Raw genomic sequence first — 71,080 nt, forward strand, 5'->3', positions numbered from 1 at the left:
GGGGAGGACCCCGAGGTGAAGCTTCCGACGCCCAAGTTAATAGCCAAACAATGCATATTTTGAGGAGTTTAGGGGAGAGAGAGTGGAGGAGTATGGTCATCTTAGTGTAAGAGTGAGATCCTTTACCTATGGTCCCTTGAGGGATATTTATAGTAGTACATGAGTGTGTTTTGTGAGCCTTAGTAGTACATATGAAGGCTGTTATAAAGCCATATTAATGCATTTGACTAATTTGGGGCCTTTTATACCTTTTTATGTCCTTTGGACTTATATGGGTAGAATTACCCTAGACTAAAATGGGTATGACCATTTTAGTACTAAAACAACTATTAACTCGCATATTCATGTTTCATGTATACATGTTGGTGTTTAAAAATAGTACTCGTAAGTAGTAATTTATAACTAACAACAACAATAATACATCTTTAATTTTACACTTAGCTCGTATGTGCAGAACATCAAAATTATATAGAGAACCACTCCGTAACGTGATTTGCCTGGAGTACTTCTTGTTGCTTATAATTTGTACTTGGCATATATACTTTCCTAATTGAGACAATTTTATTGAGTATAATTCCAAGATTGTTGGACAATTGTAGCATCTTCAATTTACATTTAGCATAAGTATGTGTTTTTTGAGCATATATTCAATTTTCATATGCTTTTCGTAACAAAGGACAATGACATAATTTAAGAAAAGTATAGGTAGATAAATTTTAGCATATAATATAACTATATAAGGTACTGTAACATATATTCTTCTTGCATCAACTCTTGCTTAATAACTTCTCTAATATTGTTTGCGTTTTTCCTTCGTTCTTTTGAATTTCCGCGGTCTATGACCATGGCCGTTGATGAGCTACAAACAAAACTATACCGCGCCCTCTGCAACAATCACAACGACGAGGTCTTTGACCTTTGCAAAAAAGCACCTGATCATTCGTTACATTATTGCACCATAAACAATTCCACGGTGCTACACTTAGCATGTTACTCCAAGAAGTTTGAGTTAGCTAATAAACTTTTAGATGGTTTGCCTAAGAATTCTCTCAATGTACTTATTGAACGAACAAATGCTTGGGGAGACACCATACTTCATGACGCGTCCACATCTAACCAAGGACTTGAATTGGTTAGGAAGATGTTGCACAAAGTTCCTGACTTGATACAAGCGCGTAACAAATGTGGTGAGTCTTGTATCTTCCGAGCTACTCGCTATGGAAGGAGGAAAATCTTTGAGTACCTTGCTGAGGAGGTAGATAAATTTTGTGAATTGAACAAAGAATTTACACATCTATACTTCTTCCAAAGAGACGATGGCACCACCATTCTTCACATGGCTATCCTCACAAGAAACTTTGGTGAGTTTATTAAATATTTTTTTCCGGCTTTATCAATAAATAATAACCATCTCTAATAAATTAAATATGTGGTTTACAGATCTATCATCTATGTTAGTATTGTAGATGTCGCATGACTAATTATTAATGTAACAAACAGATATGGCGCTTATGATAGCAAGAAAATATCCCTATCTTTGTGGTATACGAGCTCAAAATATGACTGCTCTTCAAATTCTTGCTTGTACTCCAGCAGCATTCAAAAGTGGAACAGAATTTGGGTTCATAAAGGAACTTCTTTACTCTAGTATGTATTTTGAGCTCTTTTTTCTGTACATATGGATTTATATTACAATTAGTTGAGATTTTTGGAACATTAATAGCTTTTAAAACTTATAAATTTTGGTTTGTAGAAGGTAATAATGAAATATACTTTTTTTTAGGTGTCTCAATTGATGAAAAAGGCACAATCAAAGAAGCAAACATAATCCTAAAAGCCTTTGGATACACATTAAGCATCGGTTAGTAAGATATGACTGATAATACAGTACAAAGTATTTATTACATCTGTCAATTTTTAGTTGTAACAAAGTGGTATTAATTATTTGTGAGATATAAAAAAAAATTTATTGCAATTTGCAATAAAAAATTAACGAAGGTAATAGCTTGTTATATTGATCGAGTCATTTGTACTATTTGACTATATATGTAGGTAAATCATGCTGGATATTACCTATGATAGAAGAAATCAAAGAGGTGAAAAGAGGGCACAAGGATGCGCTAGATCTTGCCAAGATTTTGATTCAACACGACACATCTTGGAAGGACACGCACGAGCCACGAGCTGAGGTTACTCCCGTTATCATGGGTGTCATTCCTATAATTGATGACGACTCTAGAGAAGACGACCAACAACAACATGATCAGTACTTTGACATAGAAAGAGGGGAAACAATTTATAGAGGCGGTGTTTCGGACAGTGATGAAGCTCCATTGCTTTTGGCGGCTAGGAAAGGATGTATTGAGATCGTCGCAGAGATACTAGACATGTATCCACAGGCAGTGAACTATATAAATCATAATCAAGAAAATGTGTTACATGTAGCTGTCAAAAGTCGAAACATGTCAATTTTTAAGCTAGTTGAACAACAATTTGCACCTCATATAGGCTTACTTGGAGCTGTTGATAACAAAAACAACTCCATCTTACACATGGTTGGATGCCCACGGGATGTTCTTCCGGGTACCAAGATGAAAAGTCCCGTGCTACAATTGTCGGATGACTTGCTGTTGCTAGAGGTACAATATTATTATATGCAACATCATTACCTACCTTTCATACTTCGTATTTTTTTAATATAACACTAAAATACTTCTATTATTCCAGTCATAACGTTTGTAGGACTAGTCATTTGCAACTTTTTAATGCCCTAAACAATTTGATACAAGCTAAGTGCAATGACTAGTCCTACAAACGTTGTTGATTGAAGTACTTGAAGTTAGCTGAAAAGGAGCTGAAATTGATAAAGTTAACTGAACTGACTAGTTACGTGTCTCACTTTTTATTGTTTCCTTATTGTTTTAATTTACTGTGACTATATTATATGCAACGTTGAAAAGGAGCCAAAACTAATAAGTTAACTGAACTGACTAGTTACGTGTCTCATGTTTTGTTGTGACATTATATGGAGTACTTAGAAAATACTTGTCCAAGCTACCTAGTGAACCACCGCAACGATCAAATGATGACCGCTGATGAACTATTCGCCCTGAACAACGAAAAACTTCGTATCGAGGCCAAGGACTGGCTAAAACGTACAGCAGAGCACAACCACCGTGGTCATCATCCTAATTGCCACAGTCGCCTTTGCTGCAGCTTACACAATACCCGGCGGTCCAAATCAATCTACAGGCTACCCTCTACTCATAGGGCTCCCATTCTTCCTAGTCTTTACCGTGACTGATGTACTCTCCCTTGGTTTCGCCTTGACAGCAGTCATCGTATTTCTGGCTATACTGACGTCGTCTTATCAGTTAAAAGACTTTCGACGATCACTCCCGCAGAAATTGCTGCTGGGTTTTACTTTACTGTTTTTATCAGTGACAATGATGATGGTAGCATTCGCAGCAACAATTCTTCTAATGGTAAATACAAAAGAACGATGGACTAAAACTGCACTTTATATTGTTGCTTTTTTTCCTATTTGTATCTTTATGTTATCTTATATTCCTCTCTACATAAATCTTGTTAAGACTCTTAATTACTGGGTTAAGAAGATTGGTAAGTCTCTTCCTAGATTCGCCTGCGTTTCGAGGCCTGCTCGGCATACTTCTTTGAGGAGGGTGTGATTTTCATCTTCTATAAGCAATCTATATAGAGTTATTGTATATTTGTATGTAATGCTCTTGCGTTTTTTTTTACTAATATTGCATGTATATCAATCATATTGTATTAAATGTTTAATAAAGAGTTGCAATGTGTTGTCAAGTTATGCGATCTACTTGCATTCCTTTGATCAACATTTTATGCACTAGAAAAGATTAAAAAAAAGAAAAAAAAACATATATACAGTGTATTTTACGTGATTCTTCTCAGATTTTTAATTAAAATATACATTTTAATCGAGCTCTTGAAATTGTAATTATTTTTCTTGGAAATTTAATTTTCGTATTTTTTTTTATCATCTTATGTCTCACTGTCACACGCTTTATTCTACTGTTATTATTGATTTACGTTGTCACAATAATTGCAACCAAATTAAAGGAATAACTTCATCCAAATCAAAGAAATAAAGGGAATATGTAATTTTGGTGGCCAAAACAAAGGAACTTAGTGTCATCTCAATCATCCAGCTATTTTGAGAGTAATACACACAAAGTCTTCCAGGAGAGTCTTGTGGAACCAAAAAGAGAGTCCAATAATAGAATGCTTTTTCAAGGCATTTGTTTTAAGTCTGATGTTTACCAATTTCTTGCAAAAGTCAATTGGTATTTTAATTTTGATTTGTCATTTCTTTTAGTCATTATCACTATTCTTATACATAATCATCTGTTCTTTTGCGTACATAATCTTAGAGGCTTAGAATAATCTATGATCACTGTAAAGAATAATTAGGGTAAAATCGAAACTTAATTCGTGCCCTTAGTACTTATGAAGGGCCTTTAATCTATTACCAACCATTTGGATCGACACCTAGGACTGAGCAAAACTATCTGAAAATTTGAAAATCCGATGATCCGATCCGCATCCGATCCGAAAATTATGGATACCCGATCCGAATTTGATTTCGGATCGGATATCCGATCCGGATAAATCGGATATCGGATCGGATATCGGATATCAAAAATTTAAATTTCGGATATCCGATATCCGAAAAAAGTCGGATATCGGATATCAAATATCGGATATCCGAGCCGATATCCGAAATGCTACCCAAAAATCGCTACATCCAGCAGACCAGCAAACCCACATACCCCCAGAAGCCCAAATACCCCCCAAAGGCCCAAATACCCTAACAAGAAACCCTAAAGTCCTAAACCATTCCTTCAACCCACCTCACCGCCCTTTTCTCTCTCCTCTCTTCTCCTTCTCTGATCTTTCATTCTCCATTTCTCCTCTCTCCTCTATTCTCGTTCAACAGCCTTGAGCCTTCCCCCTCCTCCCGGTGGTCAACTCCCACCCCTACTGTCGTACTGCGCCGCCCTTTCCCACCAGCAACAAAAACCCAAATCGACCCCTTCCAACCACCTTAACCTGCAACCGTAATCCTCATTGCGCTCCTAAATCGACGGCGTCTCCTCTCATATCTCAGTCCCAAATCGACGGTGGCTTCTCCAATTTGATGGTGGTAGCGGCGGCTACTCTCTTCACCTCACAGCTTCTTCCACTTTTCGCTCTTCTCACAATTTCATTTTTTTGTTCTTCATTCTTGTCTGTTGATTTCAATAAGTGTATTTTAAGTATAATATAGGCTGATTATTTTTTTGCCTTATATTGTTGATTTTAATTAGTTGATTCTAAGTTATTGCTCATCAATTTCTAGTTGTCTTTAGATTCTGAATTTTGTATGTTGAAATTTGATTTTTGTGGTTTAATATTTTGTAATTTGTGGTTAATATTCTGCAAAAGAAAGGATCAATACTAATGAAAGGATCGGATACTAGATATCCGACGTATCCGATCCGAAAATTTCGGATATCCGAAGCTTTCGGATCGGATATCGGATTTCAAATATCCTAATTTTCGGATACGGATATCCGATCCGAAAACCATTTTCGGATCGGATATCCGATCCGTGCTCACCCCTATCGACACCTAAACTTGGACTGCTTTATAAAAATATTACTATCTTAATTTCATAATAATCGCACTACTTTGATTGTCACATATGTTAAGGCACAACTTTAACCATTAATATTTGTAACTATATGTTATTGAGAAGTAGTAAATTTATTTTGGTGTATAGAGAGTTACAAGGACAAATGATATATGTGTAGATAGGATTTGATTCTAGGTTGCATCACCACCCTAAAAACTTTAACCAACTAAGCTAATTGGTCATACAAAAATCGCTGATAGAATATTGGCCAAGTTGCTTGATCGCTTAGAGAGTACTGCATTTTGATGAATATATGAGAGATTATTAGAGATATTTAAAAAAAAAAATGCTCCAATCCGTAGAAAAATAAAGCACAAGCATGAATATTGAATACTCTAATATCACATGTAAACGAAAAGTGTTAAAATAAAAACAACGCAAACTATTGGGTGCATCCAGCCGCATTCAACCGTTGAGTATAGATGCTTAAAAAGCTTATTGTAATTTAATGTGTAATTAAGATATACAAGTATATATTAAGACATTAAGTAGTTTAGTTGATTAATTATATATTAGGGATGATACTCGAGAACCAAAGTCAATTCTCATTATCTATAACTCTATAAGTGTGTCCTTCCATCTTAATGTAGAAAATAAAGTTAATAGAAAAAATCGTGTAACACATTTACTCTTTAATTATACTATTCCCAAGATGTCTGGCCTATGATTGTTATGGCTTATGTTGGAAGATGTCACAACGAGAATTTCTCTCTTTATCAAAAGATGAGGCCTTAGAGGAATCTATTCCAAGACCAATCATATATACAATATACTTATGTTATTTCAAATTTATTCACAAATTTTGTGTTAGTGATTTTATTCATCGTCCAATATATATAATGCGCTAAGATCTTAATTCTTAATAGAGCATATACTTTGTACTATTTTCTTGGCAATTAATCTTGAAGCATAAGGTAATAAGGTAATAATGTCCAAATAAAGCTCTCAAGTTGTGATTCTATTTCTACTATCTTGTAGGAGTATCTCTTTTAGGCCAACTTAATAAAAAATGGGAATTTGCTTTTGATCAATGGATAAGTGACTGGGGTACACTTTTATACTTCTTTCAATTCTTTGTACGTTTGTCAATACATAACTTAATTATATAATAGATAACCTCAACTACTATTAAGTTAAAATAATTTTTTAAAAAAATTGTCATAGTATTTCCTAAAATAAATTAGTTTAACTTAATTATAAATCATTAATGATAAAAGAGTATAAAAGCTGAAGCGTTGCAGTTATATATATACGAAATTTTTTAAGATTTGCAACTATATATATATGAAATTTCTGAAGATTAAAAACTGAAAGGTCTCCGACTCTCCGTATTCATATGCTGTGTTGGTTTTTTCTTTTTTCTTTTCTTTTTGGTATTACGACAATTTCTTAATTGATTAAGAACTGTAAAAAGATATCAATATTACATTGTATATGTAGTTTACATGTGACAATTTTATAGTAATGGTATTCCACGAATTTAAATTGACCCATTAAAGTGAAATAAACTCCATCATTTTAAGAGCGCGATACAAAGTGTTGTTGTAATGGACACACTTATCTACAAGTATATGATATGATAAAGTTACACTAGTACTTGTATGTTAGTTGTATAGTCATATTAGAGATTGTGAACACGAACTTACCTTTAACTTTGTTGAGAAGTTGAGACAAGAGGAATATATACCAAGACTATGAAAAAAAAAACCTAACATCAATTCTATTAACCAGTAAATAGGATCAAGAATAATTAACACGAATTGACCTACGTGGTTTACTACTCTTAAGAAAATCCTATATATGTATTTTCAAGCTAAGATTATTGGATAAGTATAGCATTCGATTAGCATGCATCCTCTGTTGCCATCCAAAGAGAGTTTGATTTTTAAAAAATTAAAGAAAACATGTTGTACTTTGTACTCCTTATTAACTTGAATAATCTTAATTGACCAAGTGAAAGGCACAATATTATTTTATAAGTGCAAGGAAATCTAAAGCACGTAAAGGCATCTAATTAAAAACTACAGAAATCAATGATTGAAGCAAACTATGGATCCTTCACATTCATCTCAGCATCTCACAATCTATATATTATACAGTATGTTCGGAATAGGTTATCACGTTAAAAAATAATAAAAGTTGTGAATTGTTAGTTTCTAATTAAAAAAAATGTACCAATATGATCTGAATAAATGAAACGTTTCTTAAAAAAATAAATGTATATCATGAGTAAACTTTATTATAATATGGCTTTATAAACATGACTATTATTTATAAAAAAAAAAAGGGAAAAGGGAATATTTTTTATTTTGAAAAAGTAAACTTCCTTTGGCGTATGTAGTTCGGCCCTAAAAAAAGTTCTACTGTATTAAATAGTGTGAAGTTGGTTGCCTATAAATTAACTCCATATCTTGAGGTTTGAGTAGAGCCATATCCTTGCTTCCCCTCATCCAAATTCCAATCTCTTTGGCCTATCATCATGGCGGTTGAAGGTCCAAGCCAAAATGATAAGCTAACAGCCAGGATTACCTACGCCCTTAGTCATGATATGAATGACGAGGTTATAGAGCTTTGCAAAAACACTAGAGCTGGTCCGTTGTATCATATGACCTTGCACAAATCAACCGTGCTTCAAATGGCATGCTACCTTAAAAACTTTGATTTAGCAGATAAACTTTTGGATATAGTTTTTGATGATACGTTGTCTAAGGATGATCTCTTCGACAAACTATCTACACTAGATAATGCTTGGGGATGCACGGTGCTCCATGACGCAGCCACCTCCAACAAAGGAATTCCATTTATTGAGAAGCTGTTGAACAAAGTACCTCAACTGCTAGAGGTAAGTAATACTTGGGGTGAGTCTCCTCTTCTTGAGGCTATCCGCTTTGGCAGGAGACGTATGTACGCATATCTAGTACACAAAGTTGACGAGTATTGTCAATCACACAACTATGGATGGCATGAACACCTCCACTTCTTAAAACGCAATGATAACATGACCATTCTTCACATGGCTATCCTCACAAGAAAATTTGGTCAGTTTCTTAAGATCTTTATCAAAATCAATCATCCTTTTTATGCTTCCTTACGTTATATATATGGATGTTAGTCTGTTAGGATCATTATATGTTTTGACGTTCAATGATATTATATTATAAGATTCCGAGACCTTAAACTTGTAAACTGTTATTTGTAGATGTTGCGCTTGATATAGCTGAGAGATATCCAGCGCTATATAATGAAAAAGATGGTCATAAAATGACTGCTCTTCAAATGCTTGCGCGCAGTCCAACAGCATTCAAAAGTGGAACTAAATTAGGACCTCTACAAACGCTTATCTACTCAGGTATATATGTAGCGCACCATCTTTCTTTATCAAAAATTATTGCAAGAATGTCATGTTTGGCCTAAAAAAAAATCTATCACAGGTTTGTCTTCTCCGTCTGTGGTAACAAGTATTGTCGAATTTTTAGCTCTATGAGAGCAAAAACTGTTTGATTACTGATTAAGTGATTAGTGAAGACGTTACTCATCCATTGCATGATCTTAGTCCACTCCATACCCCGTAGTTTATTTTTAGTCATGTAAAGCTATATCTTCATATGTTTGCTTTTTTTTTTTTCATTTACAGTTGTTTCAACTGATAATCAAGACACAAGTGGAAAAGACACAACCGGAGAGGTTGGCATAATCCGAAAAGCTACTAATATTATATCAGGTAGCAACTGTAAGTACAAGATTTGTTAGTGCGTATGAGTCTATACTACCTGTTACAATGGCTTATAGTTTACTGCTGTATAGTCTTAGGCTGCAAATTTCCCATGATAGAAGAAGTTAGAAAGCTGAAGAAGGGCAACGAGGATGCGCTAAAGCTTGCCCAAAAGTTGATTGAATCAGATACTTCTTGGAAGAGCACACTTATGCCAAATACGCTAACTCCTGCTATTAGACGCCCAAGGCCAGGTCTAATGTGGAAAGTAGCTCACGACATCACCAAATCAGATGACAAATCTGGAGAAGAGGGTCATTCAAATAAGTCTGGAGATGAGGGTCATTCAAAGGAGCCACCTACAGGTCATGACGATATGCATTCATCAAACAAAACAAATCCAGAAAATAGTATAGGCGACGATGAAGCTCCATTACATTTGGCAGCTAAGAAAGGTTGTATTGAGATTGTCGAAAAGATACTGGAAACTTACCCTCAGGCTGTGGACTACTTAAATCGTAATCAAGAAAATTTGTTCCATGTTGCAATCAGGAGTCGCAACCAAGAGATTCTCAACATTGTTACTGAGAAAAAACTTTTCAGGAGGGGCCAATTAACAGCCGTAGACAAACACTTTAACACAATTATGCACAAGGTTGGTCACAAGTCATCCATTCTAGGGAAAACTAATGAGGATACAAAGAAAAGTGTAGAGTTAACAACCGAAGAAGAAATTCTTATGGACACAAAAATCAAAACTCCATTGCAACAATTGTCTGATGAATTGAATTTATTAGAGGTAATTATCATATTTATATGTTCTACTGTTCTTAAACTTGGATCGGAGTTTTATGAATTATATGATATGTCTATGTGTATATACAGACATTGGAAGATCTTTGTCCAAATTTCCTGATCAATCACAGGAATGAGGATAATTTGACTGCCCGGGAATTGTTTGCCAAGACGAATGCAGAGCTTCGTGAGAAGGCCAAAGACTTTTTGAAGCAAACTGCAGAGCACTGTACAGTGGTAACCATTCTTATAGCCACAGTTGCCTTTGCTGCTGCGTATACAGTACCGGGAGGTCCAGATGAACGTACAGGCCTCCCGGTCCTCCTTGGGCATCCTTTATTCCTTGTATTCACGGTAACTGATGTTCTTTCACTTGGATTCGGGTTAACAGCAGTGGTAATCTTTCTCACGATACTTACCTCACAATTTCGGTTGAAAGACTTCCAAAGAACTCTTCCTCAAAGACTGCTACTGGGCTTGACCCTCCTCTTCCTGTCAGTGTCAATGATGATGGTATCCTTCGCAGCTACTATTATTCTCACCATCAACTCCAAGGAGCATTGGACCAAGATTGCACTATATATAGTTGCTTTCTTCCCCGTAATAATCTTTCTGCTATCCTATATTCCCTTCTACAAAGAACTTCTTCACATTTTAAAGCACTGCATTTTAAGGTTTGGTAACGCTCTTCCTAAGTCTAGGTGCGCAGAAGATCCTAAAGATAAAGATGCTCCATTGAGCAAGATCGTGTGACTTTGAACCCTCAAGCAGTATGATTTCTGCAGTGTGGTGCCTCTCAGCTCACTCAGTTCAGTTTTTTGTATTCTTTAGCATCAAAGTGTTGTTGTTGTAATCATTTACCTTTGTTTAATTTCCCCCCTATCATATTTTCCACTACTGTCATATATATGGGCGTGAAGCGTGTTTAGTTCTTCCATCTTTGGCTATATATGGTACTAATTAATGTAATAACGCAGTGATGAATAAACAGCAACATTATGTATGATCAAAGGTTGTTATGTTGTGTGATTCTACATGCTTACATATACCTTCATTCAGGCTTCAACTCTCTCTTGTAAAAGCATATCTAATAGTGCATTGATACTAAAGAGGAACTGGATGGATTGGAAGTGACAGGAATTAGAAACACTTTTGATCATAACATGTCTACAATTTATTGCATAGCCTATAAGCCAAGCTCACAAAGTTACAACTTACGAGTAATCTAGTACACATCGTATAGTGTTTATCAAAAAACTTATCATAACTCATAAGACCTCATTTTTAGGAGGAATCGAGTTTACAAAAATACTTATCATTAGACCTCATGTTCGATCAGAAGGTGTTGGGTTCGTTTATTAAAAAAGACTTAAGCCCTCGTATTCAGAAGCTTTTAAAGCATATATAATGATAAGTTGATCTCCTTGTTCATCATATCCTTTTATCAAGACCATTCTAATTTAACTCATGTAGTTAATCTCAAAGAAAACAGAGGAAGTACTCTGTACATAGTAAGCTGGGTTAGGGACTTAGGGTTTATAAAATCATAATTTGTCAATGAAAAAAGTTTGATTTTCTCCCAAATCAATTATTTACTTTATTTTCAACAGAATAAACAATCCTACTTTACATATCATTGGTTTTTTATTCAAAATACTCCAACTCACTAATAATAGGAATCAACCAGCAAACTAAAAACCTTAAACATAATTTTAGCTTAATCAACAATTAAACTAAAAACAAATATTCCCAAACTTCAACTCAAATCTTATACTGTATCAAATATTCAATACCCAAGATTAAAACCACCAAAATCCCCTCAAAATTCATTAATTATCTTAATTTTACTATCAATTAAAACATAAAATTAACAATTCAACAAAAACTTCCAAAATTTAACCAAGTATAATGGAGAGAGAAAGAAGCATACGGCCAAGTGAATCGTAGGACATACAAAGAACAGAATTTTCCGCGCAAATGTGCCGCTGTATACTCCGCCAGTACCACCGTTCCTCGAGCTGCCATTGGCGTACAATATCCCCATTTTATGGATTAAAAAAATGGAGAAGATTTAATTGATTGAAGAATTTATTGTTTTGATTTGGTAAGGTGGGATTATTGAGAAAGAGAAGAAATTGATGAAATTTGCAAGTGAAGAACAGAGGTGAGAGTGAGAAATTTGATTTGGGGGTGTTTTGATTGAAGATTTTGCTAATTTGGATGTGAGCATGTTATTGCTACTGCGTACGGATTTGCTTGTAATCTTGTATGTATATCATACTAGATGAAATCCGTTTGTTTCAATTTTTTAAAATAATTTTTATTATTTAGGGTCCGTTTGTCATCGCTGTGGTTTTCTGTTTTTTGGTTTTTTGTTTTTTAAAAGTATATTACATATGTTACATAATGGATCAAAAAATATTTAGACTTATTAAAATCATGATAATTTTGAAACTGACAACAAAAAAGTAAAAACACCTTTTTCTTGTTTCCTGTTTTTGGTTTTTATTTTTCAAAAAAACAGAAAACTGAAAACAAAAAATGATGCCAAACAAGCCCTTATCTATTAGCTAAAATTTATTACTCCATCCGTCCCTTTATTACATTTCTGTATTCCTTTTTGGGGTGATCAAAATTAAATGCATGTTTCTATATATAGGTTGTACTTTTTGCCAATATTATTCTTGTTTTGATGATTTGTCATCATTTTTCCTTTTCTTTTTTGTACTTTACATCAATTCCCAATACTTTCTCTTTCATAATTCTCAACCACCTTTTTTCTTTCTCTCTATCTCTCTCTAACCCTACATGCATATTTGTACTCCCAATTTTTAGTTTTAAGGAATCTTTAACTTTTTTAATTCTTGTGCAAATTGAGAAATAGACATGTAATAAAAGGACGGAGGGAGTACATTTTTACTATCGAATGATAATATTTTATATTTAATTGATTTAAACTTAAAATTTTATTTGCTAATTTATGGTATTTGAATTATTTAATCCTTTAAAAGAACTTAGTAATCTCTTATTTAATTGGCTACAACTAAAATTTATAATGACGTGTTAAGAAAATGAATTAAATCCACACTCTAAAAACTCGGAAAAAATCCTAGAGGCTTGAACATCGACATTCACCGCCGTTTGGCTTCAACTCCATTTATCCTCTTCATCCAAAATAAATCCATTTAAAATCTGAAATCCAACATTCCAACCCTAAATAATTATTGAAAAACTCCCAATCCCAATCTCATCTCTCAAAACTTACTCCAGATTCCAATTTCTCCATTAAAATTATTATTTGACAAATTTAATAATTGAATTGAAATGGCTAAAATGATTAGGCATAATACTTTGGCGGTGGAGGTTCATCGGCGGCGGACACATCTCCTAGCAATGGTAGGGAGTTGTTCTCTTTAAAAATCTGGAATTACTTGAAGTAGCGGTATCATCACCAAACCGTGGAAAAAAAAAACAAAGCGATGACGTGGACAGTATAGTGGAAAATTATAAAAAAAAAAAAAAGTGTCTGTATTTTGAAAATTAGATAAAAAGACAATATTATTTAGGGAAAGAGCTTCAATAATTGCAACAAATTGAAGGAATAATTTTAACCAATTTAAAGAAACAAATTAAAGGGAATATGTAATTTTCATGGCCAAAACAAATTAAAAAAAAAAAAAAAGAGAGAAAGAAAGAGAGAAAGAAGGAAGTAGGGAACCTAGTGTCATCTCAAATTCTCAATCATCCAGCTATGAAGTTCAACTTTATTTTAAGAGTATACACATAAAAGCTTCCAGGAGAGTCTTGTGGAACCAATCAAAAAAGAGAGTCCAATAGTAGAATGCTTTTCCAGGGCATTTGTTTTAAGTCTGATTTTTACCAATATATCTTGCAAAAGTCATCAACTGATATTTTAGATTTGTCATTTTCTTTCTTTCTTTTTTTTTTTCAGAAACATTATTTCTCATTTTCTTTCTGCTCCTATATATCCATAACTATTCTGAATTTCTGATACATAATCAATTAAATTAATCATTTTTTTCGGCAATCAATTATTCATTATTTATTTTGCGTACATAACGTTAAAGAGTTAAAGAGAATAACCTATGATCAATTTAAAGAATTAAGAATGATTAGGGTAATAATTTGTGCCCTTAGACCTTAGTATGTCATAAAACATTGTAAACTATGTTATTACAATGAATTCCTAAAAACATAAAAATGAACGCCTAAAAATCAATTTTAATAGACCAAACATAAATGGGTTTACATTTTACTTAATGGAACTGAATAATTAAAAAAAAAAAAAAAAAAAAAAAAAACATTGTCTAATACCGAAATAATAAATCGCTGAATAGTTTTTTTTTTTTTTAGAGAGAGAGAGAGCAACAAGGGCAATGCGCCAATACAAATGATATAATATACAACTAGACATAATTTGATTTCATACTATATCACCCCCCTCAAGACTTTAACCATCACCCCCCTTATGACTTTAACCAACGAACTAAGCTAATTAATGATCCACAATTTCACTAATAGAGTTAATGGTTTCAGTATTCACGTGTATTGGTATTGGACTAGTTGCTTGATCGCTTATAGAGTAATGCATGCATGTGATGAACTGATGAATAAGGAAGAGTAAAATTAAATAGTTTTTTTTTTCTCCATACTCCGATCTGTAGAAAACTAAACACTACTAGGAAATCCGTCTTTTATGGACGCTTTTTAGGCTTTTTTTCGACGCTAAAAAGCGTCGAAAATTTATTTCTCGACGCTGTAAAAAAGCGTCGAGAAATAGTGAGTCGAGAAAATTCGGTGTCACAAAAAAGTGTCGCAAATTTCGACGCTATAATTTGTCCAAATTTTTATACGAAGCGTCGAAATTACAATAGTTGGCGCACTTTCTCAAATTTAGTGACGCTTTTTTATGTCTAGAATCTTATTATTGGCGACGCTTTTTTGTGTCCAGAATTTCATATAATCTATGTTTTAGTAATTTGGCGACGCTTTTTTCTGTCTATATTTTTTTGGCTAAGAAGTTCTTCTCTTCTCCATATTCTTTATAAAAAGATCTAGAATATATCAACCAAAAAAAATATTTCATATCGAAACTTGTATTACCAATATATACACAGCACAATCAGGCCAATTTTTTTTTTCTTATTCCATATTAAAATATTACAGTACTTGTACAATATCTCATAGTCATGAGTTCTCGATTACAAAAGATTTGATTCCAACTTATATATACTTCATTCGTGACTAGTTGTAGTGGAACAAATTTACTCATTTCTTCACAAAAAAAACTTCATTAAATTTCCAACTTTGCTGCTCCTTAATCTACTTGCATTGCAAGGAAAGTTCACATTGTGACCAATTGTTCGCCTTGAATTCACAACACATCCTTTGATCATTAGCAGGAGCAAATATAGCAAGGTGGAGCGACAGCAGATTTGACGAAATTAAACTATGGTTGTGGTATTCCTCTCGTTCGCAATCTGCAAGTAACTCAGCATCATTGATAGTAGATTATGTAGAAGCATATAAACCGTTTGAATAAATCAGAATCACAACACATAAAAACTGCAACGAGCAAATGCAAAAGATACAATTCTTTTGAATGGAGTGAGGGAAGCTAGGGGGATAACAGAGGAAAAGTAATATTTTCAGTTTTTCAGACCTGAAACTTCAGTAGGGCCAGTCACTTGTAACCATGTATGAGTTAACAAAGTTTTAGATAAACCTGTATAAAGTAGACAGGAAAACACACAACTCAATAGAAAATGGTAGTTAAAATATAATAGATATCACTAGCTTCAGAGCAACCATAGGGGCATGTAGCGCTTAAACCCCTCTTACACGGAAAATCAATTCAAGGCATATTATTTGTTGAATCTTCTTACTTAAACATGTCATATATAACATATAATGGACATGGGATTGCATCAACCAAATCATATAGTTCAATATTCAGTCCAATTCATTGTTTGAAATCAAATTCCAGCCATCAACTGAATCCAAAGTCAAATATAACTAGAAACAATTCTAAACTTATGCTTGTTGTAGACGTAAATCTTCCATCTAAAAATTCAACCCAAGTCTTATAAGATTTGAGTAGTATTACAACAGAAATTCAAATCGTAACAATATTGCAGGGAATAAAGGTTGGAACTTACTCCTGCTTGATTATAGTATGTTACGGAGTAATGCCAAGATCTTCATTTCACTTTCTTGTGCAATATGTAGTATGGAAATTGTCTTGCGTCTAATTCAAATCTTCTAAACTATTTCATTGATGGAGCTCACTGAAAATCCATTGGGAAAATTAATAAAGACATCATAGTTAATACGAAGTACATATTATCTTTTAATGACACATAACTCAAAGAAGACAAAGTATAGACCTTGTTGTCTATACGCGAAGGAGAACCTGCACAAGAAAATTACTGATTAGAAATAGGCCAGCATTGCCAGAGTGATTATAGAAGTAAACTAACTCAATTCGGTAATAAAATTTCTTAGTCAAAGCTTTAGCCCAATTTGTTAAGTCACCAAATTAAATTTATAGTCTAAATAATAACAATGGCCTTTTGACCACATTCTTGTCTAATAGTATAATGCAATAAAATCGGCCTTAACGTCAACATTACTAAGCAGAAACTAAGTTCTAGGCAAATTGATCACAAAATCTTCACTCCAAAATAAAAAAATTTGCCTTCATGAACCTGAGAAATTAAACTGGTAGCAGATAAATGTCTAGCTAGAAAATATAGGTCCAGAGCACATTTATTCCTTGGAACCCCTATTTTGTTCTCATGATGGACAATCAACTGACCACAAAATCATTAACTAAACACACCCCAAAACATAATACTATGTAATAACAAAGAGTGATCAAATACTCTTCAAAAAAAAAAAAAAAAAAAAAAAAAGAGTGATCAAATAAAACTCCAATAAAAAAAATCCTAAACATACTTTATAGCACAATTTATATTCGTATATAAATCCTAACAAGGATAAAAACATGCCAAACACATGACTATTGAATTGGAGCTATTACTACTTATTAGTTGTAGAAATTCAAATCTGGTTTAATTCTTGAAAGAATCTATCTTGTATGTAGCAAATTATTAGAAATTAATCCAAAAAATAAAAAAATTAGACAAGATGGAGGAAAGAATTGATAATAAAGATTGACAAATTTAACACTTACATAAAGTTTCGAATGGATAAGTTGATTTAGCAGGCCCCTTGACACTCTGCATCACATACAAAGATACTAATATAAATTATAACACCAATCATTATCTAGCATAAGTGAATCACAAATTTGAAAAATAAAAAAAGTAGTAGTACAATAAAATACTCTGCATTACATACAAAGAGTCAAAGATACTAATTCTACAATCTGATAGAAGTGGGAACGCCGTTCTTTTCGGTGTGAGATTCGAACTAGGTAGCTATCTCATCTCAATCTCTTATGATTCAAGAGCTTACATTCCTTTATAATAAGACTAATATTTTTATGAATCTAAACAATTGAAGAAAATAAAAATAACCAAATCATTATCTTTTCCCACTACAAAACGCAACCCAGAAAAATTAACACTCTAAATCTATAATCAAAGAGAGTCACAAAAATAAAAATAAACCCGAATCGTGCTTCAAACATATGATGATCAATGGTTTCGAAATTGAATTAGAAAAGCAGCAAATAATTTAACATAACAATATGTATACACATACAAACAATCCCTAAAATTATGTTCTTCATGAATCTAACCCATATCTGAGTAAACTGACCAATATTTTGAGATATTATTGAAAAATTATCAACATCGGAAAACAATCTATAACATACAATTTGAAAATTAGACAAACCTCAATAATATCGACATAGAGAAGGATGAAATTGATTACTCCGTACAATTGAGGACGAGTAGTGAAACTTCAGAAAGCAGAATTATGAGAGACGCAAGGAAAAAGAAAATTTGTGAACGAAATCTAGGCCATGAATCCCTTTGTAGAATTCAGATCGAATAAAGGAAAAGGAATACAGAATAGTTAGGGTTAAGATTAAGAATATGAGTTGAAGCCTTGAAGGTCTGTGATGTTGAATTGGGCGGTTTTATTTATTTATTTTTATTTTTATCAATTCCGTGGGTTCAGCTAATCGGGTCCACGTGCAAGGCACATGTTAACATTCTCGACGCTTTTTGATGTCGAAATTTACTTTAATTTCGACATTAAAAAGCGTCGAGAAAACACGAATATCATTATTTACAGTTGACCCTCTTGCCTCAGTGTCGAAGCCATAGCGTCGAGAAAATGCTCTTTTTGTAGTAGTGAAAGCACAAGTGTATGAATACTAATACTACGTATTACATTAAACAAAAAGTTGTAACAAAAAAAATAAATAAATAAATAAAAACTGAGAGCACCTAAGTTTCTTAGCTTTATATATGAGAAATTTCTTTATGGTAATTAATTTAATGTATAAGATATAGATCTTGTCAAAAAAAAAAGTGTATAAGATACAGATGTCCAATAGTTTAGTTGATTAATATACTATGTATTAGGGATGAATGGATGGTAATCGAAAACAAAAGTCAATTCTCATCTACGTAGTATATGTACTGTACTGTGAGTCATTAGTTAGTTTGTTCTAAGCTTGGCCCTCTTATGCATCAAAAAATAAATTGCAAATCTTTAGTGATTCCGTCTATGTTAATGTAGAAAATAAAGAAAAAAGAAAACGTGTAACACATTTATTATCCCTTATATAGGTATATGTTTGTAATTGGGTGTTGTTATTTGTCGCTCCCATTTTACCGGGTAACGCTCCCTTTTTTTCTTGAAATTCCAATTTTACCCCTAATATATAAATACGGTTTTTTTCCTTCCCGACCAACATTTCTCACTTCTTTACTTCTCTCTCTAACTCTCTTACTCTCAAACTCTCTTACTCTCTAACTCTCTAAAACAATTTTTTTTTTTTTTTAAAAAAAAATTCCAAAATTGTTCTTCATTTTTTAAAAAAACAACAATCATCATAAACACAAAAGAAAATGGGTGATTCGAGGCGGATTAGGCTGAGATTCGGAGGGAGGACCTTCGGCGGCGCTGGTGGCAGGGGCGTAGGCGGCGGCGGCGATGGTGGAGACGAGGTAATTTTTTTATTTTTTTTATTTTCGGATCCCAGGAACTTCCGCCCAAAATTTCCGGAAGTTCCATGGACTTGATGTTACGGGGAGCAACCTTGGACTTTGTCATGTCCCGCACAACCTGTTTTGCACCCGGACTCAATTCGCTCACTTTACGGTGACCCTCTGGGTACACAATCATTGGGTGGTTATGTGTCCCGGTGTGATCATTTTTCGCAATGATCTTCCAACTTTCGCTGCTGACATCAGAATATATCTTGATGTAGAATGGACAACCATTAGCTTTGGTTTTGGTGTCCTTCCGTATCGCGTTCTCCAAATCTCTCGGCTTGCTCCTTCGTGACCGATCACATCGCAAATACCGATACGGCCGACTATATCTGGTTTTGTTATAAGACAATTTCACCAATATAAATCCCAATTTTATGGAAACACCATCAGCCCATGTAACAGCATCGTCAAATGTAGGAAAAAACGTATCGGTGACAAAATTCCCACTATAATTCACACCGTCACCGCCTTCCTCAGATTCCATATCCTATACAAATTAAACAAAACATGCTTTATGTCAAAATAATAATAATAAAAACAATAATAATAATAATAATAATAATTATAATTAAAATAATAAAAATAATAAAAACAATACTAATAATAATAATAATAATAATAATAATAATAATAATAACAATACTAATAACAATACTAATAATAATAACAACAAATACAAAACATTAACAATATTAATGATAATAAAAAATTATAACAACAACTACAAAACAATTTATAAGACCATAACGTTAATTAATAAATAAATAATAATAATAATAACAATAACAATAATAATAATAATAATAATATTAATAATATTAATATTAATATTAAAATTATATTTCTACTAATTAATAATAAAAATATTAATAATATTAATATTAATATTAAAATTATATTTCTACTAATTAATAATAACAATATCAACAACAACAACAACAATAAAAATAACAGCAACAACAACAATAATAATATCAACTAAAACAACAACAATAATATCAACATATTACTAATAATAATAATAATAATAATAATAATAATAATAATAATAATAATAATAATAATAATAATAATAATAATAATAATAATAATAATAATAATAATAATAATAATAATAATAATAATGAAACAAAAAATAAACATATTACTAATAATCATATTAATACAACAAAATTACATTAATTATCAAATACTAAATCACAACAATAAGCACAAGACCACGAAAAAAAAATACATAAAAAAAAAACTTAATAAACGTACTTAAAAAAAAAAAAATAGTAGGGACATCCGCCTAAAATTTCCGGATGTCCCTAGGTACATCCGCTTGAAATTTCCGGATGTTCCTTGGTACATCCGGAAATTTTAGGCGGATGTACCTAGGACATCCGGAAATTTTAGGCGGATGTCCTAATTACCGAAAAAAAAAAAAAAACTTACAGAATGATCCGACGCATTCTCCGGCGTACGTATGTTCCACTCGCCGTCCATGACCCAAGACCCGTCGGCAAATTTAACGATTTTTGAAAATAGAAAATTTAGGTGGTCGTGGGGACCGATTTGGTTGCATGGTCGTGGGGACCGATTTTGGGAAGCTCGGGACAACAATGTCGTGAAGTAAGGGGACCGTTTCATGTATTGTGTCCAAATGGGGAACAAGGTCCTTTTTATAACCCAAATTGCATAAAGGGCATAGTGGTCCATTCAAGTAAAAAAGGGAGCGTTACCTGGTAAAATGGGAGCGACAAATAGCAGTTGATTTGTAATTTCATAATTTGTATAGTATCTTAAAGCTATCTGGCCTATGATTGCAATTTGCTTTTATGGCTTATGTTGGAGGATGTCACAACAAGAATTTTTTTATTCCCTTTCTCAATAGATGGGGGCTTAGAGGAATCTATTCCAAGACCAAGCACATGTATTTTATTTCAATTTTAAATTATTCACAAATTTGGTGTTGTATAATAATGCCCTAAGATCTAAATTAATACGGAGTAAAGCACATAATATAATACTTGTACCATTTTCTAGGCAATAAATCTAATAAATTTGGTGTTGTACGTATGATGCCCAAAGATCTTAATTAATAGAGCACATATAATATAATTGTTGAGAAGTTAAGACATGAGGGATGTATACCAAGACTGTGATTAATATCATTCTTTTACAAATTCATGTGGATGATGACAATAATTAGAACTAGCCAATTAAATTAGTAAGATAACCTTGTGTAGTTCCAAGATCATTAAATAAATGAAGTATAACATGCCGCGAACTAAAAAGAAATCAATTAATTCCAAGATTGTAAACTACTCTTAAGAAATGAGAAACTTTTGCATCCATGTTCATGAATACGCTAACTAAAAAGAATCCAATAGTAATTGTATGAAGTCTTATCATTGAATTGGATATATGCTTAGAATAGGATCTTAAGTTTTGGATATAATAAAGGTTTAAGAACACAACTTTTCTTTTCTTTTTTTTTTTTTTTTTTTTTTTTTTTTTTTTTTTTTTTTTTAATCTAGACTTTGAGAGAGGGAAATTAAAAAGGAAATGTAAACTTATTTTTAAACAAAGTAAAATTCCTTACTTAATTCCTAGCACTTGTTATGATTTAATTTTTGGCCATACAAAAAATGCTACTAGTGTGAAGTTGGTTGCCTATAAATTGACTCCATAGCTTGAGGTTTGATCATCAGTTACCCCATTTCCTTCCAAATTTCAATCTCCTCGCCTTGGCCTATCAATAATCTGTCATGATGGCGGATGAAAATCGATACCAAGACGAAGATAAGCTAAATGCAAAATTATTCCACGCCCTTAGCCATGATAAAGATGATAAGGTCATAAAGTTTTGCAATGAGATTGAAGGCGGTCCATTGTATAATATGACCTTACACGGATCAACTGTGCTTCATATGGCATGTTTCCTTAAAAAATTTGAGTTAGCGGAAACACTCTTGGATATAGTTTTTGCTAACGCTTCATCAAATTATGAGCTCTATGATTTACTATCTACACAAAATAATTCTTGGGGATCCACCATACTCCACGACGCAGCCACCTCCAACAAAGGAAAATCATTTGTTAAGAAGCTGTTGAACCAAGTACCTGATCTGCTAAGAGTACATAATAAATGGGGCGAGTCTCCTCTCCTTGAGGCTATCCGCTATGGCAGGAAAGGTATGTACAATTTTCTTGTCAAAGAAGTCGAGGATTATTGTGAAAAAAAAGGTTTAACAAAGAATGAATGTCTTGATGTATTCTTAAAACGCGAAGATAACATGACCATTCTTCACATGGCTATCCTCACAAGAAATTTTGGTGAGTTTCATCTATCTTTTTTATGCTTCCTTGTCTTAATGTTTTGTTCAAATAATAATATTAACAATAATTACCGAGGTTTTAAACTTGTAAATTGTTATTTGCAGATGTTGCGCTTGACATAGCTGAGAGATATCCAGAGCTATATGATGAAAAAGATAGTCATCAAATGACTGCTCTTCAAATGCTTGCGTGCAGTCCAACAGCCTTCGAAAGTGGAACTGTATTAGGACCTCTACAGAAGCTTGTCTACACATGTATGTACTGTAATTCTTTTCAACTCTCTTCACATTTTTCTACTCGTGTCACATATGAGTTAAGAGCTAAGTAGGTGAGAAGTTTTGTTGTTTTTACAAATTATAGGTGGTAATTCCTAAAACAACAACTATTATAGGTGGTAAGTGTCGAAAATTCCTATTATTATTACCTGTTGTGATATGTTTGCTATTTTATTTTCCAGTTGTCTCAACAGGTGAACAAGGCACACCTGCTGTCTCAACAGATGAACAAGGCACACCTGCAGAAGCTGGAAATTTCATATATACCATGATAAATAAAGTGAGAGAGCAGAAGAAGGGCAATGAAGACGCGCTTGAGCTTGCCAAGAAGTTGATCGAATCAGATAAATCTTGGAAGAACACATATTTTCCACTAGAAGCAGAAACTACTCCTAATATAGGTAAAAAGAAGAATCCCAGTCCAGTCCACGGAGACTCTGACGACAAATCAGGTGACAAGTCTGGAGAAGAAGGTCATTCAAACAAAGATCCTCGAAAAGGCGACCATCAAGCTCCATTGCATTTGGCAGCTAAGAAAGGTTGTATTGAGATTGTTATAGAGATACTGAAACAATACCCCCAGGCAGTGGACTACTTAAATTATAATCAAGAAAATTTATTCCATGTTGCAATCAAGAGTCGACACGATGAAATCATCGACATTGTTAAAAAGCAAAATCTTCTAAGAAGGGGCCAATTAATAGCCGTAGACAAAAACTTTAACACCATAATGCATAAGGCTGGGTACAAGCCATCCAACACCGAAGAACAAGTTCTTCTTATGGACACAAAAATCAGAACTCCAATCGGCCAATTGTCCGATGAATTAAATTTACTAGAGGTACGTAATTATCAGATTTAATTATATGCTATACTGTTCTTATACTTATTAGTATGTGTTCGTTCTAAAATTGTCAAGAATAAAGCTTTTTACATGCATCTTGTATAAATAGAACGTCGTGACTAGTTGGTACTTGGTAACTTGTTAAATAGGTTAATTGTGACACGTGCATAGTAATTGGTAGGTTGTTTTTTTTTTAAAAAAAAAAAAAATTATTTTTAATATTTCTTATTTAATTATAATCACTTTTTTTTTAAGAAAAAATATGTTTAAATCATATTTTTGAAAGGAAAAAAAAAATTTAATTAAATTTTAAAAACCTTTAATTATCACATTGCGGCACTTGTCCGGTTTAACCAATCAAACAGATTACCGATTTTTTGTTCTATAAAAGATGCATGTCAAAGGTTATTTTATTCCAAAATAATAATCAAATTATTGGTCATTATATTTTTGAAAGACTGGTGAAAGGACATATTATTACTGATATATTTTTCCTTTATGATATTTCTATGCGTATCCACAGAAATTGGAAAATCTCTGTCCAGATTACCTGATCAACCACCGGAATAACGACAATTTGACTGCTCGGGAACTGTTTGCCAAGACAAACACAGAGCTTCGTAAGGAGGCCAAAGAATATTTGAAGCAAACTGCAGAGCATTGTACAGTGGTAACCGTTCTGATAGCCACAGTTGCCTTCGCTGCAGCATATACAGTACCGGGAGGTCCAGATGAACGCACAGGGCTCCCGGTCCTCCTTGGGAAACCTTTATTCTTAGTATTCACCGTAACTGATGTTCTGTCACTTGGATTCGGGTTAACAGCAGTGGTAATCTTTCTCACCATACTTACCTCACAATTTCGAATGAAAGACTTCCAAAAAGCTCTTCCTCGAAGACTGCTTGTTGGCTTGACCCTCCTCTTCCTGTCAGTGTCAATGATGATGGTATCCTTCGCGGCAACTATAATTCTCACCATCAACTCCAAGCAGCACTGGGCCAAGATTGCACTATACATAGTTGCTTTCATTCCTGTCATAATCTTTATGCTATCCTACATTCCTTTCTACCGGGAACTTCTTCGTATTTTAGATTACTGCATTTCGGGGATTGGTAAGTCTCTTTCTAAGCTTAAAAGAACACAAAAACCTAAAGATAAAGATGCAAGTTCGTGTGACGACATTCCTCTTCAACAAGTGTGATTTCTGCAGTGCGGGTGCCTCTCAGCTCGCTCAGTTCAGTTTTTCGAAATTTTTAGCATCAGAGTGTTGTTGTTGTTATCATTTGCCTTTGTTTAAATTCCCCCTTATTATCTACCATTATTGTCCGCTATTGTCATATATATATATATGGTGTAAATCGTGTTTAGTTCTTCCATCTTTGGCTATACATCTTATATTATATTGTCTTAATGAATAAACAGCAACATTATATGTGATAAAAGGTTGTTATATATCTTGAAAGATGATTCATATTCTCTTAAATCATTTTATTACTTTAATTATTTTCAACAGTATATACAAACATCCTACTTTAATTACATATCATGAATTTTTATTTAGAATACTCCAGCTCATTAATCATAGTAATCAACAAGTAAACTAAAACCTTAAAACCAAGTTTTCCCAAACTTCAACTCAAAATTAGGATTTTGTTGACAATTACCATCTACAATTGTGATTGTTTTAGAAGTTACCTCCTACAGTTTTTTTTTTTTTTGTTGAAATTTACCGCCTACATTTTTCCAAAACACTAAAATTTTCCACCACTTTGACCAACCCCTTAAAAATGACGTCATCCATCCTATTTCCCTCCATTTTCTTTCTTTTTTACTCGATTTTCACTTCCCTCTTTTTCCACTTCCATCTAAATTGAGACATAGCTTGAAAACGAATTGCTAGATTTTTGAAATTTGAAGCAAGAACAATGAAATTCAAAACCCTAATTTTTAATTTAGCAATTTGATTTTAGTATTTGCGCAAAATTAAAAAGGAAACGAAGTCAAAAGATTGAGTATCGAAAGAGAGAGGAAGAAAGGAAAGACCGTTTGTGAGCCCCACCAGGATATCATCATTCAAGATGGTGGGAAGTTTTATTATTTTTATAAAATATAAGTGGTAAATTTCAATAAAAAAAAACTGTAAGGCCTTGCCTGTATTAGGGGTACTCATTACAAGGGTAAATTGTATTGGGGAAATTGATACTAGAGGACTAATTAAGGGAGAAGATTTCAAGGAAGTAAAATCAGACAAGGTTTGGTTTAAGTGAAACAAATAATGGGAAACGGATGATTCTTTCAGACACTTGAAATAAGATTCATATGAACATGCTTTTTTTTTTTTTTTTTTTTTTTGAAAACAAACATGCTTTTTTAAAAAAATTAATAAAATTTAAATACACTTTGATATCAAATTAATAGTAGTATTGAAATTCAGGACATATATCACTGGATTTTACGGATCAACTTCACACATCACATCAAAATGTTAAGAAGTATATTAAAATTTATCATCAAATTTCAAAAAAAATGGGAAAAAAAAAAAAAAAAAACAAAACAAAACAAAAACAAGAAAAGCCCATCTAATAATCCAAATATAAAGTAAAAAAGGCAGAAACCAAATAATCTTATAAATTTGAAACTAAATTATTCATTTGAAACAGATCAAGTATCAAATAACAATTCACGAATGTGTCAAACTTCGAATTCGATTATTCTTCAAAAATAAAAAAAATAAAAAATTCGAAGTTGATGATAAGAACAATCATTAACCAAATACAGAGGAAATTCCCGTAAAAAATACAGAGGAAATATGACTTTTTTTAAAAAAAAAAAAAAATACAAAGGAATTTCAAAGAGAGAGAATAATAGTGGAGAGAAAATGAGTGAGCGGCTACAATCAGTACAATGTGAAAGGGATGAAGTTTGGGTTATAAATTTTAACCCCTGAATTGTTACCCTAGGGGGGGCCTGGGTAATGTATTACCCTCATTTTGGGGGTAAAATGTTCAGCCCAAATTATTTCCCCCTATTCCAGGCAGTGTACCATGGTCAGTAATTATTAAGCCTTAAATTATTCCGGCCTATTTCCGTCAATCCAGGCAGGGCCTAAGTAGTAATTCCTAAAACAACAACAATTATAGCCTAGGTGGTGATTGTAAAAAAATATCCTTAAAATTATACACTAAAGCTTAAATAAACCCAAACTTTAGATTAATTATATAATCAATTAAAACATAAATTCAACAAAAACTTTCAAAATTCAACCGATCACAATGAAGAAGAGAGAAAAAGAAGCAAACCAAATATGTCGCGCAATTGTGCCGGCGTTTGTCGACGCCGCCGTACTCCGCGTACCACCGTTCCCCGAGCTACCATCCCGTACAATTATCCCATTTTTCAGGATTAAAAAATTGTTGAAATTTTGGAAAATGAGAAGATTTAATTTATTGAAGACATTATTGTTTGATTTGGGAAGGTGGGATTAGTGAGAAAGAGAAGAAATTGGTGAAATTTGCAAGAGAGTGAGAAATTTGATTTGGGGGTGTTTTGATTGAAGAATTTGCCAATCTGGATGTGACTCATGTGAGCATATGTTACAAGAATTGCTACGAATGCTACCCCGCATTGATTTAGTACTCATAACAATACAAACTAGTGTAGCCAGGGCGTTCCCGGTGCTACTTTAAAAGGTCATAGGACCCTCCTCACAACCCAAACATGATATAAGGATATTTTGCGCCACCTTTCTCATAAAAGGACCTTTCTCACAAAAAAGTCTATTTAAAATGACCTTCCTCACAAATTTTCCTAATTATTATAGTTATGGACGTACTTATGGTTGATCATATGAGTCAGCAGCCCATCTCCATGTCACAATTTGGAAGTCCCATTGTGGCAGATGTAGATGTTTGGTTACTTATTTTTGTGTAATAAATGATATAATGTTCACAGGGGTGGTTGCATCGCAACTCTTTTATGTGTCTAAACTCTAAGGAAACTAAGATGAATATAATCAATATGTACAAGACTACAAGTAGTGCATAAAGTAAAGTATCAAACGTGTAACACATTTACTCCAAATGGCCAAATATGAATGTATGTAAACTGTAAAGCACTTCTACATATACAGCTTTCTGGCTTATCCCTTATATTCCTTCCCTATGATTGTTACTCCGTATGACTTATGTTAGTCACAAGTTCACAACCAGACTTTTCAACTTTTTCAAAAGATAAGGCCTTGGATAAATTAATGAATATATTCCAAGGCAAAGCACATGCATGTTATATATATATATATATATACACACGTAGTATATATATTTGACAAAATGCATGTTATAATTTGGTGTTAAGTGATTTTAGTCATCGTAGTCTATAATAAAGCATAATACTTGTACACTATCTTGAAGCAAAAGGTAATAATGCGTAAATGTGTGATAAAAGCTGACAAGTTGTGATTCTACTATCTTGCAAGTTGCAAAGGCTTTTAGGCCAAATTACAAATTAAGAATTAAGGTTTTATTAAAACAGTACTTAATTGGGAGTTGAGAGTGGGGAAAAGGGTAAGAATTTCCACCTTCACGTGCCTAAATTGATTTGAACTTGTTCATATCTTATATTATGACTTATATAAGTAAAATAATACCCTTAAAAATACACTTACAGACACCTAAATCTAATTGCATTAAAATGAAACAAGGTTTTATTTTTTTTTTATTTTTTTTTTACAAGAACAAATAAAGAAGAACACACAAAATAAACTAGAAAGACCAAAAAAGAAATTGGCAACGAAGAGTTGAAGAGCTTTTCAACCTGCCATAAAAACGAACTTATATATCTATCTATATGGCTGTAAATCAAATTAGACCAGCATTAACTTTTTTAAGCAACAATGATACATAGAATAAAGTAAGAAGAGATCGAATGTGAGCTTGAATCTTTACCTTCAATGAGAAGTCAAGACAAGAGGGATATATACCATAAGCAAGCATATTAACATCTTTTTCATCAATCTATGCGAATGACATTAGAAATAGCTAATTAGTGAGATAAACAACATCAATTACATAAACCAGTAATTAAATAGGATCGATAATAATTAACAAGAATCAACCTACATGATTTGCTACTCTTAAGAAAACCCTATTTGGCTCAAAGATTTGTTGTAAGTGAATCATAATGTGCATCCTCTCTTACCATCCAAAGAGAGTTTTAACCAATTGAGAAATGATAAATTACATTGTTCTTCGCATATCAACTTGAATAATTTAATTTTAACCAAATTTGAGGTATAATAGTTAAATAAGTGCAAAAAAATTTGAAGCATGTAAATGCAAACTAAAGAGAAACCAATAATTGCTTAGAACAGGCTTTTCACGTTGTACTCGTAATTCTTACTTATTAAAAGAAAATTTTGTCAAAAACCACCCACTAAAAATACTTTTTTGTGAAAAACCACGTACCCATAATAAAAAACCACTCAAACAAAAAAAAATATTGCAAAAAGCCACCCACTGCCAGATTCAGGTCGCTGACCGCTCTCCCCCGGCATTAACCACCCTTTCCAACCCTTGAAAATCCCTGCAATTCGCCAGAAAAGTTTGGCCACCTCACCCCCCACCCCCCGAAAACCCCTAATATTCACTCCCCCTCGAAAACCTCTAATATTTACCCCCTACACCTCGCAAACCACTCCGATCCGATAACATTTTGTGTGCGGGGATATTGAGGGGGAAGGGGAGGGGGATGGTTGACCAGACTTTTCCGAGTGAATTTTAGGGGTTATCGAGGGGGAAGGTGAGGGGAAAGGGCGAATGGACTTTTTCGGTGAATTCTAGGGCATAGGGAGGGTGGTCAACGTCAGGGGAGGGCGGTCAACACCAATAAATATGGTCACTAACTTGTTTCGGACAGTGGGTGACTTTTTGCAACAATTTTGTAAGTGTAGGTGGTTTTTTACAACATTTTTTTTATTGTGGGTGATTTTTCACAAAAAAGTGTTTTTAATGGGTGATTTGTGACAAAATTTCCTAAAAAAAAGTCCATATATGGTATGAGTACATGAAAGATCTCACTTACAAAAAATTTATGATCACTTACAAAAATTAAAGAATATGTCACAAATTTTCCTAAATTTTACTCCGTAATATAATAAAGCTTTAACAACACGACTATTTTCATAAAGAGAGGAAAAAGGGAATTTAAACATATTTTTTCAAAAAGTAAAATTCCTTTTCTAGCACTTGTTAAGATATTATTTTTTGCCCTATGAAAAATGGTATTCAGTGTGAAGTTGGTTGCCTATAAATTAACTCCATAGCTTGAGGTTTGATCATCAGTTGCCCCATTTCCTTCCTTCCCTCTTCCAAATTCCAATCTCCTTGGCCTATCGTCATGGAGGCTGAATACCAACGCCGAAAGGCACAAAACAATAAGCTAACGGCAGATATAGTGCACGCGCTTAACCTATGTAAGAATGACCCTAGTAAGAACGACCGTGTCATAGAGCTTTGCAGTAAGACTAGAGCTGGTCCGTTGTATCATATGACCTTACACCAATCAACTGTGCTTCATATGGCATGTTTCCTTAAAAATTTTAAGTTAGCAGATAAACTCTTGGATATAGTTTTTGATGATACGCTGTCTAATGATGATCTCTTTGAAAAACTATCTACACCACAGAATGCTTGGGGATCCACCATACTCCACGACGCAGCCACCTCCAACAAAGGAATTCTATTTATTGAGAAGCTGTTGAACAAAGTACCTAAACTGCTAGAGGTAAGTAATAAATGGGGTGAGTCTCCTCTCCTTGAGGCTATCCGCTATGGCCGGAGACGTATGTACTTCTATCTTGTCAATGAAGTCAGCGAGTATTGTGACTCAAGAGGCTTAACAACGGATGAACGCCTCCGCTTCTTAAAACGCAATGATAACCTGACCATTCTTCACACAGCTATCCTCACAAGACAATTTGGTAAGTTTCTTAAAGATTGATCATCTATCCTTTAGATGCTCCATGTATTAAGCTATGGTAGGAACTCACCTTGTGACTTTAAAGTCACGAGTTTGATCCCCACCTTCTATTTGCTTGTGAGTAAGGGGATTCCTTTACCTCCCCCTCTTCTCTCAAGCGTTGATCTATGGAGCTAGACTGGCTTAGCCGCTAGTGAGAGGTGTTGTTTCAGCAGGTTCCTTCATCTTACCTACAGTGTGTATAAATGTTACGATCTTTATATGTAAGATTTGTTCAAATAGTATTAAACTATTAATAGATTCGAATCAGTTACACAAAGCCTTAATCCCATAAGTCACTTCAGCTACGAATAGTATTAATAGGTTCCAAGGCTCTAAAAATTTGTAAATTGTAATTTACAGATGTGGCGCTTGATATAACTGAGAGATATCCCGAGCTATATCATGAACAAGATCCACATAAAATGACTGCTCTACAAATGCTTGCGCGCAGTCCGACAGCTTTCAAAAGTGGAACTATATTAGGATCTCTACAGAAGCTCGTCTACTCAAGTATGTAAAACTTTAGCACTGTCTTCACATTTTATTAGCAAATCCTTTTGCAGCATATATAGCATAGTTAATACTCTGTAGTTCATTGTTTTGGTAGAGGCCATTTCATTAGTATTACCTGTAAAATGTTTGCCTTGTTTTTTCCCAGTTGTCTCAACTCATGAACAAGAGTTACAAGACACAACTGCAGAAGTCCATTGTCAAAAAACAACTGCAGAAGTTGGCAGGATCCAAACAGCCATTAATTTCATAATAGGTAGAACCTGTAAGTACAAGATTTAATTTGTAAGCTATGTACGAGTGTATAATATACTTCATATTTGCTCATTGGTAACTTGATTGTGTTAGGCATATGTCCCATGATAGAAGAGGTTAGAAAGCTGAAGAAGGGCAACGAGGATGCGCTAAAGCTTGCCAAGAAGTTGATTGAAGAAGATACATCCTGGGAGCACACATATATGCCACTAGAAAATGAGGCAACTACTCCTAATATACGTCAACCCCATAAGACGCAGTCATCAAATAAAACTCCTCAAATAGGCGACGATGAAGCTCCATTGCTTTTGGCAGCTAGAAAAGGTTGTATTGAGATCGTCGAAGAGATATTGGAGGTGTACCCCCAGGCAGTGGACTACTTGAATTATAATCAAGAAAATTTGTTCCATGTTGCAATCAGGAGTCGCAACATAGAAATAATACTCAAAATTGTTAATGAGAAAAACCTTTCAAGGAGGGGCCAATTAACAGCCATAGACAAAGACTTTAACACAATAATGCACAAGGTTGGTTACAACTCTTACAAGCCATCCATCCTAGGAAAAGATGATGAGAATGGAAAGAAAAGTCCAACAGAGCTAACCATCGCAGAAGAAATTCTTATGGACACGAAAATCAAAACTCCAATCACTCAATTGTCCGATGAATTGAGTTTATTAGAGGTAATTATCAGATTTATATGTTATACTGTTCTTACACTTATTTGTGTGTGTGTTCATTCTATTAGGTTTTATGATAAGTCTATGCGTATACGCAGAAATTGGAAGGTCTTTGTCCAAATTACCTGATCGATCACCGGAACAAGGATAATTTGACTGCTCGGGAACTGTTTGCCAGAAAAAACGCAGACCTTCGTGAGAAGGCCAAAGAGTTTCTGAAGCAAACTGCAGAGCACTGTACAGTGGTAACCATTCTGATAGCCACTGTTGCCTTCGCTGCAGCGTATACAGTACCAGGAGGTCCAGATGAACGTACAGGGCTCCCAGTTCTCCTTGGGCAACCTTTATTCCTAGTATTCACAGTAACTGACGTGCTCTCTCTTGGATTCGGATTAACAGCAGTGGTAGTTTTTCTCACCATACTCACCTCCCAATTTCGGATGAAAGACTTCCAAAGAACTCTTCCTCAAAGACTGCTTGTTGGCTTAACCCTCCTCTTCCTCTCAGTGTCAATGATGATGGTATCCTTCGCGGCAACTATAATTCTCACCATTAATACCAAGCAACACTGGACCAAGATTGCATTATACATAGTTGCTTTCTTTCCCGTCATAATCTTTATGCTATCCTACATTCCTTTCTACAAGGAACTTCTTCAAATTTTAAATTACTGCATTGTGAGGATTGGTAGGTCACTTCCTAAGCCTACGCGCACAGAAAATCCTAAGCCTAGGCGCACAGTTTACCATAAAGATAAAGATGCTTCATTGAACAAGATCGTGTGCAATTGATCCTCAAGCAGTATGATTTCTGCAGTGTGGTGCCTCTCAGCTCGCTCAGTTCAGAGTTTCTTAAGTTTTAGTATCAGAGTGTTGTTGTTATCATTTACCTTTGTTTGATTTCCCCCTTATAATATACCATTACTGTCCACTACTGTCATATACTACGACCATGTTTAGTTCTTCCATCTTTGGCTATAATTCTTATAGCATATTGTACTAATTAACATAGTATTGTGCAACGAATAACAGCAACATTATGTATGATAAAAGGTTGTCATGTTGTGTGATTCTACATCTTCAGGCTTCAGCTCTATCTTGAAAAGGTTTAATTTCCTCCCAAATCATTTCATTATTTTATTTTCAACAGTATATAAAATATCCTACTTTAATTACATTTCATGAATTTTATTTAGAATTCTTTTAGCTCACTAATCATAGTAATCAACCAGCAAATCAAATTCAAACCTTAAGAACAATTTTTCTCAAATCTTCCATCAATTAAACATAATCATGAATACCCAATATTAAACCCACCAAAATCCACACAAAATTCATTAAAAGTATACACTAAAACCAATATAAACCCAAACTTTAGCTTAATTTACTACGGAGTACTAATTAAAAACATAAATTCAACAGCTTAAAAAAACTTCCAAAATTCAACCAATCACATAGAGAAAAGAGAGAAAGAAGCATACGGCCAAGTGAATCGTCGGACAAACAAAGAATAGAATTTGCTGCGCAATTGTGCCGGCATTTGTCGACGCTGCCGTATACTCGGCACTGTTCCCCAAGCTACCATCCCGTATAATACCTTCATTTTCTGAAATATATATATATATTTTTTTAAAAAAAAAAGGTTGAATTTTTGGGAAATGAGTAGATTGAAAAAAAATAATTGAGATTCTAAGGGTTTTGAAATTTGGATAATTCAAGGGTGATTGAAGAAGAGATGTATATGGAGTTAGCTGGTGATCTACTTGTAGTCTTATGCCAAAGAGGTTCTAGTCTCAGGGAGGATGGCAATAATGATGTAACCTCTGGGACAACAGAGATTGCTACCGTACCATTAATTTCAAGGTCTTTAAGCATGTCATAGCACAACATCGTGGGAGAAAGTTGATTTGGGTATTTTTTGTTATTTGTTGGTGATAACTATACTACTGCGGTTCATATATAAAAGGCTCCTAGTTGTCAAAAGAATGCTATAGACTTTTATTGATGATGAATCAAGAGTATATTGGGGTGCTCCATACGGAACTGAAGTCCGTGGGCAAGATATGGGTATGTTAGACTTAGCACCGGAGAAATAAGATCATTTTATGAAGGTGGTGATAAAATTTCCAAGTACTTTGCTCCTATATGGTTTATGCCCAACTTATAGAGATTTAGATTTTACTTGTTTTTGTACTTATCTGTTCCTTTTAGATTAGATTACGCTTTATCTTTGCTCTAGTGGTAAAACCATTAAATAATAGCCTTGTAGTTAGAGGTGTCAAAACTGATCCAACCTAAAAAACCTTATGTTTCAGAAATTGGTATGAAGGAATCTAGGGAGAGTCATACTCAAAACAAATCCAAAGGATATAAGACCAAAAGGACAATTCTTTTCTTCCTCATTAAGATTCAAGATCCAAAATACAAAGAATTGCCTATTTCTCTATAACATTGTACAATAGACAAAAATATTGGACAGATAACACCATATTGATCCAGTTTAGATAAGCTACTACGAAAGATCACAAAGAGAGAAAGCAGAGACCTCATGTTCCACTGAGCTACGAGTGTGGCAGCCGACCACCATGATCATGAATTGACTTGTCCGTCCTCACTTCAGACAGCTAGGTAGTGCAAGTCCATGGCAGATGAATGCAAGCACAGCATATATGATGATCAGGAGAATGAATACCAGAACAACTCTGCAAGATCGAGCATTGCATGAAATAAGGATTTCCATTGATACTAAGAAACCTCTGAAGTGGAGCATTCATTGGTCCAATCTATGTATTGTTCTAGAATAGTTCTAAGAACCATATTAATCATGCAATTGCCTGAGCCCTACAATATGTATCAGATTCAGTCCATTCAGACCACTATATCATTTTTTGATCATCATACAATTTCTTTTAGCGGAGAGGAATATGACCAAAAAAACAAATATTGGCAGGATATCAATAATAAACACTAGAAGCAAAAGCAGGGACAAGTCGATCCTAGGACTTAGATTTCACTTAAGCACCCCCATGAATCCATGATTTTATAATCCAAATCTAATAACAGAACAGCAAGGCATGAACACCCCCCTTTCCCCCACAACCCCCCGCTCTCTCTTAGAGTAGAAGTGAAAAAATGGAAGCAAGAAAATTCAAAGCACAGAATGAATAAGACAGCACCCATATCTGAAAAGAAAGGGAAAGAGAAAGAGAGAGAGATTTGAGTACATACACAAGTTTAACATTTTTCCACCACACATTGCTTCTAAAACGGCGAGCCTGCTTTCTGAACCGAAAAGTGTTTCCTTGCAAGTTTGCAGTTTTATCAACCAACAACTCCAAACGATCACCTCTATCTAGCACTTTATCAATGTTCTCAACCATAACACTCCTCACCTAAATAAACAGGTCAATATGTACAAATCAAGTCAATAAAACACATCAAAAAGCAGTATATATAATAGGGCATCAAATGAATGTCAAAGAAATTGAATAATCAACCATTTGTCTCCAGGTAGAGATTCATTTGTAGTAAACCTGATACTCTTATATACACCACTGATGAATAAAAATAGCTGACTGGCACTAACCTGATCCATTTCACCTCTTAAACGATTAATTCTGTCAGCATTTGGATCACTTGAATAGTAGTCCATTTGCTGGTTCAGAACCCTTGAGAATTCATCATTCATAGCGTACGCTTGGGCTGTCAGTACTGCACGTCCATAATTCTTCACAAATCTTTGATGTATGTCTTCAAGAAAAGCAAATGGTATTCTACCTGCACACATCCAAATTATAAGGGAAGTACTAAGCTAAATGAATTGAAGGAATTAGAAAACCTACCATTATCTCTTGCACAACAATTAGAGGCAAAAAAATAAAATAAAACAAAATAAATTAAAAAATAAATTTAAAAAAAAAAATTAAAAAATAACTCTAGCTTTCGCCTTTCGGGTTTTTGCATACCCCTTATATAAAACTCTTTCATATGAGTATACTCACATAAATGACCTGAACACCTAATACATTAACTTTTCCAAGATACAATAAACATGTCAATGAAAAGAGTGTTATTTTCTCCCAATTCATCTCAATACTATATTTTCAACAGTATAAACAAAATAATTCTATCAATTACAAACCATGGATATTTATTCAGAATACTCCATATCACTAATCATAGCAATCAACCAGCAAACTCAAACCTTAAGAACATATTTTCCCAATCTTTTACTCAAATATTCATTAATTAAACATAATCATCAATACCACAGATTAAACTCACTAAAAGTCTAAAACCCCTCAAAAATTATCATTATCAAATACCAAATAAATCCAAACTTTAGCTTAATTAAACTATCAAATAAAAACATAAAATCAATACCCAGAAATCAATTCAACAAAAACTCCGAAAATTCAAGCAATTACAGTCGAAAAGAGAGAGAAAGAAGCATACGGCCAAGGGAGTCGTCGGCCATACAAAGAACAGAAAGACCATCAGTGCGTTTAAGGTGGAAGATGTAACGATCTTGAGAGTACGACACGTGGGTATCGTTATTTCCAGGAGTTTTATCAAGAATTTGCCGCGCAATTGTGCCGGCGTTTGTCGACGCCGCCGTATACTCCGCCAGTATCACCGTTCCCCGAGCTACCATCCCGTATAATATCCCCATTTTCTGAATTAAAAGGTTGAATTTTTGGGAAGTAAGTAGGTTTAATTGATGATTAAAAACTGGGTATTTGATTTGGTTAAGTGGGGTTTTAGTGAACAAGAGAAGAAATTGATGAAATTTGCAAGGGATGAACAGAGGAAGGAGTGGGAAATTTGAATTGGGGGGTGTTTTGATTGGAAAAATTGGGGGTTTAAGTTAGGGGTTTTGAAATTTGGGTGATTTAAGGGGGTTAGACGGTTAGTTGGCGGTTGGTGAATTTGGATGCTAACATCTGGTAATTAAACTAAGACGGGTACTTCACTCATGCTCGGTAGGGTGTTAACAATATCCGATCCGTTTTATCCGATCCGAAACTACGACTAATTAACCTGAAATTTTAGGGTGTTCGATCCGGTTCTAGAATTTTGGATATGAAATCAAGTTTTGGGATCAGGTACACATCTGAATTTATCCAAATTTCAACAACCCGACACGAAAACCCTGAGATTCGATCAAAACCTTGATTATGCGATCATCATAAACTAAACAGTCCTAATGCAGGATTTTAAAGAAAACAAGAATTATACCTTTTTTGGTAAGAAGTAAAAAGGATTGATTAATGCAGAGTAAATGATAGTCAAACGGCAAATACTATACTTAGGGTTTTTTTTTTATTTTATTTTTTTTTAATGGATACTTAGGGTTTGTTTAGTTCACCTTATTTTTGTTGAGCTAAGTTAAGTTGATCTAATCTGGTATAATCTTATATGATCTGATTTTCTAATTTGACTAAACTTTAACCTAATGTGTACGGTAATCAATATATCAAGAGGGGTCTTTTTTTTTCTTTTGAAGGGCAACTGGGGTCTTTTAAATTTGTAATAATGTGTATTTTATCAATATGCAATTTTCATAATTTTTTACATTATGAAATTTAACAATATTCAGCAATAAAAAATTGCACATAAAAACAATGATCTGATCTAAACTTATTTTTCTGATCTGATTTTACTTTTTTGTATGAAATAAGTAGAAATTAGTTAAACTAAACAAAGATTCGATCTCTAATAGTTGGCAGTCTTGGCACTACCTTTAAGAAAAGAAGAAAAAAAATTACTCACAAGTCACAACTAACCATTCAATTTTTCGTTGTTCTATTATAATTAGTAACAGCTTGTAAGACCCTCTTTTATTCACCTTACTTATTTTTGTTAAATTGAAATTATTTCCATTGTACTAAAATTTTGTATTCACCTTATTTTTTATGAATTGTAATTATTTTCACCACAGTAAAAATATTTAAGCTGAAATGAATTTTTCAAATTAAATTGTAAATTTACAGATTTTCTTTTATGTCTAGTTCTTTCCAACTTTTTTTGACAAATTGAAAGTATTTTTGTTAAACTAAATTATTTGACTTAAATAAAATTAACTAGATGAAACCCGTGCGATGCACGGTTTGTTTTTTTGTTTTTTTTTTTTTTTGTGTATTTATGAGCTAAAATTTGTTATATATTTAGATAAAATTTGTTATTAATTCTAAAATAAATTAATAATCTCTTATTTAATTGGCTATTACTAAGATTTATAATCCTACATGGCGTGCTAAGAAAATTAGATTCTACGTGGCTCTCTAAAAACTCGGAAAAAAACTCCCCTTTATATATATATTAGATTAGATAGATTTTTACAAATTCTTATTCGCACCTTATTTTTGATAATCTAATGTATTTTTACTTAACTAAAATTATTTGTGCTAAACTTTAAATTTTTTTTGTTTTTATTAAATTAAAATTATTTTTACTAAACTAATTTATTACTCTTTTTAGACTCAACAATCTTGACAATCCTAATTCTACTTGAATACATAGTACTCGTACTTTGTACATCAACAAATACTCGTATCATGAGACGGAAGGAATATTAACTATACATTATATATGAAGTCTGTCTCACGACTTTTTTTCAATTAACACCCTTGGAATTTCTGTTGATTCATCCCACCATAAACAAGGTGGGCAACTCAGCAACTTTCTCTCTCTCTCTTCTTTCTTACCACTTAGAAGCCCTAGAAATTTTTCTCACTTGTTCATCACTTTGCGTTTCAATTTCGACGATCTCAATGTTGATTCTGTGATCAATTCAGGTGTTTCCAGATCTCAATCACTAATCGATCAATAATTGAGAAATTTCCTGCTTATCCTTCAATTTTCAGTATTTCCAGGTAAATTTTATTGTCAATTGCAATTTGATTGATTGATTTTATAATTTTTATGTTGTTAATTGGAAATTTAGCTGTTAGGAGATTAATTTTAGGTTAGATTTTGAAATTATAGCCGTGATCTTAATTTTGTTTTGCCTCTTTTAGATCTAATTCACGTTTTTGCTGTTTATCTCCCCTCCATTGAAGCGTAGTCTGAATCCTCCATTGTCAAATTCCTTGCTTTCTCTTCAATTATGATGATTTAAAATTAATTATGTTTTCAACTGCAATGTTGTTGATAAAATTTATCTCTTTTCTGATGCTAATTGATTGAAAATTTAGTTGTTAGAGATTAGTTTTAGGTTAGATTTTGAATTGTGATAAGGGATTTTGTTAGATGATGACTAGGGTTTGGTTTTCTTTGTTTGTAAGAATTTTGATTATGTGAATTTACATGGAATACTATGTTGTTGATGTAGTTAGTGTTGTTCGATTTCGGATCAGGTTGATTGATCTCGTAGGAGTATAGTTCTTGGAAGGGGGAAGGAAGTGAGGGAATAAGATGGCAACTGGAAATCCCGGTTGTCCTAATGTCCCAGGTCCACCACCTGTTAATAGTCCCTTTGCAGCAGCTGCTCCCCCCACTACGAGTCCCTTTTCATCGTCCGGTCCTGTGGCCGGTAGACCGGATGCCCCTGGTGTTAGACCTCCCCCTCCCTCAGCTCCATCCAATGCAGTGCCGTTTGCATCACCTGGCCCCATGGCGGGACCTCCAGTCCCTGGATTCAGGCCTCCACCACCTGTTGGTTTTACTGATCAAACTAGACCTGCTCCTCCTGGACCACCACCGTCACATGCTCCGCCCACATTAAATCAACAGCAATTTTCAGCTCCGCAGTATCCGGGGCCTCCGACAAATCCTCCTATACGTTCACCTCCTGTTGGACCGCCTAACATGGCCGCTCCTATGGTACCTAATATGCCTCCACCTATCCAACGTCCTGGAGTTCCAGCTCCAACTCCACCCCTTACTTTCCGCCCCAATTCCCAAGCTCGTCCTGTTCAAATGACACCTCCTCCTCAACCTTATGCTCAGGCACCTCCTCAGCCCTACAGTCAGGCACCTCCTCAGCCCTACGGTCAGGCACCTCCTCAGCCCTACGGTCAGGCACCTCCTCAACCCTACGGTCAGGCACCTCCTCAACCCTACGGTCAGGCACCTCCTCAACCCTATGCTCAGGCTCCGCCTTCCCAAATGGCATCTCCTCCGCAACCTTATGCTCAGGCTCCACCATTATCATCTCCCGCTCACTTTGCACAGCAGCCTGCCTTTGGCCAGCCTCCCTCACAACCTGGTATGCCAATGCAACAACACTTTTCTGCTCCTCCGACAAGTACTATGCAGGGTTTAGTAGAGGATTTCAACTCTCTGTCACTGGGCACTGTTCCTGGGTCAATGGATCCTGGACTTGATGTTAAAGCATTGCCACGGCCGCTGGAGGGAGATGTGGAGCCAACTGTCTACAGTGAGATGACACTGAATTGTAGCCCTAAATACATGCGCCTTACTACTAGTGCTATACCAAATTCTCACTCGCTTGCATCAAGGTGGCATTTACCACTTGGAGCTGTTGTATCTCCACTTGCCGAAGCTTCTGAAGGGGTTGGTATCTATGCTGATAGTTCTATTTCAAGTTTTACATGTCAGATACTGTGCTTGCTATATGCTTAACATGGATTTCCCTATCTGTTTTTAGGAGGAAGTGCCCATCTTAAATTTTGGTTCGGCAGGTATTATTCGCTGTAGAAGATGTCGCACATATGTAAATCCTTATGTTACATTCACAGATGGTGGAAGAAAGTGGCGTTGTAACATGTGCGCCTTGCTTAATGATGGTAAGACAACTATTGGATTGCTATTTTCACAATTATTACAGTGCTGTGCACTGGTTTAGATCTTGAAATTCCTCTCTAGTTGTACTGTTGACCTTCATGATTCTTTCTTTCTTTTAATAGGGCCTTTTTAGCTTGCAAAGATTTTTCTTAAACTGACACTGAATGCTCTTTCCTTATTTCCTTAGTATTTGTACTGTAGCAATTGTTTTGTTGAATTACCTATGATATTGTTGATCATTATGCCATGGGGCAAAACATATTTCATATTTGTTTTGTATTCATTTTTTGTGGGGGAAAAGCGCTTTCGATTGTGTTATTCTTGTGTGGAGCACTTGCTTTTACAGTCAGTGAATAGATCAATACTTTCATGCACCAAAATATGTTCGCTCAAGATTGTACTGCCAGACCTTGCCAAGAGATTGACGCTAGCATTTTGCTGTTTTTGTGTAGTCCCTGGCGATTATGTTGCCCCCCTAGATGCCACTGGCAGAAGAGTTGATGCAGACCAACGCCCTGAACTTATCAGAGGCAGTGTTGAATTTGTTGCACCAACTGAATACATGGTGCGAGCACCTATGCCGCCTCTCTACTTTTTCCTCATCGATGTGTCAGTTTCAGCAGTTAGGAGTGGTATGCTCGAGGTAAACAGATAGATCAAGGGAAATAGCTTATTTTTCGATTTGCCTTACATGCTTCATAATGTTATTTCTCTTTCCCTGGTCCTTAAATGATTTTTGTTGTTTACTTTTGATTTTCGTCGTCATTTGCCTTTTCCTTTCTGTATAGCTGCTTCTTATATATTATTAATTATATCAATTATTAGTCTCTGGTGTCAATGAAAAAAAAAGAGTTGAATGCGATGAAGTTAGATAGTGAAGCAGCATTCAGGGTTTTGTTGAAGTTTATAATTGACTTGCCTGGTTGTTGGAAATTCTGGCTAACATGTAGTATATTGAGAGTTAAGGCCCATTTCTTTTGTTTGAAATGAAATTGGGACAACAGGTTAGGGATTTGATCAATTTGAAAAGTGGAGTGCCATAGTGGATTATTTTAATGGTGGTTGCACAAGATGCCCAAAAAGAGAGGGGAGCAGATGGATTCAGAGCTGGAATAAAACATTAATTCAGATAAAAATGAAGGAGAGAAGGGGAGGGGGATAAAAGGGGAAATTACCATGGGCTTGTTATTTTAACAACGTGTGTTCTGTGGCCATTTTTCTCATGTTTAACCAAATATCTAGCAAAATTTTCTTATCTCTACCTATCAAATAATATGAAACTTTTCTTCTGCAATATTCAATGCTTGCATTTGTGGTAATGGGTTGATGTGTCTGTATCTTGCAGGTTGTTGCTCAGACTATTAAGTCTTGTCTGGATGAACTACCAGGGTCCCCTCGAACACAAATTGGTTTCATAACATTTGATAGTACCATACATTTCTACAACATGAAGGCAAGTAGATGTTATTAATAGTGATTTAAGCTCTGGAAAAGGTTTCTTTTTTTTTTTATTTTTTTTTATTCTTTTTCAATTGTCTTTTTTGCTAATTCTTGCCCTCCTACTGTTGCCAGTCTACTTTGACTCAACCACAAATGATGGTAGTCTCAGATGTGGATGATATATTTGTCCCTTTACCAGATGATCTACTAGTGAACCTTTCTGAATCAAGAAATGTTGTGGAATCGTTCCTAGATAGCTTACCTTCCATGTTTCAAGACACTATGAATGTAGAATCTGCTTTTGGTCCAGCTCTTAAAGCTGCATACATGGTCATGGTATGCTGTTCTTTTTTACTTCAATAATTTGTTTCTCTCATTTGAAAAATCCTATGCTCTTCCCAAGGGAGTGAATTGTCTACTTTTATATTACTTTTTTCTAAAACTGTATAGTTACATGAAAAAAATTTACTTGCTTACAGAATCAACTTGGGGGTAAATTGTTGATATTCCAAAATACACTGCCCTCTATTGGAGTTGGCCGATTGAGATTACGAGGTGAAGACCCTCGGGTATATGGAACTGATAAAGAAGCTTCCTTGAGAGTACCCGAAGATCCATTTTATAAACAAATGGCGGCTGATTGTACAAAGTACCAGATAGGAGTAAATGTTTATGCGTTTAGTGACAAGTACACAGATATAGCTTCATTAGGTATGATTTGCTCTCGATCAGGAACATAAATGTATCAATGTGTCATTGTATTTAGTTTGTTCCCCTAAATTGCCATGTAGCTTTTAATGACTATATCTCAACTCTTAACATTAATGTATAGTAAACAACACAAATATGCCTCTTTTATTTACTAAACTGCATAATAATTGCTTTTTGAAATATGAATCGTTTATGATATTCTTCTGTTTCTATATTTTCTATTTTTTTTTTTAATTTGACTTTGTTTCATTTGATGTCATGGGAATGTTTCCTTGAAAATGAAATCCGCTATCAGCATCATAGATATGTTGTATGTGAAAGCTAACCTCTCATCTCTCTTGTAGGAACACTTTCCAAGTACACTGGCGGTCAAGTGTACTACTATCCAAATTTTAAGTCAGCTGTGCATGGAGACAAGTTGAGACATGAATTGGCTAGAGATCTCACAAGAGAGACTGCTTGGGAGGCTGTTATGCGCATAAGATGTGGCAAAGGTCAGTCTAAATTTAATAATTTTACATGCCTTGTCAATTCCTGTGTACTTATATCACTTTTTCTGATATTTGACTTGATATTCACAATCTGATTAAAATCTTATTTGCAGGTGTAAAATTCAATTCTTATCATGGCAACTTCATGTTGAGGTCCACAGATTTGATAGCGCTTCCTGCTGTGGACTGTGATAAAGCTTTTGCCATGCAATTAGGCCTAGAAGAGACATTACTGACGACTCAGACCGTGTACTTCCAAGTAGCATTGTTGTATCCTTAAATCTTTCAATCTGTGGTTTTAGATGTTTTCTGTCAACTTTTATGGGTGTGTGTGAGCACATTTTGGGAACGGGTTCTTCTTATAATATGAAATTAACTCTAGCAGCCTGCCTGATGCCTCCATTATAGAAGTAGTGTCTTCACATCTTATACTAGAAAACTCTGCATATTAAGGCTTCAGTTTGCATCTTGTGTGTGTGTGTGCGTGTGTGTGTGTTTTTTTTTTTTTTTTTTTTTGGGGGTGGGGGGGGGTTGAATTGTTAGAGATAATGGTTTTTTTTCCTTGACAAGTTCTAGATATACCGCATCATGTGGAGAAAGACGCATTAGAGTACACACAGCTGCTGCACCAGTGGTTGCTAATCTGGGAGAGATGTATCGAAGAGCTGATACTGGTGCTATTGTTTCAGTGCTTGGACGGTTAGGTACTTTAAAATTCTTTTTTTTTTTTCCTTCATGTTTCTATTTGCCTAACAAACATTGAAATGTCTTTTATTTTCCTGGGGTATGATTCGCTAAACATGAATTTTCTTCGCAGCAATTGAGAAAACATTATCCAGTAAGCTGGAAGAGGCACGATCTTATGTGCAAATGAAGATTGTCAAGTCTCTCAAAGAATATCGCAATCTATATGCAGTACAGCATCGCCTGGCTGGAAGGATGATCTATCCAGAATCATTAAAGTATTTGGCTTTGTATGGTTTAGCTCTTTGTAAGTCAATGCCTCTTCGTGGAGGGCATGCAGATGCGCAACTAGATGAGCGATGTGCAGTTGGTTCAATAATGATGACTTTGCCTGTTAAAAGTCTGTTAAAATTTTTGTATCCTAGCTTGATTCGCGTGGACGAGTTTCTATTAAAGGTATTTTCAAGCAATTTGCAAACATTAAGAAATTGCATAATGATGTTGATATGGCCAAATATCTAAGTCCTCTGATTTGTGTCTTTTCTTTAGGCATCTTCTCCAGCCGCAGACCTCAAGGATGTTGAAAAACGTGTACCTCTGACAGCAGAAAGCTTGGATCCTCGAGGACTTTATATCTTTGATGATGGTTTACGCCTTGTTATTTGGATTGGTAGAATGTTTCCTCCAGATTTGGCTGCAAGTTTAAATATAGATTTTGCTTCCGATCTTTCACAGGTACTTTCTTTTACTATTGCTTAGTTCTGTTGTATCTGGCAAACTTCTCTCTCGGATTGTTTTTGATGGTTTAGTCTCATTTGTGCTTGATCTTCGTAGTTGGCTATAGAATTGTGTATGACGTTTTGAGTTAATGAACAACGAACCTAAAAGATTCGAATAGACAATGCATAGTTTTCATAAGATGTTCAATTTCAACTCGTGGTTGGCCTAGATACGTACATGTGTCCTGCATTGCTAGTTGTGTCTAACACTTTTTAACCAACAACAATGTCTGCACACATAATCGTTAATTTTCATGCCCTTCATTATTAAAACTGAGCTCAGGTTGAAATTAGAAGAGAAAATAATTTCAGAAGTGATAATGGTATTCTCCATGTTGCCATGCAGATGACTCTGACTGAGGTTTGCAAAGCTGCTATAGAGAAATCCTTGGGAATTTGTGTGAGTGTTGGGTCTAAATGAATGCCCATTATGTTATTTAGTTATACTGATTTCACTCATGAAGACGGCTGAAAAAAAAAAAAAAAAAAAAAAAAAAAAAAAAAAAAAAAGTAGTCAAATTAACCCATTTGATTCACGTGGGTATGATTGACAAGACTTTACATTTATCCGGGTTTAAAAATCAGGGTTTTGAATTGATTGTTGGATGTGGATGAGGATGAGGATGCTGCCTCAAATTGTCGGACTTAATTTAAGACGATTCTACAGAAATAGATTCTGAGTTTTTGTGTGTTCCATAAATTATTTTGCATCAAATGTGGTGTTGCTTCTTGTGGTTAACACATGCCTCGTCATATTCTATATCCCCAATCGTTTGGGCTTAATCGCTTTTTGTGGTGTATACTGGTTGCTCCGTTGTAATTTGTAGGCACTTGGCTCTGTGGTGAATCCATGTTTCTGTCACTGGCTCTTTGACTTTGTCGCTTGAATTGAAAATTCTATGCTGCTGTGTTGCTAGTTGTAATCTGTTAATAGTTATTATAATTCAGAACTAAGTAAACACTGATGGCCTTTCATATTTGCACTGTAAATTATCAGGTAAACCTTAATGAGAGTGACAATGCAATGTCAAAGAGGCTGATGGGGCTACTTAAGAAGCTGAGAGAAAATGATCCTGCTTACTATCAGCTTTGTCATCTTGTAAGGCAAGGTGAACAGCCCAAAGAAGGGTTTTACCTTCTGTCAAATCTTATTGAGGATCAGACGGCTGGGTCAAGTGGCTATGTAGAATGGATTGCACAAATCCACCGGCAGGTCCAACAAAATTAACAAGCAGATATATAAGGTTTGTGTGGCTATGTTATGTTAACTTGTATTTTTTATTTTATACATTGATATGATATTTTCTTGTAGGGTTTAACATTTTTATGCTCAGCTGATGTCTACCTGGTACAAATTACATCCTTCACTCAAAGCATGATACACACCATGCTCCCAAAAGAACATACAATTTAAAACAGAAGAATGTACATCATCTTCAATAGCACATTAATTCATAATAAAAGAAATTAAAAGAGCATGGAAGTTTGGTATTATTAAAGAAAATTAACCGGGAGCTTAAGCTGTGTATTATCTACAAACTTATGCCTGTTTGTTTTTTAAACCCCCTTTCCATGTGCTTCACAGCTAGGGAAAAGTGGTTTCAGAATAGCTTTAGCAGCATTTAATGCTGTAAACTTCGGCTCTGTTGTTAGCTACTATGTTTATGTTTTGGGGATTGAAACTTAAATCTATATCATGTTGGATAGGCATATTAAGAGAAAAGTGGTGCCTCTGCATGTCTTTTTGGATAGTTCCGTTTATGACTTCATTATTGTGCATATTGTCTTAGAAATCCAGATATTTAGACCAATTTTCAATCCTTTGCAAATCTTACAAATGATGTACCAAATATTTGTTAGGATTAGCATCTCTGTTGAAGCCAACAGCTGAAAGAATAAGGTTGTCATACCATAGGAGTTGGGGAGCATTCTTTGTAGCAACTTAAAGGAACACCATTAATTTTATACAAGCAATTCCTGCATAATTGTTCTTCTTCATCATCATTTTTGTTGTTGTTATAGATCCATTTGGTGCAGCTGAAGAACTATGTTTGATCTCTGATTGGTAGAATCTTAGTAAATTATAGTGCACTATAGCAGCAGAGGCTGCTAAACGGTCATTTGGTTTGGATTTGTGTCAATTCTTGGATTGGGTTTGGGTCATTCTGGGTCAGCTTTGGGTTATGTAGTTTCGGGTATGGTTCGGGTCAGGTCATTTTCAGGTAAGGTCCAGTTTAATTTGGGTCAGTTAGGTATTATAGGTAGTCTTGTGCATAATATGGTTCATTCATAAATTTGAAGAATAAAAAGTTGTGTATCATCAATAGTGGCTAATAAGTAATAAGCAGATGATAATTTTGTTACTACTACGTAATAAGTTAATTTTACCTGGAGATAACATTCACTATGTATTCTCCTGTATGTATTACATATGCCGTGGAATGTGATATTGTGCTATCCCAAGGTTTTTCCAATTTTGATTTGATTGGGTTTTGTCAGTTATGTTTCACAGTGCAACCGTGCAAGGCATGATGTAATTTATCTTCACTTATTTTCCCCTCTTCCAACCCCATCTCCCTTGTTCCAAAAGCACAAGGGAAAGCAGGCAAATTTCTGTTAGGTTTGGTTTCTGAAACTAAGTTCACTTTTTGTAGGATGTATCATATGACAAGAAGATGCTTCAACCCTCAAGAGATCAATTTTGACTGTAGCAAGCTGCACATCATGGTTAATATGTGGGCTCTACGCCATGGTTAATATCTTGTCTACTTCTCAAGGGCGCGCTGCTACATGCTCCTCTCAAAAAAGTTGCTATTGAAAAGAGATGTTATGTTGAAGGTACAAGTGACAGCTGAGATTTTGTGAACAAATTCTTTTTTGATTTTTTTTTTCCTTGTTAATTTATTAGGAAAGGTAAACGTTAGTGAGATCATAAGTTTCTTTTTTTTGCAGATTTTATTAGCAAATTTTTCTTTAATATTTTTTTAGGAAGCATATATAATCCTTATTTTGTGCGATCATATCTTATTACCTTGTTGGCTTCCTCAACATTTGCCTCTTGTTTTAGAGGGTGTTGTGAATTGTGACATACAATAAATGTATAACACTTTTCTCTTTTCTTCAAGGCTTATAACTGGAATTCTTTCGTTGTAAAACAATTCTCGTTTAGTACACTTTCAGTTTTAACAGAGATTTATCAACAGAATTGATAGTAACGGATCATCAAATGCCCCCATGAATTTGGTGGCATAACATAGAGCCACCACGCCGTGCTGTGGGCCGTGCCTTGCCAATCGGCCGGTAGAGTCACAGATTTATATAAATGCATTGACAGTACCATGACATAAAAGCTAGCTCAAAGCTCTTAGAATAAGTGGACCTCTTTTGCATTTGCAATTATTGAAGCATATGTACACCAGAACTTGACAAATGCTCAAAAAAACAACATTAAGGGTCTCATCCATGTCTTCTTTTTCGCTAATTTAAGCTTCGGAACTTGTCTTTATATAAGCTGGCATTCCATTCATACATTGTTACTCCGTGACTCTCTTATCATTATACTATATAATATAATATTATATACTTCAATCGTATTGTCATCTCGTCGAATTTTATCCTAAAAATAATAATAATAATAATAATAATAATAATAATAATAATAATAATAATAATAATAATAATAATAATAATAATAATAATAATAATAATAAGGAGTGGGGGCCCAGATTGTATCTCGGCTTCCCACTAATTTATTGTAGGTTGTATGACTTTTGTTTTTGAGATATAATAATAATAATAATAACAATAATAATAATAAAAAATTGTTACTAATATGGGTGAAAGAAAATAGCGTGGTATAAGTTCTACTTCATTCCCATATTGGAATACGCTTTTGTTTTTGACTAGGAATAGTTGAGATGCATTGCCGCCTCACCTAAGAATCATCGCTTTGACCTAAAAGTATGAACATTCTCACAAAGTGGTTTAGGTCTTTTCTACCTTTCTCATCTTTGTTTTAACATCTGGTGGTTAAAGCTTCCCTAATTCTAGAATATGTAGGATCGATTAAAAATTTTGTTTAAAGTGAGAATGTGAGACACAAATTAAGATTTTTTGAGAAAGTGGGGGCATTTTCATAAATTTCTCAGTATAATCCTTTTTCTCTTGCTTAACTATGCTACTAAGTTATTTTGTATTAACCCCTAACAAGAAGTAAACTGATTCGATGCGACAAGTTTGCGTGTCATTCTGCATAATGATATAAAGCTAGAATGATACATAGTACATTTTGATTGCTAAACATATAATCCGTCTAAATATTTTCATCTTTGATAATGATCATCGCTCATTCATACCTTTCTCTATTTGGTGATAATATAGACATCCGAACTATCATATATGCCTACATGACATTAAATGTATATCATAGGTGAAGTATAAATTTATTGTTAGAGTTGTTACCGCCTTAAGTTATAAGTTATGACCTTTTCATATAGTAAATGAGCCATAAGTATAATTGTATTAATCTTGTCGAGTGGCTTGCATTGAGGGATTTTTCGTTCATCGCGACTAGTCATCTTAAAATATCATTAGTATCAATCAAACATCATATTATTGGACTTGTGCATAAAGTGGGTTCCATACTTTTATATGCATCAATCATCTAGGTTTATAGACCAACTTGAGCAATTGTGTGTGGAATAGATAGTTTCTATTCACTCGTGATCTTTATCAATCGTAGTATTTTTCTTTAGATATTTGAATAGATATTTTTACGAGTAGCACCCATGTACTTAACATCACAAAATCTTTGTAACTCTGGCCCTCCATTTTATTCCGCATCCGCAAAATATTGTGGATGTCGAATATTAATTTATCTTAAAATATACGGAGTACTACAAATGATTTATAGTTACATCAAGTATATGTTTTATACTTTTATACACGTATGGGTCAAGAGTTGAGAACGGATTGACTATGATATTTTCATAGACATTTACATTATTTGGGTTAGATAGAACGGAAAACTTAAGTAAATAATATTTGCTTATAAAATGGACCATTTTTTTTTAAAACCATAAAATGAACCATATACATACCCAAAATAATACAAAACCTTTTATGTACACCCGAGGCACAGAAATACCTTTGAGTGTAGCATGCATTCGAGTGTATGTAAAAAATTTCAAAAAATTAATGTAAATAAACTTTGTTTTGTATTTGTGGATCTGGACTATATTCCACATTTTCACCTTTGTACAACTCTAGAGGAGAATTAATCAATTATGAATAAAGAGATTGTCTTTTGTGGTTGGAGCCCTTGGAGGAACTTTTTAATCATAGAACATTACAACATGTGACTATAACACTTACTAAAATACTACTTTCTACAACAATCATTATGCAAGTTTATGGACATAACTTTAGGCACTTCGTATATAGTAATAATAGTGAGTTTGTTATTTATTAATTTAATTTTCATCCTGTGAATAAATAGTACATATAGACCATAAATTGGATTTAAATGTACCATATACCCAATTTATATACCAACTAAATCACTTCATCACTCATGAAGATGCATATAATAGTGAATTTGTATCCTCAAGTATCCATTGTTATAAAGGTTCTGGGGTTCATGTTATCGCATAGCACAGGTATAGTTTGTGTTGACAGGTTTCACCGCTATCCATTATGGATTCTACTAATCAGGGCTCCAGCAAGCATAAGTTATCAACTTTTAATGCTTTGGTTCAGTCTGGTTTGTATGAGCTAGTTTATAGTGTGTGTGCTTTGTATTTTACTTTCTTTTACAGCTTTAGTTCTCTTAGGTTGTAATTTGCTTTTACTTACATAGTTCTCATTGTCACAAAAAAAAAAAAAAAAAAAAAAAAAAAAAAAAAATCTCAGGGCGACTCAATAATTATTACCCCAAAAGCATGTGGTGGTGCATATTCACATGATATACAAGTCCTATATATCATTTAATGATCTTGCATAAAATGATCAATCAAATGGACCTAAAAGGGTTATGAATTCCTTTTACCCTAGCATGTACAAGAAGTTCCAAAAACAGAAAAAACTAACTCCATGTATAAGCCATAAATGACACCTGAAACAAAGAAAGTGTAAGGAGAAAGGCTAATTTAACTACTTTTAAATTTTTGTTTTTAATGAAAGCTAGCTAGCACTGAACCACTGAATTATTGAGGCTACCAGATGTAACCCGACATATTTTATCTATATCTATAAATTCATTATAATAATACAAACGTATCCATGAATTTTATAGCCTCTTGTTTGTTTGCAATTTGCATTGTCTTCTCAATTTCCTTAAGTTACTCAGTAGTTAATTTGCTAATTAAGATGTTTAATAATTAAGTCGCATATAAAACAAATACTCCATGTATATATTTATGTCGTAATCAGTAGAAAATACAATGTTGAGTTGTTGATATATTCCCTTCGTGTCTTTCGAAAATAGATTGAGTTTTTGACACGTATAGACTATTAACATTTTTTTTAAAATATAAAAAAAATTACAAATGGACTTTATTACTCTAGTTTAAGAAAATCTTTAACTTTTGAAAATATATAGGTTTTAATGTTAGTCACTTCGTCAAGCTAAGAAGAAATAGTTAATAGAAGTTCTAATGTACATTCGAACGAAAAGAATATTGAATCTCAAATCAATTATCAGGTCTTGTGTTTAATTGTAACTTGAAGCCTTAAAATCTTATAAATTCCTATGAATCTCCGGCTCATTTTTCATAGCATAACCGCACTGTATTATATAAATAAATTTAATTAGATCTTATCTAATTCACTAGGCGAATTACATACATACTATATATAACGATAAAACATCTAACCATACCAATAAGGTAGTTTAAAATAATTAATCAACTTCCACCTTGGATATTTAATTTGAATGAAAAATAATATGCACACACACCACATTGTGAAATTTGAAATAAAAGTTAATCAATACATCTCGTCTTGAAATTTTGTGAGAACTTATTTATAAATTTGCTTTGAATCCAATTACCTAAATCATCACTATATATGGTAATCTTCAATTCTTATCCAAACCACATAATTAATATTGTACTCATGCAATTAATTAACTAATTAGAAGATTTCACTAGTAGGCTAAGCCAATGTAGTTAAAAAGCTAAGGAGTGATTCAAATTGAGACAACTAAGGTGATATTCTAGTAACAAAGACCCCATATTATATCTTTTCGCTCCTCCTTAGCTTGTTATTTTTGCTAGAAATTGTATTCCAATTTTTTTTTGTTATTATTATTAATTATTAATAATTTTTTTTTTTTTTTTTTTTTTTGAAAATGTGCAATTTATTTAGCTTTTCCAAGTGTTTCTTAAGGACCAGTGTAGCACATGGGTGCTAATTAATTTTTTACACAAACTTACAAACAAATCCTACTCATACATTTTTAACCCTTTTCATGACTCCACCCTTTATAAACACACCAACACAACCCTTATTTCCTTCACTCAACAACTAACCCTCTTTCAAACCCTTACACTCCCTTACCTTAAACTACACCCCCTAACCAATTCTCATCATGGCTACCACCACCAAGCTCATCGCCGCCATCCTCATCCTTTCCCTCGTAACCCTATCACCCGTGTGCAACGCTTGTTGTGGTTGCACTACTCCCCCACCCGTTACCCCTACACCTACCCCTAGCACGGGCAAATGCCCTATTGACACACTTAAACTTGGTGTATGCGCGGATGTTCTAGGGCTAGTCCATGCCGTTATTGGTAGCCCACCCTCTGGTACTCCATGTTGTGCCCTAATCAAAGGTCTTGCTAACCTCGAAGCCGCTCTTTGCCTTTGTACCGCCATTAAGGCTAACATCCTTGGTATCAACTTGAATGTGCCTGTTACCCTAAGTGTTCTCCTTAGCGCTTGCCAGAAAGATCTTCCAGAAGGATTTAAATGCTAATTATTATTTTAAGTTGTTCATTTTATTTATGCATGGAAATTAAAATTACAAGAAAAAAATTAGTAGATTATATGAGAGTGCATGATTTTTAGCTCTCATATAATATTCATTTATGTATTCATAATTCATGCATACCTAGCTTATAGTAAAATTATATATAAATGTTCATAATATTGTGAACATTGATATATTACTATATTGCTAGGTTTTTTTCTTTTAATTTATTGAACATCATTGCATGATTTGGTTGTATTATTAATTTGAATGTACTATTTACTGGATTTTTAATCTTGTTATTGTTTTTTTTTTTAATTTAATTTTGTTAATAGTTGTTTTTGTTTTATTGTGGTTTAATTTTGTGTTTAGAGTCCTATCCCCTAGCTTGCTACATGCACCAGTGATTGAGTGCATGTGAATTGTTTCAAGTAAGATTTTCTGTGTTCATTGACCCACATATTTTCTATTGTATATGTGGTGTGTTAGTGTGTATGTATATATGTACAATATTGAGCTTTATTTTGTTTGAGCCACTTTTATATATGTCTGGTACGTCACAAAAATGACAAATTAAATAAAATGACAATGGAAAATTGGCATATAATGTGGTTCTAAATCTTCTTACAACGTTTGGTGTATACTTCGTATAGATTATACGATACTTCGTATGTCTTTTCCAATCAAATAGCGACGTTTTTATATTAAATGATTTAAACCTCCTTTCAAAAAAAAAATGATTTAAATCTATTTTATGTGAATTTATAATATAGAAGTTTTTTTAAAAAAAAAATCCGCAAGTTTTTAGAGTCTAAAGGTGACAACCCTAACTAAAAATTATATAAAGTAGGATAATTTAATAAAGAAAAAATTCGATTATAGGGAAATTAAGATATTTTATCCATATTCGTTACAAGAATTCAATTAAATAATTTCTTCAAAAAATATAAAAGAATTTAATTAAATAAAATTAAATCAGATATGATGACCTATCTATAGGTTAGTTATAGAAAGAGACTAACATGTGTTGGTTTCAAAACAAAAAAAAAATAAAAAATAAAGAGACTAACATGTGTTCAACGCCAGGATTGGTTCGATACTAGATTAAGGACTATAATTAAGTCCTTCTAACAGATGTGAGGGATCATGTTAAGATGATAGAGATGATACGGGAGTTGACAGCTGATAAAGGTTTGGTTGATTAAAGGTAAATGCGGAGTGCATGCCAAAATTTACAATGCTAGAATGAGACTATATACTTCATATTTAGATTGAGACTGATGGAATGTCAAGGATTGGCAACATATTCAACATGTTGCTGCCAACATTATACAGCTATTTGCAATCTCATCAATTGATGTTTTACAAATTTTTATTAGAGGTTTGGTCTATTTCTTTCCGTGCAATTCAACTAGCTGAGACGTATTTAAAAATTGTCCATTACTCCGTAGTATGAAAGCAATTTTGAATTCTACTTTGTACCCTGTAGTTAGTGGTGGCCAACTTAACCTGGCCATCAGGTACACTCACTTAATAGTGCTTATATGATGATATTAGTATCATGTTATTTTAGACTGACACGTGTAATTCATGCGTAAATGATACTCATCAACCTCAATCACATGCACAATTAGCTATATTGTGTTGTGTGTATCCTCAATTGGATTGTGCAAGCACCATGCACGGTGCTTCATGGTGCTCGAGGGTTCAATATAGGTTTGCCCCACTTGGTACGTACTAGAAGATTAGACATGAAGAAAATAGTAACAAAAAAGTCACTTGCACCTTTTTATTTTTATTATTATTACAGACATGTGATCCTCTCTCATTCTTCATGTCTCTCTCACCTTTCACCTTGTTCTTGCTTGTGAGTTGTGACCTTGTCCGTTGCTACTTGTGTTTGTCTCACTCTCTCTACCACAACTTTGAACGTAATCTCACCAACAAAACCTTCAAATTCTCCAATGAACATAATTTTTTGCTTGATGAAATTAAAGGTAAAAAAAATACCTATCTTAATCTTTTTTTTTCATTATAACCATTCTGGCCATAACTAGCTAGAAATTTTAATTTGTTTATTAGCCTCATACGATCATATGATCGTATTTTAATTTGCTCAACAAATCCTATTCACTTCTTTATCTCATTGTTGATATTAATTTTCATATTAGAACACCTTATAAGTTATATAAGTTACTTGTTATATATACAAAAATAAAATAGGTGTCTATATATAGTTAGGTACTTCTAAGAAATTTTTTTGTTTATTTGAAATTATTTGTTCATTTTTTGCAAAAGCTAGATATACTTTACTACACCTCACAATCTTTAATTATTGTACACCTAGGTGTGTATAAGAAATTTCATTGCCTATAATTTCACCATGTATTTATTTCTCCTCTTGGTACGGCCTACAAATAATGTGTGTTATCATAACATATCTCATTAGAATGTCACTTTTATTTATTAAGGGCAAACATCTAGCTACCTCTTTAGAATGTCACTTTTTGTACTGTCAACTTTTTCCCCATATTTTCTTTGACGTTACTTTTTCCCCATATTGACCATATATATTTTCACCCCCTTTAATGAACATCGTAACATTATATTTACTATTTTTAGGACGGCGGAAAAATTAAACATTTTCATGTAAAACCTTTGGGTCTCAATAATACAATTTAATGGGGTTAAATTGTGAAAGGTGCTACAAAACAAGGACATTCATTTTGGATCTAAGTTGCATGTATATATGTAGTCTTGTAGCTAGCATTGCGAAACATGTTTGTGCATGAGATGATGTATCTAGGGCTGTCTTATGAGCATACCATTCATTAGAAAGTCTGTTATTGGACATCATAGGATAACGTATTGCGACACGTGTCACGTATTGGGTGGGGGATACTATATAACTACTTCGTATTAGAAAGGGAAAGAGTGATGTATGGATGAATGCCAAGCGTATCTAACGATCATACTAAAGACATTCTTCCTAAGATGGATCCTACGTTCTAGGACACCCTGGCCATGCGAATACCCAATTACAAAGGGTTTTTATTTTTTTTTTTATACAAAATATCTATTTTATTTAAGATAGGGTTAGTTGCTTCTTGAATAAAAATATTTCATAAAATAAAGATAAAGGTCGAATAGTTAAATCATTAAATTAGCACAAATTCTTATATGTTTGAATGATAAGATAAAAATCTCCTATATGTATTACTCATATGAGTATGATACTCATCTCATATAGGTAATACATACAAGAGTATTAATTCTGATGATTTGACGTTCACTCTTTCTCAATACGGATGATTTGTGTCTCTATTCGGAATAAAAGATGTAAATATCAAGTATGATATGATACGAGTAATATTATTGTTAAAAGTTATTCGAAAAGATATTTATGAATATTGAATATCACATTAGTGATGATGACTTGGTGTTTTTTGTTGAACATATCCAATCTATGCTAATTTACAATTGGTTGGTATCTTTACTAGATCTTTGTCCTCTAATTTTAAAAAGTAGTCTATACAAATAGAATAAATGAAGTATATGTATAAGGACATATATATGTAATAGGCAGTATATATAATTATTCTTGATTAAACTTATATAATAATGAAGACAACCATCATCAAGTGAATTTGCATGAATCATTCTACTTGTTTTTTGTTTACTTATTATGTTTCTTTCAGGCATAAATTTTGTTTCATGCAATAGTACAATTTACATCTAATAATAGCTGTATTTCCATTAGGTTGATATGTATGTCACCTCCCAATTATCATTAAGTTCAAAAGCGTCTGATTCTCTATTCTTTGGATCTACCCATTTTTTTTATCAGTACACCGTGACAGCTTGCTTGAAAGAGAGAGGGTTGGTTCTAAGACGACTTTGTCAAAGTCCATAGAAAGAAAGCTACAAAAGGAAGGATGTATCACTGCATTGGCCGTATTGGCATTGTATGTTTGATTATAACTTGGTCTTGAGGTCACAAAGTCCTCGAACCTACTACGGATTGGTCAAGGTCTAGATGATCGATCTCTTTAGAGGTATTTCATTAAAGACCAGGGGATTAATTCAAAATTAGTAGGACTTTATTGTAGTTTCTTTACCGACTAATCTATACATTTTAATAAATAAACTACTCCGTATCATATTCACTTGATGACTTGAACAACCAAACGGAGCTAGATAGTTAAAACCCCAATACATTGCTGTGATCAATAACTAGTTACAAAAAAGACGAACTTAGTTTTGGTTTTCTTGCAAGAGTGCTAACCCGTGCCCTTAAGAGTGAACATGGTTCACATTTCACAAGCACAAATCAAAATATACTTATATGGAAATCATGCTACATGTTAAAAGGCCCACAAGACAATGTGTTACTATACAAGACTACCATATAAAATTAGCCTAACAAAAAGCCCACATTAAGTAGCCCAATATAGTATTAGACTTATTGGACTTCCCTTCCTAACAAATATCCATCATGTTATGATTTTATGAGTTCGGATCTGTTGCAAAAACAACACACTCCAAATCTGATTATTAATATTGAAACTACAATAAGTAATTCCATAATTTGTTGTCGGTTTATAAAATCTAACATGTTTACAATAAGTTTGACTTCAAAACCCGGATCAAACAACCTATATCACATATCTTTCAAAATTAAAACTAAAAGATAAAAATCAGTAATATAACTAGTATTTACGTCTAAACTATTTTATCTCACACACACTTCATTTCTCTCTAACACTTTTCACATGCAAATTTTGTATATTCACCTTTTATATTAAGAATATAGATATAATTTTACTAGGTCATCTGATATCCACAATATAACTTGGACGCTCGTGTTATAAACCACCTATAAGGTTATAAACCACCTATAAGGTTATAAACCACCTATAAGGCTATAACCTAAAAGAGTCGGGCTTCACGACCAAGTATGAGAGTCCTAGTCTAATGAAACTAAGACCCAAAACAAAAGCCAAACGTGAGAAATAAGGCTGAAAGAACAAAGGTTAGGTGCAAATTGCAAAATTGTCCCTTTTTCTTTTTGGTGCGTTGTTGTATAATCTCATTGCATTTTACACTCTCAAATCCACGCAAACTCTAAATTCTCTCTCTTCTGTTTCTTCATCATCTTTTTCTTTTTTATTAATTGAATTGTTAATCTAATCTTCACACCTCAGATATTTCAATTGTAGACTATATCATATACTAAGTTTGATTTTTGAAGAAACCCAAATCAAGTCTCAAATCATATGCTGCAATTTCATTGATCCGATCAAATTACATAAACCCTAACAAGGGTTTGAAATTTTGATACCCAATTCATTGATTTTGTTGCAGAAATTGAATTGGGGGTAAAATTAAGTGATCGAGATGAATAGGGGGAGGAGTCCACCCAAGCATCGCCATGATGGAACCTCCCCTTTACCTATGGGGATGGATTGGAGTCCCCCTCCTAAGAAATGGGTACTCTTTTTTCTCTCTCAGCTTTTCTGGGTTTTTTGTTATTTTGCATGTTTAAGTTCAGAAATTGTTGTTTATGTTGTTAATTTTGAGTTAATTTGAGTGATTTTATGTTATTTTAGTTGGTTGTTGACTAATGTGGTAAGTGAGCTTATTGAATTGCGCAATCTTGTGGCATTATTAGAGCTTTGATTGAAATGGATCTATGAGTTTTTTGATATGGAAGTTTGTGTGATTGACTGCATTGATGGGGCTGAGTTTTCGATGTTCAATTTATGATGATCCTTGTTGCCAATGATATGGAAGTTTGTGTGATCGACTGAATGTGAGTAGAGATTATTGCAGTAGTTGAGACCAGCATGAGTGAGGATATTGGCGGAATTGCGCATTGTTTGTCATTATCGTCGAATATCTTTGTTTTAAGATTACCTGTTATTAACTTATGACCACTTTTTGAAGGGATCGGGAGTTGGGAGGGTGTAGTATATGTGGTGGATTATGGTTGATTTAGTTTGAGTATGGTGGTGGACCTGGTGGGTGATTAAAAGATGTTGCACCGAAAAGCTGGAGAGAGGATAAAAGTTGTCATCATGTGAGGATAAATTTGAATCAACTCGCACTCATTGATGAACAGTTAAGATGATGCAAAAATGTTTGGCTTATGCAATTGCATAAGAATTTGGACATGGCCTATGAAATGCAATAAAAGATCAATGAAGATAGTAACTTTTATCTACTTCACAGTTCGTAATGTGTCCAGTTACTTTATCAATTAGAAGGTAGAACACTGAACTTGTTTGTTTTAAACACAATCAAGTTGTAAATTGAACTTACTAACATTAGCAGAAAATTTCTGAACTGATGAGACCTGAGCATTATTTATTCAAGGTAAGAGAATAAGTCCTTACTCTTTAGTGTCATTCTCACTGTGTAGGAGGATTTGTGGGTAGATTGTAGTGTTTCATGTGAACCTCCTTTACATAGGCATCTCTGTATCTCATATTGTAAAGACGTATGTTCATGTGACAAGTTTTCCCTTCTTGAGGTGTTTGTATAAAAAAAATTCAATAATTTTTTGGAGTTTATTTCGGCACTTTGAGTTACTTCTGAACTCTATCCTGGTTTCTCTCTCATGAGCTCAGTTGCACAATTCAAGATCGTCCATTGTTCTGGTGACTGGGAGCTTCTTAGGTTCTTCAATAGTTAAATTCGGTACCCTTTTCTATTGTTGCCAGTTGCAACCTTTAAACGTACAATATGAAGCTTGATTTGGCTGATTGTATGCCTGGTCAATTTGACATTCTGATTTCGTGATTACTATTTTAGAGTATATATTGCTAACTAGAAACATTTTACTGATGTAGGGTGGTCGTGATACTGTATGGCCTCATGATCCCCGCTCTGGATGGAGTTACTGTGTTACAATTCCTTCTTGGGTTGCGCTTCCAAAATCAAGATCAAGTTCTTCAGATCCTGTAGTGGTACAGAAATTGAATGTCTCTCCAATGTTTATCTATGCCAAGGGTTAGATGTTGTTTTTCATTCTGCCAATGAGTATTTTAATCATGTGTTTGTAGTTGGGCAACTTTGCCCTAGATACGGTCAGTTCAGTTCCAATTATGTAACTTGACTTATTGTAACTAATTTCTCACATTGGCTGTCAATTTAATAATCCCATGTTGATCATGTCAGCTTGAGAAGTTGAGAACAAAAAGATTATCAGTAATGTTTTTGGAAGCTGTTGATTTAGACATTAGTAATGATGTCTCTGAACATTGTTCTAGAAGATTTAATTTTTGTTTATCTTGTAAAAAGATTAAAAATGTATGATTCTTATCTGCCTTCTGTCAGCTTTGACCCGATACTGGTTATGATTATGGTCACAAAAGAGAAATTAAGGCGAGTCTTCTCATTTGAGGCTGACTTAGTAACTTCCAGGATAAGTTAAGCGTTGTTCCCTGATTTGAATGAAGTGTGATAAGTGGCTCTTACCTTCATAAGCAAACACCAAGGATGTTAATTAAGTATGGTAGATAAATGGGTTTTTTTTCTTTTTTTTTTTTTTTTTTTTTGCCTTCTGCCTGGTATGTGTTTTTGAAACAGCTTGCCCTCATGTTTGTCCGATTAAAGTGTGACCTAGATAAGCCTTCAACAAACAATGGGGGCAACACTAAGTAATTTTGACACCCATATACCTGCGGTAAGCAACAACTGAGTGAGAGGCATTCAGGTTACTAGCATAGTGGGGTGTGGTAGATTTATATTCAGCAAATTTATCTACTATATGCAGCTTACTTTTGAATCTATCCTAGTTGCCCTTGTGCAATGGTGACCCTATCTAACCTTTTTTACTTTCAACAGTTTTACAGGGTTTTGGTGGGTATTCAATCACCAGAAGGAGTTACTACTACACGAGGAGTATTAAGAAGATTCAATGATTTTCTTAAGCTATTTTCTGATGTAAGTGAAACTTTTAATAGCTTTCTGTCTTCAGTTTGATCAGTTGATGTGATTGGATTGAAGATATTTTAGAGTAGAGACGTAGAGTTGAGCACATAATAATTGAGGATTACTAAGCCAATGTTCTTAGTTTGTTTATTCTGTCTGCTTTTTTATTTATTCAGATTAAAAGGACATTTCCTAAGAAAAGTCTCCCATCTGCTCCCCCTAAAGGTCTTTTGCGAATGAAGAGCAGGGCACTCTTGGAAGAGGTTAGTACAGTAGCTGAGCAATCATCTGTTTTTAAACTCTTGGCTGAATCTTAAAATTGGTGAGCCTAACTATAGCAACACTCTTTTAATGACCTGCTTTAGCTATAATACCTTGTTTCATGCATACAGCAATACTAAATCCTTAAGCCCAAAAGAACAAGGCCAATATAAAAATAAAATAAAATAAAATTTTCTTATATTATCTTTACATTGATCCATTATTGAACAAAGTTTTTCCTTTTTGGTTGCAGCGAAGGTGCTCTTTGGAAGAGTGGATATCAAAACTTCTTTCAGACATTGATATATCTAGGTGTATGCCTGTGGCATCCTTTCTCGAACTAGAAGCAGCTGCTAGATCATGTATGTGCTCCTGTGCTCCGTTACAGCTAAGACATGTCTAAACTATGTGTGCCTGTTTCTTTTATCTATTTCTATTCATATGCACGTCTTATTCACTACTCCCATCTCCTGCACAAATAAATTCAAGTAAATTTGGCTTTATGTACTCCCTTCGTTTTCTTTTGTTCTTCTTGTTTAGAATCAATATAATATTCACACTTTGTAGGAATCTATATAATATTCACAATTTGTAGGAATCTTCTAAATTATTCCCTATATGTAAGATAAAGAATAGTATTTCCAGCTATCTGTTATTAATAGTCAAAGTCTCAAAGATGTGCATTGACAACATGAACAGTCAACACAGGAAGAACAATTGAAAACGGAGGGAATACATTGGTATTGCAAAGTTTTTTTTAACATATACTCATATCATATGTGACCTGTAATGTTTATTATAAATTGGCGTGTATTATAGGCTTGTAGCGTTGTTATTGTTAAAAAAACTGTTATTTGGAATAAAATGGCTATAATTTAATTACTTCTATTTTTGATGGGAGGTAGAACCATACATCTTGACTGATACTAATGACATTTATCTGTTGTCTCAATTCTTCTAATTTTTTAAAATTTCACTATTTTATTTATTTTTCCTTTTATATCTAGCATTTCAAGAAAGTCAGCAGCCTTCTGAAGCAAATCCTTCTACAACTAGCAGTATATCTTCAGATCAAAACCATTCAAGTTTAAGCTTAGCTGCTCTGGCTGGAAGTTCATCGATCGCATCAGATTATGGTAGTGACACTGCTTATGAAACTTCTGAACTTGGAAGTCCTAGTTTTGGAAGGGATGATGTTTCTGAACTCGGTCTAGAAGAATTGACATTGGATGAAGATCTGACAAATCCAATGGAAAAGATAACCAAGTACAGCATGTCTAATATTGACGAAGGGTTGTTGATGGGAGAAAGTATTTTGGATCAATTGGAAAGTTTCAAAAAGCATAAGGTGCAAAGTAGACTCATTGCAGATAATGGGAGTGCTTCGAAGTCTGTCAGTTTAGCTCTTGATAGGGCAGGAAGTTCATTTGAGGCAGAGCCTATCAAGGCGGTCAACCATGTACGGAAGCCTTCAAATGAGAGTATAGGGAGTGACTTGAGTTCGTATAGAGGTGGTGAAATGTCAAATTCATGGACTCCTAACTTGTTCGGGGATGCATCTATTGACCTTCCTAGTGGAGCTGAAGCTTCTAGAACCATGGGGAGTCCTAGCAATTCAGAACTGCAATATAGTGTTGGAGATATAGTCCTACCAAGAGATCAGCAGCCTAAATTAGATAGAATCCTTATGATCATGCAACGCAGATTATTAACTGCGAAAACTGATATGGAGGATCTTATCACAAGATTGAATCAAGAAGTTGCTGTCAAGGAATACCTTACTACCAAGGTAATTACGATTTTGTTATCATTGCAAATAGCGTAATAACTCATTATTTCTTTCATTTCCTTGTAAGGTTGTTTGTTGGTCACAGTCTCATGTGTTTCCTCTTTCCAGGTCAAGGATTTGGAAGTTGAACTTGAAACTACAAAAGAGAAGAGTAGAGAAAACCTCCAGCAGGCATTGTCACTTGAAAAAGAAAGGGTTACAAAAATGCAGTGGGATATGGAGGAACTACGGCAGAAGTCATTAGAATTTGAGCTCCAGTTGAAATCTCAAAAGGTTCATTTCTATCCAGTTGCTTTTTAATTTTCCATGTTTATACTTATCTTACTTCCTTACAATATTGTATAACTGTCTCGGAAAATCTCCAGGATGCTAAGTCGCCAGCAAACTCCACGAGGTCAGATGCTTTTCCAGAGAAGGATGAATTGCTGCGGGAGTTGGAAACTACAAAAGACCAGCTTAATATCTTGTTAAAGCAACATGAAGAATTAGAGGTGAAATCTAAATCGGATATCAAGCTGCTTGTTAAGGAGGTTAAATCTTTGAGAAGATCTCAAGTTGATCTGAAGCAAAAACATGATGAATCAGTACAGGAGAAAATTGAAGTGGAGGTAGGTTTTTTGGCTTTTGTTTTCTGTCTGAAAGTGTTGCTTTCTCGTGTAATTGAAGTTGGCAGAATAAAATTTATTTAGTTTTTGGTTGGGGGTAGAGGTGAGGGGGTGAATTTCTTGTATTTTCAATTCATTTTTTTTTTCCTAAGTGGGTGTGCCTGTCTTAGTTAAGGATATTTGTGCAAACCAAGTAGTTATGGAGATGCAGTGCCTTCTGGATGTCATTAAGGTCTTGGTGAGTTGTGGTAAAATTTGGTATATTGTAGGATTGCTGGTTAAATGGTGACCCATAAGAGTAAATTTGTGATTTCTCAACTAGTTTTCGTCAAGGCTCATGGCTGCTTGTTTATCATGCTGCATGATCCATTCTCCCTTTTTTAAGTAGAAACATATCCTCAGTTATTCCTGGTCATATGTACTTTAACCTTGGGCACAATATGGATAATCAATGTTGTCAGCCTTGGTGTCAGATATATCATATATAGATAGAGATCTATAATGTTTCTAAAACTTTAAGCTTATCCATCTGTTGCGAATCGCCACCATGTCTTCTTGGCCGGCTGTTACCTATGAATCTATGATGGTCTTCTTACTCACCTGTAATGGCTTTTACTTTTAGCACTTGCCAGCAGTCGCTAATCTTACACCCATGGTCTGGTTATGTCCCTGTTTCTGTGCCATCTTTATTTCATCTTCGTTTATATTTTTATTTTTCAGCAATCTAGCAAACTTATATATGAGGTTAGGGGATCTTGTGTGTCTGGAAAATCGTAGTGTGCAAAATTAATGCATGACTTTGCCTTTACATCTCCACTGATGCTAAAGAATCTTCTTTCTTCCTCTTTACCTGTGCTCATGCTTGTCATATTTTCTCAGCAACTCTTACAGCAAGAATTGGAGAAAAGTAAACTTGCTTTGGCTGCAAGGAGAACGCTGTTACATGATTCTCAAACCCTTCAGACTCGCCTTCTGGAGTGTAATATCAAAATCGCAGATGATAACTTTGCGGTTGATTCATCCTCAGCATCAGATGTTTTAGACCTCCTTGCAGATTCTGACAAGCAAATTGATCTTCTCTTGGCAGAGGTATATGCTGCTTTAAGCGTCACATTAGTTCTGTTATTTCTGATTGGTGAAATATAATTTGTTCTAGATCTCCAAACAGTACATCTGCAAACATGCCCTATAGATATGTTATTGCCTTGTGTTTATATGGATCCTCCCATTGACCAATTTGTGCCAATATGTTTCAGTCTCAACTATTGGCTCCCGCCACTGACATGCTTTCAAATAGCGAAGATTTGAAGGTATTGGATCATGAGTTGAGGGCTGTGTTGAGAGAGATAATTTTTGACAACGCTAAGCTGAGAAAGCAGATGAACTTTTTTATTCGTACTGCTCTCCAATCAGATAGTTCTACCAATGAAAATGGTAATCAAGGCTTAACTAGAGAGACTGTTTTGAAACAGCTTTTTGAAACATGAAACCACAAGTACAGATGTAATTTTTACTCCCCTGTCTGTGTAGCATGAGCAATTTTCTTGGATTGCTTGATTTAACCTTTGGCCTTGTAATTTTTCCTGTGGGTATATGAAATACACGACTTTAGGAAGCAATTCTATGTGAATACTGATAATGTTGTATTATCTCTCATTTTAGTGTTTAGCCCATTTTTGTCGTAATTATGAATAACAATTTCATTGAGAAAAACCTGAAGTTAATATTAACTTTTTCTATTGACAATTTCATGGTGTGAACAATTTAGGCAGTGTTTGTTAAATAAATTTTCAATTACTTTTGAGAAATCTTACCTCATGCCATACTTCAGTAATATTTGTGACATAATAATTATCAAGCATCAATTGATTAAGTTGTCAGAGCCTGAACTCGCAGCAAGCTTGCTTTTGCAATTATGCAACTCATGTAGTATTGTGCTATTAACTCCTTGGAACTCTAGGGTTCTCATCAGCTTCTTATGATTCGGGTTTGCTTTGCCATCAGTTGACTCAAGCCATATTCGACTGAGCACGGCTGCATATAGTCTCTCGGATATAGACATATGTACTAAAAATACTAATCCTATCTTGAAAATCAACTGCTAAAACTCCCTTAAAGAGGACATTAGAAGTACAAGACTATAGCCATGAAAGTCAAGTAGGCTACTCTACTAGTTATCTATCGGTTTTAGAATGGAACCCCGCTAAATCTGCATATGATCATACTCTTCTCCAGCAAAGGCTTATACAAGGCATTAACTCCTATCGAAGATTTGTCCATTCTCATACTCTATGAAATCTATATAACCAATCAAATGTATCCAGGGGATTGAAAATGAATTTGTAGCTGCTGCTCATGATATATAATCAATCAACATGATTATCTTGGCCAAAAATTTGAATTTTGGCATTCAATACATGACCTTAGCACGATGGTTCAAACAGAAACTACATATAATTCAGAGCATAAACATTTTAAGTTGAAGAGGATACAAACATTCTGTTGAATAAGGTACATATACCCAACATGAGTTTGGTCGTCTAGATAGCAATGAAGGGTAAGATTACAATCCTCAATACAAATAATAAACATCAGTGCGTTCCATCCTAGTTTTCGTTCCCTTCAACCTTCAATAGCGCTCAATCAGCCACTGTTTACCATCAAACTGCATGAGATGAAGGAGATTGAAGCTCTGTTTCGAAATTTCCTTGCAAATTTTCAACTTGTTACAGCAAATTCATCAGCCTCTCTCCGCATGTCCATTTTCGACCTACAATAATCAACATGAAATTCTTATGCAAGTTGTGAATAAATTCTTATGCAGTAGTCAAAGTAAAATCGATGTTTTTTGTGCTTTTTTACCTTAACCGACAGTCTTCTAACTGGCGTGGCTCGACAAGAACATAAAGTGGAGTTCCTCTAAGCTTGAACTTCTCCTGCAACATATATTCAGTCAAAATTAGAGCTAAAATGCAAAGAAGTATTAGAACTCATATACTAGTTCAAGGTAAGCATAAATACCATATAGTGTTAACAAAATCAATCTATGGTTTAGCTACATATTCTATCAGGTTGGTTGTTCTGATAAATGGTAACTGAAGATGAGCTCTTTCAGACAAAAAAAAAAAAAAAAGCAATAGGAAACTTTTACAGCAATTACCTTCACTTCAGGCAATCCAATTACACAGGCACATTCAACCACCTCAGCGCCAACCCGTTCTATTAAGAGACGATCAAGTATAGAGCTTAGCAATTAAGCATGGCCTCATTCAAATAGCAGAAATACAAAGATAAATGCAATATAATGAAGAGTGAAACCGAATGTAGTAAAGGTTCATGAACTTACCAAGGAGTCCAATTGCTGCACAAAGTGTACCACCGGTAGCAACTAGATCATCGATTATCAATGCACGCTCACCAGGTTGAACAGCGCCAACATGCATCTCCAAACAGTCAGTTCCGTACTCTAGCTCATATGACTCCGAAATCACTTCCCCTGTCAAGCACAATATCGTGAACATCTCGAACAAAGAAAAACCAGATTTTTGTTCACTCGTGGCCCAAACCTAGGATCTCAGTCCTGTAGAGGACTAGCAAAGGTTCAAGGATTTTTTTAAAATGTGACCATGGTAACCAACTGAGTTGAACATACCGGGTAGTTTTCTTGGTTTACGCAATGGTACAAACTTTGCACCAATAGCTAAAGCAATTGGTGGACCAAACATAAATCCTCTAGCTTCAACCCCTACAGATAGCAAAGTAACAAATATAACGTAAGCTTTTTACGCCTGCATTGTCCATGATAAAACTATGAAAACTTAAAATGCACAATACTAGCCATAAGATGTAGAAAAATGACAATTAGTCAATTACATTCTACAGTGAGACAAGTGATACTAGTTATCAGTTTTCGTGGCAACCTAAGTTCTTAAGACCAATTTTTGATCTCATAAGAGCGCAATTTTCCATTACTAAAAAAAACAGCACAAATTTTTAAGAAACAACTAGTTAAAACCTCTAATAAGCTCAAGTAGTTGTGTTGGATCCTTAACAATCGACCTAGGAACGGATGCTTGACACTTCCTTCGAAACCAAAAATTTGGCTAATTAAATAGTAGTGTCCAACGCTTGTTCATATATACCACACGCCTAGCAAAACAAGCCCAAGCAACATGTAGCTGATAAGCTAGCACCACAATATAACAAAAATTCTTCACTAGGAATTATAGGTCAAATTCACTCGTCAACTTGTGCAAAAGCCATGCTAATTGTCTCTACACAGTTGCAACTTTAGCTGATAACTTAGAGCCTTAGAGGTCCATCACTTGCACACCAAATGAACATAAATACACCAAGCTATGCTTGAAAATTGAAATGGCCATAATTCACTTTCGGGAAATAGGTTTCACACCATCCACGATCATTAACCTCAAAACAGAAAACTAGACAAGAAAAAAGAACAAAAACATGCAGCCTCAAACATTGTTCGGTAGCTCCTCACCGTACAAGAGTCGTAATTGAGGCAGTTAGTATGTAACCCATTATGTCTTGGCCTCTTTAAGGAAAATTAAATAGAAAAGAAAAGCATTGTGCCCTAATAATGAAAAAGTTCCAAGGATGAATTGAGGTTTGATGTCTCACATATGGACCCATAACGTAAACGTTAAAAAGGACTATAACTAATTATCAAAACTTTGTTGGTTTCTGTTTGATCTAAGGCAAAGCCATAAAAGAAGAATGGGGGTGGGGGGACTAATATGACCGGAGTAGGCCACAGGGAGACTTCAAATCTACTTATAATGTCACATCTCAAGATACAACAAGACGTTCCTCGATTCAAAAATACTCCGTAACAACTATAAATTATTATTACGCCGTAACAATCAGATATTCAAGAGTTAAATTCTTGTTATAAAACAACACCATGAAATTGTATATTATTACAAATACAACAATATATATTTCTACTTCAATGCAAATTAAATCTAATTTATCTGTCAATGTAACTTACTTAATAACAGATTAATTTGTAAATGGGTGGAGTATGCTTATGTAGTCATCCATTCAAAAATTAATCATTGGTAATACCTAAATGATAAGGGCAAGCATTAAAAAAAATATCAACAAGAAGAAAAAACAGCTTCCCTTGTAATAATTAAATGTACTAGCTATATTCTTTTAATAAAAGAAGTGATTATTTTACTAACTCGGATTCATAATCCTGATTAATACATATAAAATTGGATACTTTAGTCACTTTTATTCACCTCTTTTGTTAAAAATGCATACAAAATCGTCTAAAAAGGAGATTAAGGATTACCTAAAACCACTATAATTGCGGTCCCAACCAATAATATAATGACAAATAAGTGTTGGTAGATAGCATGAGTTGGCATTATATATTGTTTAGATTAAAATTAAGAGATATTAGATTAATATGTTAAGGCTAACCATTGAAGGTAAAGCTAGTTCCCTGTACTAAACATTGCATGCAAATACACAAATGGTCAATGATACATTGACCCTAAAGGTTATCGAGTTAGCGACCCTCACATGATCATCTATCACAAAGGTTAGTAACTCTCAGGACCGACCAAACATTTTCCGTACCAAATACACCATAAAAAACCCTGCATGCCCTGCCTTGCCCTGTTAGTGTAACCCTTGATTATATTAACCCGTGTCGAATTGTGTCTCACAAATATTAATAACTCCCAGGACTGACCAAACATTTTTCCATACAAAATTACACCATAACAAAATATGCATGCCCTGCCTTGCCCTACTAGTGTAACCCTTAGAATCAACCAAACATTTTCGGTAACTTAACATCACAATTTTAAAAGAGACATGCTCCAAATAAATTAAATGGTTATAAAACATCTAAAAATGAACCCATTATCACCAAAATTTCAACAGAAATTCAATAAATAAAAAGAAATTGACATAAAACACTTAATAAATACTGTAGTAAATCTGAAAATTACATGAAATAAAAACAGAATTAAAAAAAATGAAAATTCTCAAACATGAGACTATAAGGAGCCAAAATAATAATAATAATAATAAAAATATAAATAAAAAAGAAGAGAGAGAAAATACCAGCAACAACAGAGATATTCATGTCTCTGTATCTGTCAACAAATATATCAATAGTATGTTTGAAGGCTTCTGGGTCCAATAATAATGTTGTTATATCTTGGAACATTATACCTAACAAATTCAACCACCATTTAAATAATTAATTATATTAATTACCCAGAAAATTAAATAAAAACCCCAGATATTTCATAAAATTATTAAAATAAGAGTGGATGAAGAGAAAACCTGGTTTAGGAAAATGAGGAACAACCCTAATGGCTTCAGAAATAGCTTGAAGCCTTGGATCTCCTTTCAACCCATTCTCAGCAGCAAACATTTTTTCTCTCTCTAAATATATAACTTTCTCTCTCTAAAAAAATTCAAAAATGGAAGTAGAATTTTCAAGTATAGAAGTAAATTTAGGTCAAAATTGAAGATGGGTATTTCTGGGAAATTGTTATTTTGCACAGTTTCTCTCTCCAAATATGTTAGGAGTTTCAGTTTCTCTCTCTAAAATCTGAGTTTTTAGTTTTTTGTTGGTTGGGTGAAGCAGAGTATGGTAGTAGAGTGGCAGTAACAGAGTAGAGTAAATAGTGAGTTGTTGCAGGAGATTTTAGTTTAGTTTTAGTTTTTTTCCCTCCTAAAAATGAAATGGGTTGTTTGTTGTTTGTTGTTGTGTATTTTTTAATTAATTTATGGAAAGAGTTTTTCTCTCTCTAAATCTGTGGGTTGATATGAGAGAGAAAGAGAGGAAAGTGTTGGGGTTTAAATAAGCAGTTGTTGGGGGTGTATTTTATTGGGAGTGTGGTGTGTTGGTTAAAACCAATGTACTAGTCTAGTCTTTACTCACTGCTCTAGGCTTAAAGAATAAAGATACACTTGTTTGTTGGGAAGGTTTCATCTAACTTTTTTACTTTCAACTTTTACCCCCCAACAACACAACATGTCAACATGCAATTAAGAAAATATTTCTTTGGTAACTTGACCTATTAAGGTAGAGGTGATCAACTATGGTCTGGCTCGACGCAACCTGAAAAATAGTACGGGTTTAGACAAGCTTAATATATTTTTGTTGAAAACTCGAATCCGGCCCAAAAATGCCTAATAAAACTCATTTTGGGTTGAGAAGTCTGCTACTTTTTCGTGTTTAGACGTGAGATACGATGTTAAGGCCATGACAGGCCCGATCTGAATTTTTTATCCCCTCTACATTGAGATTTTCGTTACTCTCTTTGTTTT

General features: G+C 34.0%; 7 protein-coding genes across 12 annotated transcripts; 5 read left to right on the forward strand and 2 right to left on the reverse strand.

Annotated features, from left to right (window-relative positions):
- The first annotated feature begins 8,968 nt into the window (after positions 1-8,968).
- On the forward strand, positions 8,969-11,236 carry LOC145595290 (uncharacterized). The gene is made up of 4 exons (XM_081651675.1): positions 8,969-9,068; positions 9,354-9,440; positions 9,524-10,230; positions 10,317-11,236. Exons 1-4 carry the CDS (start codon positions 8,981-8,983, stop codon positions 10,977-10,979), a joined length of 1,545 nt encoding a protein of 514 aa, XP_081507801.1. The 5' UTR covers positions 8,969-8,980; the 3' UTR covers positions 10,980-11,236.
- Positions 11,237-21,915: 10,679 nt separating this feature from the next.
- On the forward strand, positions 21,916-25,302 carry LOC145594975 (uncharacterized). Its single transcript, XM_081651327.1, has 4 exons — positions 21,916-22,765; positions 22,873-23,022; positions 23,226-23,884; positions 24,411-25,302. Exons 1-4 carry the CDS (start codon positions 22,198-22,200, stop codon positions 25,086-25,088), a joined length of 2,055 nt encoding a protein of 684 aa, XP_081507453.1. The 5' UTR covers positions 21,916-22,197; the 3' UTR covers positions 25,089-25,302.
- A 4,938-nt stretch (positions 25,303-30,240) lies between these two features.
- LOC145594961 (uncharacterized) lies at positions 30,241-33,412 on the forward strand. Of its 2 annotated transcripts, none has more exons than XM_081651311.1 (5): positions 30,241-30,863; positions 31,265-31,414; positions 31,563-31,679; positions 31,763-32,352; positions 32,448-33,412. In XM_081651311.1, the coding sequence occupies exons 1-5, from the start codon at positions 30,281-30,283 to the stop codon at positions 33,138-33,140; spliced, it is 2,133 nt and encodes a 710-aa protein (XP_081507437.1). In that variant the 5' UTR covers positions 30,241-30,280; the 3' UTR covers positions 33,141-33,412. The 2 variants fall into 2 exon arrangements, with proteins under 2 accessions (XP_081507437.1, XP_081507438.1); XM_081651312.1 differs by having other exon boundaries at positions 31,563-31,670.
- A 1,389-nt stretch (positions 33,413-34,801) lies between these two features.
- On the reverse strand, positions 34,802-37,127 carry LOC145595030 (vesicle-associated membrane protein 711-like). Its single transcript, XM_081651381.1, has 4 exons — positions 36,804-37,127; positions 35,935-36,125; positions 35,577-35,740; positions 34,802-35,050 (listed from the first exon to the last, which is right to left on the reverse strand). Exons 1-4 carry the CDS (start codon positions 37,018-37,020, stop codon positions 34,960-34,962), a joined length of 663 nt encoding a protein of 220 aa, XP_081507507.1. The 5' UTR covers positions 37,021-37,127; the 3' UTR covers positions 34,802-34,959.
- A 1,858-nt stretch (positions 37,128-38,985) lies between these two features.
- LOC145594849 (protein transport protein SEC24 A-like) lies at positions 38,986-48,319 on the forward strand. Of its 2 annotated transcripts, XM_081651190.1 has the most exons (14): positions 38,986-39,223; positions 39,707-40,865; positions 40,960-41,098; positions 41,549-41,739; positions 42,442-42,549; positions 42,669-42,872; positions 43,016-43,247; positions 43,592-43,741; positions 43,852-44,008; positions 44,315-44,442; positions 44,556-44,878; positions 44,972-45,157; positions 46,199-46,445; positions 47,856-48,319. In XM_081651190.1, exons 2-13 carry the CDS (start codon positions 39,765-39,767, stop codon positions 46,427-46,429), a joined length of 3,150 nt encoding a protein of 1,049 aa, XP_081507316.1. In that variant the 5' UTR covers positions 38,986-39,223; positions 39,707-39,764; the 3' UTR covers positions 46,430-46,445; positions 47,856-48,319. The 2 variants fall into 2 exon arrangements, with proteins under 2 accessions (XP_081507316.1, XP_081507317.1); XM_081651191.1 differs by lacking the exons at positions 46,199-46,445; positions 47,856-48,319 and adding an exon at positions 45,548-46,161.
- Positions 48,320-58,197: 9,878 nt separating this feature from the next.
- On the forward strand, positions 58,198-65,506 carry LOC145594851 (PX domain-containing protein EREL1-like). Of its 4 annotated transcripts, XM_081651194.1 has the most exons (10): positions 58,198-58,660; positions 60,022-60,138; positions 61,019-61,117; positions 61,282-61,368; positions 61,620-61,728; positions 62,374-63,155; positions 63,264-63,428; positions 63,521-63,763; positions 64,640-64,849; positions 65,017-65,506. In XM_081651194.1, exons 1-10 carry the CDS (start codon positions 58,568-58,570, stop codon positions 65,245-65,247), a joined length of 2,136 nt encoding a protein of 711 aa, XP_081507320.1. In that variant the 5' UTR covers positions 58,198-58,567; the 3' UTR covers positions 65,248-65,506. The 4 variants fall into 4 exon arrangements, with proteins under 4 accessions (XP_081507320.1, XP_081507322.1, XP_081507321.1 ...); XM_081651196.1 differs by lacking the exon at positions 58,198-58,660 and having other exon boundaries at positions 60,022-60,181; positions 61,248-61,368; XM_081651195.1 differs by lacking the exon at positions 58,198-58,660 and having other exon boundaries at positions 60,022-60,181.
- Positions 65,507-66,130: 624 nt separating this feature from the next.
- LOC145594852 (adenine phosphoribosyltransferase 5-like) lies at positions 66,131-70,611 on the reverse strand. Its single transcript, XM_081651198.1, has 7 exons — positions 70,088-70,611; positions 69,863-69,973; positions 67,413-67,505; positions 67,107-67,256; positions 66,921-66,979; positions 66,623-66,696; positions 66,131-66,530 (listed from the first exon to the last, which is right to left on the reverse strand). The coding sequence occupies exons 1-7, from the start codon at positions 70,176-70,178 to the stop codon at positions 66,479-66,481; spliced, it is 630 nt and encodes a 209-aa protein (XP_081507324.1). The 5' UTR covers positions 70,179-70,611; the 3' UTR covers positions 66,131-66,478.
- Positions 70,612-71,080: the final 469 nt, after the last annotated feature.

The sequence above is a fragment of the Chenopodium album genome, chromosome 19, assembly GCF_948465745.1.
Source record: "Chenopodium album chromosome 19, dcCheAlbu1.1, whole genome shotgun sequence".
Taxonomy (NCBI): Eukaryota; Viridiplantae; Streptophyta; class Magnoliopsida; order Caryophyllales; family Amaranthaceae; genus Chenopodium; species Chenopodium album.

Bases quoted from the DNA above. Each gene is read 5' to 3' on its own strand.
- LOC145595290 (XM_081651675.1), top strand. From the start codon at position 8,981: ATGACTGCTCTTCAAATGCTTGCGCGCAGTCCAACAGCATTCAAAAGT. The intron at 9,441-9,523 runs GTAGCAACTGTA...ACTGCTGTATAG, and splicing joins AGCTACTAATATTATATCAG to TCTTAGGCTGCAAATTTCCC. The intron at 10,231-10,316 runs GTAATTATCATA...GTGTATATACAG, and splicing joins ATGAATTGAATTTATTAGAG to ACATTGGAAGATCTTTGTCC.
- LOC145594975 (XM_081651327.1), top strand. From the start codon at position 22,198: ATGATGGCGGATGAAAATCGATACCAAGACGAAGATAAGCTAAATGCA. The intron at 23,023-23,225 runs GTATGTACTGTA...TTTATTTTCCAG, and splicing joins ACAGAAGCTTGTCTACACAT to TTGTCTCAACAGGTGAACAA. The intron at 23,885-24,410 runs GTACGTAATTAT...GCGTATCCACAG, and splicing joins ATGAATTAAATTTACTAGAG to AAATTGGAAAATCTCTGTCC.
- LOC145594961 (XM_081651311.1), top strand. From the start codon at position 30,281: ATGGAGGCTGAATACCAACGCCGAAAGGCACAAAACAATAAGCTAACG. The intron at 30,864-31,264 runs GTAAGTTTCTTA...TGTAATTTACAG, and splicing joins TATCCTCACAAGACAATTTG to ATGTGGCGCTTGATATAACT. The intron at 31,415-31,562 runs GTATGTAAAACT...GTTTTTTCCCAG, and splicing joins ACAGAAGCTCGTCTACTCAA to TTGTCTCAACTCATGAACAA.
- LOC145595030 (XM_081651381.1), bottom strand. From the start codon at position 37,020: ATGGGGATATTATACGGGATGGTAGCTCGGGGAACGGTGATACTGGCG. The intron at 36,126-36,803 runs GTATGCTTCTTT...GGATGTGTGCAG, and splicing joins GGCCGACGACTCCCTTGGCC to GTAGAATACCATTTGCTTTT. The intron at 35,051-35,576 runs GTATGTACTCAA...TCGATCTTGCAG, and splicing joins TGGAAAAATGTTAAACTTGT to AGTTGTTCTGGTATTCATTC.
- LOC145594849 (XM_081651190.1), top strand. From the start codon at position 39,765: ATGGCAACTGGAAATCCCGGTTGTCCTAATGTCCCAGGTCCACCACCT. The intron at 43,248-43,591 runs GTATGATTTGCT...TCTCTCTTGTAG, and splicing joins CACAGATATAGCTTCATTAG to GAACACTTTCCAAGTACACT. The intron at 44,879-44,971 runs GTATTTTCAAGC...TCTTTTCTTTAG, and splicing joins TGGACGAGTTTCTATTAAAG to GCATCTTCTCCAGCCGCAGA.
- LOC145594851 (XM_081651194.1), top strand. From the start codon at position 58,568: ATGAATAGGGGGAGGAGTCCACCCAAGCATCGCCATGATGGAACCTCC. The intron at 61,118-61,281 runs GTAAGTGAAACT...TTATTTATTCAG, and splicing joins TTCTTAAGCTATTTTCTGAT to ATTAAAAGGACATTTCCTAA. The intron at 63,156-63,263 runs GTAATTACGATT...TCCTCTTTCCAG, and splicing joins AGGAATACCTTACTACCAAG to GTCAAGGATTTGGAAGTTGA.
- LOC145594852 (XM_081651198.1), bottom strand. From the start codon at position 70,178: ATGTTTGCTGCTGAGAATGGGTTGAAAGGAGATCCAAGGCTTCAAGCT. The intron at 67,506-69,862 runs GTATTTTCTCTC...TGCTATCTGTAG, and splicing joins GAATATCTCTGTTGTTGCTG to GGGTTGAAGCTAGAGGATTT. The intron at 66,980-67,106 runs GTAAGTTCATGA...GTCTCTTAATAG, and splicing joins TGCAGCAATTGGACTCCTTG to AACGGGTTGGCGCTGAGGTG.